Raw genomic sequence first — 60,948 nt, forward strand, 5'->3', positions numbered from 1 at the left:
AGCAACAATTTTCATTCGATCAATGAAGCTGATAATTTAGCGCGCGATCGTGCGGCGTGATCGCGGTGTATCGTTGTAAGCATATATATATTATAAAGGGTGTGGTTTTTGGAGGTATGAACTTTAATTTCAAACAAAAATTAGTTCTCAATCAATCGTTTGATGGGTATAGATGATATAGAATTTTAGGCTTATGATCACCGAGACATCGTCTAATGAAGATCATCCTGTGGGTGCGATTCTGATTTTTTTGTAAATCTTCGCTTGATAATTTATCAAAGTATAATGAAGGTGACTGACAAATCGATGTATTTACTTTGACAGATAGTTTGACAGCTGCTCTGACGGCTAAGCTTCTAGGAAATTCTATAACTCTAAAACAACACCCTATATAGTTCTTATATATATCTATACTGAGCCAAACACTCGTCCACAGCTGAAGAGCCGGTAGGAGTGCTTTAGCTTTCAAAGTGACGAGTTGATTGACGTCTTGCGACTTGAATGGTGCGAACGATCGTGCTGCCGAGTGTGCGCTCACGTACATATCTACAGCTATTCATATAAAATATATACAAATATACGCAGCTCGCAAGTCTGATTGGTGTTGAATATCTGTCTATAGAAACTTTGGAACTTGGGGCCAACTTTCGCACCGGCGTTCCAACTTAAATGTGTTTATGTATATATGTCTGTATGTAAGCTCATCATCTCAAATTGTAATTTTATTCTTTTTTTCTTGCATTCTCCTTGGCTCTTGCTGTGCCTTTCATCATTTCTGAGTCTGCTTGTGCTTTCATAAGTCGCTCTCAGTCTGTGTCTGTGGCCGGAAGATCAACAATTGACCTTCTTTAACTAAGCTTTTTGGCGCCTGCGAACACGTGCAGCCATGAAAAGACTCAGCTGGCGGCTTGCTGCTATTCATAAGCAGAAACATGCTTACAAGCTAGACAAACACATACTTGTGTTTGTATCTACACCTGGTGGATGCCTAAATGAAGCGATACTTTGAAAGTTTGCCGCCGGTTGGGTGTTAATTACCGTTCAACGCTGCCAACTTACTGACTTACTTAAAACCTGCTATTTTACATGCAAACATAGAAACACATGCATGCACTCAGCTAGCTGATAACTTCTGCTTGTAGCGCGCTTGAAAGCCAACCATTCTTGTCGGCACTTGAAGCCGGCGATCTTATTCACCAGTCATACAGACATACCCACCTACTGGCTCTTTGTATATCTGGTTGCATACACCAGCCTTTTTATAGCGTGTAAAGAATTTGTTACTTTGACTTCTTTAATGTGCTGGTTAATTAGCGTTTCATGAGCTTGCTAGAACCACTGCACTTGTTGCACGCAAAGAATGTGGCATGTTAAGGTGGTGGGTTTATGTACTCCTATGAAAGAAAATTGGTTTATTTGTTTGTTAGTGTATTTTAAGTGCAATAAAAAGGTTGTAGAAAACTGATACTTACCTAGTGCTGTTCGCCCACAGAATGAATTCCGGAAATTTTTGTGAAGATGCATAAATGAATTGCTCTACTTGTGTTATCCTAAAAAATATTGAAATATCGAACGAATAAAAAAAATGATTTCGATAAATATTTATCGAAAAAAATGAAAAACTTGTTAATAAAAAAATAATGAAAAAATCGAAATTTTTTAAATAGTGAATTGATGAAAAATAATAAATATAAAAATCGATATTTTTCTTATCGAAAATATCGATATTTCTATATGACTATCTTTTACAAGTATCAAAACACTGTTTTAGGCTTCTAATATATTAAGAATCATAAAGGTAATCAATGTAATATTTTCTACATCAATTTTATCAATAACTTTTCTGAAATTCAAGACTATCGATATTTTACGCTTGTAATACCTTAACTAATTCGTAAACAATCAATATCAATGGATAAGAATTTAATGCGATTTTTTAGTATATGAAATATCACAATTATGAGATCTGGTGTTCCAGCGACTTTCTGCTGTACTGAGACAGCAATGGAAAGAAGCCGCCGAGACTAAGGTCAATATTAAAAAAAAAAAAAGAAAAAGCGTTAACTTCGGCTGTACCGAAGCTAATATACCCTTCACAGGTGCATTTCTTTTAGTAACTATGTGTTTAAGCAAATCTAAAGACGTAAGAAAAAGTAAGTAAAAAAAAAGAAAACATTTTACAAATAAGCCGGGTTGTTTGCTAGAAACATTAAGGTTATATATGTAGTTAACCGATCTGAACAATTTCTTCGGAGATTATATTATTACCTTAAGCAGTAATCCATGTCAAATTTCGTGAAGATATCAAATGTGAAAATTTTCCATACAAGCCATTGATTCGGATCGTTCGGTTTGTATGGCAGCTATATGCTATAGTGAACCGATCTGAACAATTTTTTCGAAGATTAAATTATTTCTATGAGCAATAACTCACACCAAATTTCGTGAAGATATGTAGTAAAATGCGGAAGTTTTCCATACAAGCCCTTGATTCCGATCGTTCAGTTTGTATGGCTGATATATGATATAGTGGTTCGATATCGGCAGTTCCGACAAATGAGCAGCTTCTTGAAGAGAAAATAACATTTGCAAAATTTCAAAACGATATCTTAAAAACTGAAGGACTAGTTCGTATATATACAGACAGACAGACGGACGGACAGACAGACGGACAAGGCTAAATCGACTCAGTTCAACATACTGATCATTTATATATATACTTTATAGGGCCTCCGACGCTTCCTTCTGGGTGTTACAAACTTCGTGACAAACTTAATATACCCTGTTCAGGGTATAAAAATCACGAATGCTACAAAACGGATATAGGTTCAGTTACGTCAAACGGTAGTTCTCCGTAACTGCAGAGAGTCTCACTTAGGTGGATGCGACTGTCCTTTGTGACACCCTGACGGATTACTAAGACCCTTATGATTCGACAAAGCGCTTGAACTCTATCATAAAGTAATGAAGTTGTCTAATGTCGATTTCAGTCACTTCACTGGGTTAGAAGATGATGTGCCTACTGAGGTGGTAAACGAAGTCTGGCGAATGATAGACACCTTCTTCGGGTATTCCAGTGAAAAGACTTAGTATCTTATAATTTATACTAAATCTCTATATAAGAGATCTCCTTTAATCTCAAAATGAGGTCTCATGCTTTGGAAATCAATTAAATGGTTTATACATTTATCTTAAATCGTTGGAGCTACTATTACAATAGAACATTCTTAAATTCAGGTTCATCAAAGACATCATAGATTAGATTGCTTCCTTCCTTCCATCTGCTGTAGCCGTTTTGTATAGTATACAATAAAAGAGTTCCTTCAAGTTCTAAGAAGCATTAAGAAGAAAATGACTAATTTGTATAAGAATTCTCCTCATGTCAGCACTACACTTGGTGGGTGTGGTCTGAGCAACCGTGTCATCTTACTGCTGATAAGCTCGCTAACAAATTGCTTACACAATTTTGTGTTGATGTTATGTAATTATGGGTGTCAATCACTGGCAGAAGGTCACCGAAAAAATTATGTAAGAATGCGATTGAAAAATAAGCTAATGAGGGTCTATATATTTATCAAAGCTACACTTTCTTTTTAACAAAAAAAAATTACTTTAAACATACCTAAATGTACGTGTAATTGGTGGTGAAAGTGGAAAAAAACTTAAGAACATACAAATTTACATTCATAACTAGATCAAAGCACTCAACACCAACAATTTACTTCGCGAGTTTCTTCTCCTCAAAAAAAGACGATCCTTTAAAGTGCTCAAACATTGATATCTTCTTCATAATCTTAGAGCTAACATACCCAGGTGTGTATGTATGTGTGTGTTTATTCTCATGCAACTGTACAAATAAAAGGTCGATCAAACATCCCTCAGTGCTTGATAAGATGTTTAACTTTTCGGGAAAACTTAAACACACACACATATATTTTTCATTTGGCATTTTCAAAGGCGTCGAAAATTATCCGCAACAAAACCGTAGACCAGGTGTTGATGACCACACAGATGTTCCAAAATTAAAATATTATATACACAAGCTGCTCAATTTTGCATATTAAAAAAATATATGAAGAAAAAAATGCCTTTTTGTTTGATTGTTGATAAATACATATGTAATATGTAGTCGTACCTTGAGAAGTGCAGTCAAAAAGAACGTTTGCTACGCAGCAAAATTAGAGGCGAATAATCTTCTAAGAAAAGTTCGAAAAAAAGGGGTTGGATAAATGCGTATGCTCACATAATAATAGCAACAACATTGGCGCTGACATCACAGCACAGAAGTCGTGTTCAACAATGCAAACAAATAATTCATTTATGCTTAGGTGTATATTGGAATAATACGAGGGTGCGTTGAGTAGTATGTGTGACTTCGAAGAATATTTTTTTTAAGTATCAACTTATTTAAAGGAGTGGTCTCCGGTTGAATCTACAATGAGGTATCGGCGGTTTAATAATATTACCGTAAATACTACCTTTAGTTTCGAATATGGGTCCTATGCAGAAAATAAATCTAAATCTACAGTTTCGGTCAAAATGTCCAAAGTCTACTAACTGGCACCCCATTTCTAAATTTCCATAAATTTCCATTCAAAATATTTAAGCTCCACCACCAAAAGAACCGGAGCTATCAAACTTTTCAGCCAACCCTAGTACCATTTCTAAATATTTTCGTAATTCAACGCATGACTTTAAATTCGCACACTTTAAGAGTTACAAAAACAAACACATATGCCTCAAGACATTGAAAGGAATCACGCTAGAGTGACTACTGACCGCCCGAATGGTCTTCAGCTGTCAGCAAAGTGGTTGCGCGACCCTGTCAGGAATGTCTTGCACTTTTGGTGGCAAACAGACACACACAAATATACATATCTACGTGTGCAAATGCAGTTAGGCTTTTATAAATAAACAAATACATATACATACACACATGTTGCTGTCCAGTTCAATTGCGGCTGCATGCAAGTCAACTAAGTAAAAGTAGCCACAATGCAGCGATCACCACTTTTGCCGAGATTTCATGACCACTCAACGGGCTGTGTGAACTCACATATGCCGATATCAGTGTCTCTATGTATGTACATTTGCGCAGCTGTGCGCAATTTGACGAATTCAAATCGAGGGAATCACAGCTCACAGCTGCACAGCTGACCGTTCTGATACGTTTTTTCCTCTCTCTTTTTTTGTGGGTATTTCTGATATCGCCGCAGGGCAGCCGGCCAGCGAACAATTATCAAGCGCTCAGAGGTTGCGTCAACTCTTATAGTAATTTGCATCCGGAACTTGACTTCACAACAAAGCTCATGACACATACATATGTACATATGTTGGTGACTGATAGCGACATTGCTTTCTTATACTTATGTATGAATATAAGAGTGACTTTTTTCACAACATTTCTCAGAAATAAATCTTTCTCAAGATCAATTATGGTTTTCATACCGGAAGATTGAAAAAAAAATATTTCTAAACATTTGTAGCTAATGAAGTCTTCTAAAGTGCCAATTTGTATGCGCTCTTTGCCCAAAATTACTTGACATAACCTTCCTCTATAATAGCAACACCTTTATGTGGTTTATGTTTATTTTGACTTCGTAGTTAATGACCCTGACCTAAATGATTGGACGTTATAAATCAAATGAAATGAAAAAACAAGCTTTATACGAAAAACCAAGGGTCTACCATACTCTCCAGTTCTGGTGCTCTAACGACTTCCTCCTGTTCTGAGCTGGCAATAAAAAGAAAGACTGAGACCGAAACTGAGAATTATTTTGAAGAAAATACCACGATCCAATAAATCTGGATAGGGGGGTTTAAGATTAAATCTGATGAAATTTGAATTTGAATTACACATTATAAATTTCACATTTGAATAACTTTGCGCATCGAATGTAATTCAATAAATTAGTTTATAAAAGTTCTAAAAGCTTTTCTGGAGATGATTCGAGATTATCACACCAACTCTTATTGCCTTTATACTGATCGATAACATAGAATCTAGTCTTTTATCAGTAGTACGCTTTGACCTTTCATGGTTAGGTTAAGAATGTGTTTATGACACACCTCTATCTCTTCAATACGCATCGACGTGATTTCTAATGAGTCTTTTTAGGTTATTTGATTTCTTCTGCACTCCTACTATTAAGACTTTATTTATTGATATATAAAGAGTTGTAAATCTTGTAAATTAATCAAAAAAGTCTTCCAGTCTTCAGGTTAGGTTAGGTTAGTAGGCAGATCTCTGTAAAAACAGAAGATCTCACTTAGACAGCCTTGGCGCTGTCCATTGTGGTACCAATAAAACTCCCTGTGGATCAAAGACCTTTAGGATTCAGCAAAACGCTTGGAATCCGATACAAATTTCTTAAGACGGCTAAAATCGATTCTAGCCAATTCGCTAGGATCGCCGAAAAAGGGCCTTCCGAGGTGTTTCAACCTCAGTCTGGCAAAAGCTGGACAATGAAGAAGGAAATGCTTAGATGATTCCATCTCGCCTTCCTCCATACAGCTTTGGCAACTTGCATCTGTCACGATCCCAAGTCTCACCGCATGGGTACCCATTGGACAATGTCCAGTAAGCACACCCATGATGACGCTAAGATGGACCCTGTCCAGAGAAAGCAGTTGAAAGGACCGCTTACGTCCTTCCAGTCTTCAACTCTAAGATCATATTTGCTGCATGTCTACTTTCCCTCACGCTTAACATGGCATTTCTGACTCTCCACGACGTTTCTCGGATTCATTCAAAATTTCAATTGTCTTATTCTTAAGGCAGTAGTCTGCTTTAGAAGCCGAAAAAAGCTTTTTGAAATGATGAAGGAAATGATTGCGGTAAACGGAATTTTAAGACGATAGTGTACTATATTTATTATTAAAAAATATTGAAATTTTTTAAGTATTTTTCTGGAGCGCCTGGAGTCTGCACTTGTAAATCGGTGCCGGTGATGGAGGTCTTGCGATGTATCTGAAACAGTCGAACCAATTTTTTTTTTAAATTAAATTTCTTTTCTTTGTGAACTAAAAAAATACCGAAGAAGTTATAAAATTCCAAATTTTTTCGAAGTTTGAAAAAAAAATTCACTTTTTTAAGAATAAAACCTTGAATTTAAGTCGCAAAACAAGTAGTTTAAATAATACTTTTGTCCAACTTTTTTAGTTCAAATAGAAGATAATTTAATACTGAAGATAGATCACTTTGGTTTTTTTCGATCGGACATATATTCTTTTTGCTATCGCCGGCACCGTTTTCTAACACTTGTGAAAATGAAAACTCGAGAAAACGCGCTTTAAAGTAAAGTGCCTGAGCATTCGCACCTGCACGACGCTCGGCCACTAAAACTGCTCTAGCTTCGAAAATATGTCGAATTGGCCTCTGGAATTTTAAAGACATATTCTTGGATAGTTTTGGAAGAGATTTAAAACAAAACAAAAAAATCGATTTTTTGAAGCCTTAATAACAGATTTAGTACTTCTACCAGACATTTTAAGTAAAAGTGATCTAAAGTAAGAACTTGTTTCAATAATTATAGCGCTGACTTCTTTAATCCTGGTTGGGCACTCGAACTGGAGTTGGACTCCTCAAATCCACTGTCAAAATCTAATAATATAAATATTTTAAAAATGGCTCTAACTTCAATATCAGACACAATAATTCTCCTGGGCATGGGTTACTTTCCTCGAGGGTACTTGTAAAAATAATATTTCGTGTTTTTTATTTCATAATATAAATTTCTACTTTTTAAGATTAAAAAAAAATTGTATTTGTTTCCGAATAACAACCCTAATTTCCTGTTTCCGCTAAAGGCGTACCGCTTACCACGGCATTCAAGCACTGGCGCCATCTCATGGTGGTGGCCAGAGAGTATGCAGCAAAGATACTTACTTCTTAAAGTGTGCTAGATGTCGCTAGATGCTTGGTTGTTGTAATAGCTAGAAATGTTGAAGGTATAGTTAAGTCATATGAGTACTTCCTACACTGAGAAAAAAGTTTAATCCCTTTAATGCTTTCATATTATTTAGAGTGACACCCAAAAAGTTAATGCACTTCAGTTCTTGATATAATTCATCGGTATAAATGATACATAAGACCAAAGTAGACTTCAAATTGTCAATATCGATTATCCTTATTTATAAAAACCTAGTTCTAAGCTCAGTTTTAAAAAAATCAAGCGCAAGTATTTCTAGTATGAATAACAACTAACCACGCACTTAAGCTTGATGTGTAAAGACCAATAGAATTGAAGTAAACGCGCATCAGTTCAATGAATCCACTTTCCCTTCGTTTTCAAAAAATTCAGTTCGGAGTATGAATCTCTACAGTTCCAGGGTGCGGGGTATTCGTTTTATTTTCGATCGATAAATATGGCCTAATTATTAAAATATTAATCGTTTATAACGGTGTGTGTATTCGATTCACAATGGGCCTATTAAAGGCCTAGGTGCGTCATCTGACACCCACTTTACCTACCTTTAGCAACGGTGTGTGTATCGTGTAGTATCCTCTTATAGAACACATTTCGCTCTTGATAGTCATAATCCTGAAGTTGTAAGGTCTACATTAAAGTTTGTTTTAAAGCATAATAAGCCTCAGAAGTAGTATAAACCTTGCTATATAATGTAGCACCTATCTCTCGACGAACAAAACCCTCTCATTAAGCCTATACATATTCCGCATGTATTGTAATAATCGAGAGAAATAATTATCTATGAGAATTTAACACAGACAACGTATGTGCTTTATGATGACATCATCAAGTTCATCATTGAAAATCAGCTACCGCCGGAAGAGATTAGCGCTTTCTTTGTTGGAAAGTGTATTGGGAAAACGTCTAGGCTTCTCTTTAGGTTTCAAGTGGCATCCAGCTAGCAAGCAGAAGCAACGGCTGAGACGTTATTTTACATTCAACCAAAATGTCTTGAGGGTTTTCAGTACCAGTCAAAAAATACTTGAGTTCTTTTCAAATTCGTAGCAGTTTTCATGGAAAACAGCTCTGTTGCCTCTGGTGCCTATGGTTTTCCTTTTCCTCAAAGAACTCAAGAATAAAGTAAAGGAATAACAAAATGCGAAATTTTGAATAACGAAAAATTGGAATGAAAAACAAATATTTTTGGAACTAACGGACTTATTAGTACAACGCTCCAACAAGCTTACTAAAGCATTGCTCTCTGAGCAAATGAAGTCTCAAAATGCTTTCAACTTCTACATAAATACATACTTACATTTATACATTCCCACAAATATCGCCAAGTCTCTGAATGTTAAATAGTTACAAGCATTTGTTTAACCTTACAGCTTAAAAGCTTGTTTGTCAGCGCACGACGACATCACAGTCTTTGCTCATACTCACGAGTTGCATTTCGAATTACTTGATTGTCGCTCTCCTTTATATATTTACGAGCATATTATGTATATTCATATATACATGTGTGTATAAGTAATACCTACTTCTCTATACATGTACATATCCAGTACTCAATTGCGAAATTCAAAGCTTTTCGGACTGTCGACACTGATCAGAAGTATAAAAGCTAACGTTAAAACCTTGTATTTATATAATACATACATACCTATTTACCTTTATACTACCGACATAGTCAGGTATGTACGCATGTTTACCAACGTATGTGGCTTTGTTTGTATGTGACTCACTTAAGCCTATACAAACAGTACGGTTTCACTTGTTGATACTCACATGATACTCGCACGCTTCAAAGTCGGTAGATTTTCGCTCCGTACCGAACTACCGCTCAAATAGCCGAGGTGTACGAGAGTAACGGAATGTTCATACAAATGTGACGAGAGTATACGCTGCAATTTTGCCGAAACCATCTCAGCGCTCTCACTGAAAGTGCCTCCACAACACTTCTTTGCTTGCCATTTTACGCTTTGGGGTTTGCTTGCCTTAACTTCGTTTGCTCATGCACATACCAACGCACTTGCCGTTATATATATATACTTACATGCATACCTATGCAAGAGTGTGTGCCAAAGAATTGAAATTTTCAAGCGCGCTTACTGAGCGCACCGTTTTCGCTTGTTTACTCTGACGACGGTTCCATGTCTCTCGATCGTAGCCGATCAACGGTTACTATGCCAGCTACGCCAGCTTAGTATCCGATAGAGTTTGGAAGCAATAAGTTGTTTATTCGGTTGAGACGACGCTTGCGTGTTGCTGTACGTGGTTTTCCGGAGCTTTGCAGAGCTTGTTGTTTTAATTGAATTTCGCTGCTCTTTCTTATACATACAGACATACAGACATAGAGACAATGGAGCTAATAATGATAAAACATCGCGATTACAAAACGCGCAATATACTTACGACGGCGGAGCGCATTAAAGTGATCAAAGCTTACAAACACATGCCGAACTATCAACGCTTGGCGAGCACTTTCGGCTGCAGTGCCAAGCAGATCAAGAACATCATTGCGAATAAGGATGAACTGTTGCGGCATTACGATAGTGTGCGCGCTAACAAGATTACCGATGAGGTGACCAATCGTCGACAAGAGAAGATCGACTTCCTCGGCAAAGTGGTCTATGAGTTTCTGTTGCGCGCCCTCTTCTTGCGCATGCCGATCGGCACTACGATCATACGTCAAAAGGCATTCGAAGTTAAGGAGGCGATAGCTATTGAGAATTTCTCACCGAACAATGCATGGTTGCGAGACTTCAAAGCCACTTACAATCGTTTGGATTTAGCGAGCATGATGGAACACTTGCCCAGCGATATGGATCAGCGTCGCTCGCTCAAGTGCATCGATATCATTGAGTATGTTAGTCAGCAGGAGAGAGAAGAGCGTCGTAAAATGTTGAAGATGGCGAAAGATGAGAATTGCAATAGTGTGTGGGAGAGTGATGATGGCAGTAATACTTCTTCGTATAGTAACGAGCATACGGTGGAGCATATGAATAGCCGAGACGCTATAAATAACAACGCAAATGGTGAGGTGTGCAGCGATGCTGATAATGATATGAAAAGTAATGACGGCGATAGCGTGGAAAGTAAGCAAAATCTTGGTACTGATATTGAACCGATTGTGGTGAATCTCGCGTCAGATGATGAGGAAGAGAGTGCTGAGAGCGCCCATCCCGTCAAAGCTGAACCGATCATTTCGCCTGCGCCTAATCACAGCACATCACCGCCAAAGCCAACAACACTGCCTCCTTTCCCCGATATACACAGTTATATGGAGGCTTTGCGTCATCTAAGGGTGCTTGAAGACTTTGCTATGATTGAGGAAAACTATCGCGCCATTGGCTTGATAACTCAATTGGAGCAAATATTTAAGAATCCACCGAAATTGAAGAGTTTAAGTCATTGAATTGAAATAAAATATAGATAACATAAATGTTAGAAATAAAAATGTAAATACATACAAATACTATTCCTTACTATTAATACTATTTAAGAAAATGTATACATATACTTTTATATTATAATAATTGTTGACATTGTTCTAAATGTTATATTCTTAAGGCTTCTAAGTTTATTTTCAGTTTTTTCCTTATGATCTTTCTCAACATTCCTATGAACATGTTATTATAAGTGTTGAAAAAATAAACCATACATTTATTTAAATAAAGTCTTACTAGTTTATATTTAATTAATGACCAAAAAATAATTTCCGGAATTGAGAAAGCTTTCATAATCTTTGGCCATCTACTAAAGCTTCATATTGCTTTCAAGACACCTCTCTTATCTACTTACTGCAAAGCCATATTCATAAGCTCATAAATACAGGAGACATTGTTAAATGTCAAAGTGGCTCAGGATTTGGATAAGTAACTATTACGAGAGCTTTTCCACTGCTAGTCGGAAGTCGGGTTCTCCATATAACGGTGATTTATAAAATTTTGTAGACATTTAAAGATTTTCGAATAAGATTTTGGCTGCGCAAACTTTCTCGACAAATCAAATTATATCATCCAACGAAGTCGTATGTCATCAGGATATCACGACAATGCTGAGATTCAGCTTCTCCGGTCTGTAAAAGATGTTCTGGAGTGTCCGCTATACTCCCGGCGTATATATGATAGATAACGTCTGGGGATGGTTTATTAGAATGCTATATGAGAGGGAAAGCAATATACCATCAAAACGGAACTAATCGACGGCATAAGACTTGTTTGGTCAACCATTACACTAGTTTTTATGGAAAAACTATTGGGTTCTCTCCCCAATAAAATGTATGAAATTTTTGTCAACAAATATGGCACATCTCATTGCTAATTTAAGTTAAAAAATTGTGAATTATAAATTAAGAATGTTAAGTTTGACTTTTCACGTGAAATAAACGGAAAAATGTAGTTAGCGTAGGGGGCGCTATCCTGATGACCCAAATTTTGTACTGTTTTCGTTTTTATACTCTCGCAACAAAAGTTGCTAAAGATAATATTATAGTTTTGTCCACATAACGGTTGTTTGTAAGTCCTAAAACTAAACGAGTTAGATATAGGGTTATATATACCAAAGTGATCAGGGTGACGAGTAAAGTTCAAATCCGGATGTCTGTCTGTCCGTCCGTGCAAGCTGTAACTTGAGTAAAACTTGAGATATCTTAATGAAGCTTGGAACACGTATTCCTTGGCACCATAAGATGGTTAAGTTCGAAAATGGGCGATAACCAAAAACACATAAGGAGCTATACCTAAGCCATAATTAAAGTTATAAAAATAAAATTTGGAACATAGTATCGCATTAGGGAGGGGCACATTTGAATGTAATTTTTATGGAAAAGTTGGCGTGACCCCGCCCCCAAATAGGTTTTTTTTGTATATATCTTGCAAACCAATAACGCTATATAAACCAAACTTTCTGCAGTCGTTTCTTTTAGCCGTTTCCTTATACAGTCCAAAAATGAAAGAAATCGGATAATAACCACGCCCACCTCCCATACAAAGGTTAAAATGGGCGTGGCGTCGCCCACTTATGGGTCAAAAACCATATCTCAGGAACTACTCGACAGATTCGAATGAAATTCGGTATATAATATTTTCTTGGCATCCTGACGACACGTGTGGAAAATGGATGAAATCGGTTCACAACTACGCCTACTTCCCATATAACTCAATTTTGAATCCTTCTGATTCCTTCACTTTATAATGAATACATAAGGACCCGATAAAGATAGCGAAATAAAACTTTACACAAATACTGTATTTGAGCTGTGACATAACTTGTGGAAAAATTGTCAAAATCGGACTATGACTTTTCAAGGCCCCTGATATCAAACATGAAGAACTCAGTGCCTAAGGGTAATTTTTCACCGAAAATATAGGTAAATCTCTAAATAAATTACGAGAGTATTAAATGTTCGGTTGCACCCGAACTTAGCCTTTCCTTACTTGTTAATTCATTAAAATGTTATAATGAATCGTACTGTATCCTTTCATAGCTTATTTTGACCCATAGCTTGTTGCCTTAACCCAAATACTATGGATAATATTTGGTATCAACCATGGCGGAGTATATTTTGGCTTACAACATGGTTCTAGATCTCCCACTATATATGATCGAAAATAATCCAATGGATCCATACATTATAATATTAATGATGATTTCCATTCTTCTGAAGTTTCGAAGCTAAATAATCGGCCGGTATGCTACATAGAATATAAGGATCCCATCTCACTTTCAGGCCATTCATTCATTCGTCGCTTAGAAACTATCATTTTCGTTTCTATCATGTCATGGCTCTTTTGATACTTGAGATACATACTATTATTAATAATGTCAAAAACATATTCATTATAGAAATACATATGTATGTATGTATTTACATATTTAGAAAAGCGTAAGCTCAGAGCAAGCTGTTAACAAAAAAGGGGGTACTCACTACAAAGCTTCGAAAAAACGAAGAGTTAGTTGAAAGCTTCTCAAAAATATTCACGCTATTCAGTACTTCACTTTGCTAGTGTATTCAATTTTGAAGTATTCGGTGCCGTTCGAACTTTGACTTCCATAATTCTTTCATATCAAATAATTCTAAGCTTTCATAAATAAAAAAAAAAAATATTTCCGTTTTTAATATGTAATGCAAATACAAAACACCTGTGCAATGGCATCGAAAAAGTTTGGCCTAACTCAGCCAATATCAAGAGAGCAATTGGGCTCTCACAGAGCACTCGCTCTCAAACTCATTTTGAGAGTATGTTTGAATTGGACCTCCCGTGATCGCTTGGATTAGGCATTGTAGTAGTCATTTAAAAATTTATAAAATTAGCTAATTTGTTGTTGAAATAACACTAGATAACAGCTATAAAGGAAATTATATTTCCCTCGGCACTCTTTATATTCGCAAGCACATTTTTTTTCCAGTTATATAAAAACATTCGTGAGTTTATTGTATATACCCGACTGCAAAATATATATGCATGTACATACATAAATATTTATATGTGTTTTTGCTTACCTTCTTAAACAGCTGTTCGCCATTGTTTTCACTTGTTGATATGGCAGCGATAGGAGAGAGCGCCTTGCAATGTTTACAAAATTTCTTTGACGAAAGTATATACATACATCCATACATAGATGAATGTATACCTGCTCATATGTATTAAAAATTCTCGCTCAGACTCGGCGCTCATCCCTAAAGTCGCACCAAAACACTGCGCTCTTGAAAACAGTTTGGCGCTCTCGTATGTGCCGTAGTACATGTGTATGTATGTATGTGCGTCTGTATATATTTTTATCTGTGGAAAACTCTATTTTCAAACGCGCTTGCTGAGCAACATTTATATATGTATGTGTGTGCCGCTCCGATCGTTGCTGGCTTTGTGCGGTCCGCCTGCTCAGTATTCGATACAATTTGTTCGTAGTGTGTTGTTTTTTCGTGTGTGACGGTGGTTTTCCGGCGCTTTATATGACTAATTGTCAAAATTAAATAGTAGTGCTTGCTTTTGTTGTATGTACAAACTTATTTACACGCAACTAGATAAAGATACTAATACACAATGGAGCCGCAACAGCTGAAGATACGCGATTACAAGCCCTATAAGAAGCTCACTCTCGGTCAACGCATACAAGTGATTAAGGCCTACGCATGCATACCGAACTATCGACAATTGGCCATACATTTCGGCTGTAGTCAAATGCAGATCAAGAGTATTATGGCCAGCAAGGATGAACTGCTGCAAAGTTATGAGCGTAAACGTGCGAAAAACCTCAGCACCGTGGAGGACAATTCGAATGAGGCGAAAATCGAATTACTCGGCAAGGTAGTCTTTGAGTTTCTGCTGCGCGCACTCAATCTACGCATGTCAACCGATGCGACGGCCATACGACGCAAAGCGTTGGAGGTGAAAGAGGCACTGGGCATTGAGAATTTCACACCGAACGATGCCTGGTTGCATGCTTTCAAACTAAAGCAGAATCGCTTGGATCACATGCAGATGATGGAACAATTGGAGCACGATATGGATAGACGACGTTCATTGGATTGCAATGATATTATTGCTTATGTGCGCGAGCAGGAGCGTGAGGAGCAGCGCAAGTTGTTGGCCGAAGATGAACGCATTGCTATGCTGAGTAAAGCGTATGAGGAGTTGTGTAAAAGTGATAATGTGGAAGGTGCGAAAACTAAAGGGAAAACTGCTAACGAAGCCACTACAACAAAACCCCAAAGACAGCTGAAAGACAGTATCGAAGCACTTTTTATGAGCATAATGTCAGATGTGAAAAAGTCAAGCGTGGAAACGTCTCGGACAAAATTGAGAACATATGAGCGTGTGAAGCAGCAGGAACCCGCTGAAATCAATATAAAAACAGAAGCTGCGGAGGAGAGCTTAGTGTCCATAGTAAAAGTTGAAACCACCGATATTAGCGATAACAACAGTATGACAACTCAAAAACCAACAACCAAACATAAGCAACGTAACGCGCGTATAAGTAACTATAAGGAGGCGCTGCGTTATTTAAGAGTTTTAGAGAATTTCGTCATGACTGAGGAGAACTATAGCGCGCTTAGCTTGATAACACAATTGGAGTATATATTTAGGAATGCGGTCGATTCGAATACTTAAATCAATAACGGTTGCCGGTATACAAAATATACCGCGGAGAGTGACTATCTACGAAGTACATATATACAATTAGTAATCAATGTTTGTACAGCGCAAGCTCTAATTATTCAGATAGTGCGTAGACAAAATGTCAATGAGAGTGCTTAGAGGCACTTGTATAATTAGCGCAATAAGGCTAAGCACATAGTGGAGAGAACAGCGTAGCTGTGATACAAACAAAGAACATAAGTTAATAGTAATTAATATAGATAAATTCATATAAGTGATTAATATAATTTTCATCAAGATTATTGCTTTCTACTAATAGCATGATATACTAGTTTGAAGTTTAGTAAGGGCTCCTAAAAATAAGTCTTTGTAATACTAAAAACTTAAAATCAGAATTTTAAATAATTTTTTATGTCTTAAAATTTTATAGGTGAAGTCTAGCATAATTTTCAATTATTATTTACCAATTAATTTTTTTATGTTATTAGATCTTATATATTTATTTAAACTGTTTATTTTAAGAATAATTAATTAGAGTTAGCATTTTTAAATTATTAATAAAATTAATACAGTGGAACTTCTCTAACTCGAATCAGCATAATCCACAAAAAAACTTTGAGTTAAAGAGACTTCGAGTTATAGAATTTTCATTAAAACATAAAATTAAAAAAAAAATCAGGAAAATATAGATTTATACACAATTTTATTTATTAAATTCACAAAAATTTGTATGTTCATACGTTAAAACATGTATTCTGTAATTTTATTGGTTGCAGTTTGCTATTGTTTAGCTCTTGACGTTTGTATTCCATGCCCTGTGTTAGATGATTTATGCAATCCATAAGTGTAATATCATATTTTTTGTTCGCCTCCATACGATACATATATAGAGGGACTCTTTTAAAATTCTACCTCGATAGAAAAATTTTAAATTTTGTATTATGGCCTGACCAAAAAGTTTGATTTATGGAAGGAAATTTGTATGAAAGTTGCCTTCTATTGCCAGTTCAAAAGTTCGGAGTTATATAGAACTTCGCATTATAGAAATTCGAGTTAGGGAAAGAAATTTGTATGATATTTGGATTCTAAACGCTATTGTCAATTCAAGTGTTCGAGTTATGGAGATCTTCGAGTTATGGAAGTTCCACTATATAATACATATATCGGAATTTTTTTATTGTTTAAAAAATCACAGAAAATAATCTGATACCACTTTTAAAAACTTAAATAAATTTAACACTTAAATAAAAATATAAAATATCTTTCCACCCTAATGTACATAAACAAAAAAATTTACTAATTATGGCAAAAACTCTAAAATATACTTATAATATATAATACAATATCCACAAAACTAATTCGCTATAGAATTAGCTGCAGCAATAAATTTCGAAATTGATATTTAACTTATTTATGTGAAATGTTGAATAAATTAAAAGTTAATTTAAGCATATTTCAAATAATTTTAAACCGCTTTAGCAACAATATTTTACAAAAAATAAAACTCAATGCAAATAAAAATAAATAACTAGAAGTTAGGTGCTCATAGGAAAAAAGTAAAATCTCAGATAATTAATTTAATTTCGTATTAAAAAAAAGTATATTTTTTGTTGTGCAAAATAAGTCACTTTGGCATTCAGCTCTTTCTTAAGCTGAATAAGCGCTGAATGATACTGAAAAGCTTGGTATAGAGTTCCAGATTTAATGTGTCTGGCAAACATAATCAGTGCTTTCGGGTCGAATGCCTTATAAATTGTTAGAGCTAAAATTTTATATTTTTTTTTTAGGGTTAGGGTTTAGTTTTAGCAGAACTTTTTTAAATCCACTACTTTTTATTAATTAATTTATCTATGTATATATTTATAATGCCAAATGAAATCAATTTTAACGAATATAAGAGACTAAATGTATATCAATAAATACTTATGTAAGTAAGTACATAAAAATTTAGTAACATTTAAAAAAAAAAATAGTAACCATTACATATTCTTCATAAATTAATAAAAAAGTTTTTATTATAGTTACACATTATACAAATATCTATAAAAAAAGTGATAATAATACTTTTTATTTATTAAACATTGTTCAGACGTTTTTGACGTATCAAATTCTTCATAACTAAGTGTAGCTACTTTAAAGGCGTTTGCTTCGACAACACTCTCTGACAGGCCAGTCGTTAAAGATTTATAAGCTAAACTTTGGAAAAGCAAAATAATGCGATTTTTAGCTCCCAAAGGATCGGGAAAATTTTTAATTGTCGAGCTTTTTGCCAACACTTCGGTAAAACTCGATTTTATACATTCTGTCAGTTTAGGCGTTGTTTTACACGGACTCGATACAGAAGCTTCATCATTTTGCAAAACATCAACTTGTGCATACTTTGGCGAAGGCAAAGGTGGTCCAGATAATTCAGTCTCATTGCAACAGTATCATCGTTGTCATCTACTCGCGCAACTGAATAGAAAGAATAATTTTTATTAGAAATAAATTAAATTATTTATATTATTGCATATTAACTTCTACTCAGTTATTATATTATCTAAAAAGGACATCTCTGCATGGGACTTGAATTTCTTAAATTGTTTTTCGGTCTTCGCTGATAGATAATCCTTTTCTTTTTTAGATGTCACGCAGTGATTTCCAGCGTTATCTGCACCATGCCTCTGCAAACGAAAATCAAAATACAAATTTGTCTTTTGTTGTTGTTAAAATACCTTTGTACCTTTCGTATTTAAATCCTCTGAAATTTACAGCCAAATTGTTTTCTTAAAACTGGTATTTCGATATTCCGGTAATTGGTCGATATTCGATATATTGGAATTCCGGATTCATTTTTATGAGTTTTTAAAAATTTGGCAGGAACTTATAAATCCATTTATCCGTTGGTAATTTTCACCACAGTGAAGTCCTCTTTGAAATGTCTGCTAAAAGAAGAAAACAAAATACTAGTAATAGAAAAAAATGAACTTCCTAAATTAAGACAACTTCAAACTCACCTCTAACAGACCCGCCAGCAGATTCTAGTGATACGTTGCTTCGGCAACACTTAATTTACTTTCCTAGTATTTGAGTTTTAGTTGCTAAAGGGTTTATACTCCCGAAAAGGAGACAATCCCTCGACATAGTCTAATCTTGTTGATAATTTTTTGTCGGTGTCAACGGAGTGTTCCGACGAGTTCGTAGTTGACATCCAATAATCCACATTATTTGCTTTTGACGACCGAGCGGTGGCCATTACAGCCGGTAGCGATGTCTCCTGTGCGTTCGCTGTAGTGATATTATTAAAGGCTGCAACTTTGGTTGAGCAACCCTCCACGGGAGATTTTGCCGCGAGCTGACGGTGCCCGACCTTGAATTGCACCATGGAAAACAATAAGTGTGCCTTGCCACCTGCAGATTTTAGAAATGAGAACGAGTCTTGGTCTATGCCAAGCACAATGAGATCCCCTTCTGGAATGCTACTGCGGTGGAACACCTCCCAGAGATTAGTTCTTAATTCTTTGTTCTGCTTCGCCAGCATCTTGATTATGCAATCCGTAGACATTACTGACATCTTTCCTTTGATGAAGATATGGGTTTTTGTAGTCTGGGGACATCTTCGTCACTCACAAGGCGTAGCTTGGATTTATCCCATAACTGTGGAAGAGCCTCCACCATGGAACGAATGGCTTCCACATCTTCGACGGTGTTTATGGCCAGCCGAAAAACACCTTTCTCGAAGCGTGCAGTATCGATTTTGAAGACAGACCTATCCGAGGACGACGACAGGATTAGATCCATTAGACCATCACTGAACGCCGCCTCAAACTTAGTCTGCTGCTCGCCCGACATGCTGCCTCCCGGTCTCTCTGCATCGATAACGGCGTAGTTAAAGTGATTGTTCGTCTCCGCGCTTGATCTCTTAGCTTTTTCCTCACCACTAGAGGTGACAATATCCCTCGTAACGGTCTTTGGAGTTGTGGGACTATTGCTAGCGCCCTCATTCGACACCTGGCTAGTGGCTTCATATTTTGTTCTCTTAAAGGATATAGTGTCCTCCGGAGTTTGAACTTCTTCTTCAGAGCGTGGAGTTTGATTGTTTTCGGGATTACCAGCACTTGCCAGTGAACCAATTCCAGCTTCTAATAAGCGTCGTTTACGTGCTGCACGCCTAGCGGCCCCGGAACGTTTCTTAGTTTTGTGTTCAGGGTTTACTTCTCTTTCTGGTTTTGTATTGTTTGACGTATCTCTTAGTTCATTTGCGAGCGGGGTTGGGGCCTCCAGAATGTGGCCCCTGCCACAGTTGATGCTGTAGGTGGATTTCCACTTCCGTGTTTACCACCTGGAGTAATGATCCTATTGTTTATACCTTCGCTCATTTTGATATTTGGTTTTGCATTTTTCCCTTACGACCAAGGTGGACGGCTACTTTTAGAGGGCATTGTTCGTTTCATCCTCATATACACCGAAATACTTATTCATTCAAGTCATTCAGCGTTCTCCATCCAACCCTCCTCCTTTTTCAACACGCGCTTGGGACCGGCTTCGGCGGAGTTAAATGTGACCGGAGGTTCAGAATGACTTCCAGGACTCCGTATGTTCCGCGTAATAGCAGAGCGAAATTCACCGTCTCCGCTACTTTGAAGCACCGACCAACGGTAAGCACAAGGGCAGTATAACTAAGTATTCTCCGATAACCATTCCAATATGTAGTGACATAACTCACTTCACCGCACCATTTATTTTAGAACAGTCAGAGACAGATAGACATTCGTACTCCGATGGCACATTTGGGGTCACGTACATAGTAGCAAAATGATCGTTTCCGACACTGTACTATACAGGGTAGAAAAGCAGATGTGTACTACTATCCGCAGATTCAAGGAATGTAAAGCAGTATCGGTCCATTCCCTGATTTTTTGATGTAGCATTCGCTGGCTGATTCAAGATAAAAAGGCTGTACGCAATACCCTTCAGTGTGACTTTATTCGATCCTTGAGAATAGCGAGCTATATTGGATTAGTTTCGATTTAGGACATCCAGATTTCATCTACCACTTTAATTGCAGCGTCTACGATAAAATTCTGAAATTTGAATAATATTTATTAAGGCGAATTTGATTATATTAAAAACATAAAAAATACTTTGATAAACTAAATATTTATACTCTCGCAACATATTGCAGAGTATATAACGTTTGTTTGTAAATCGTAAACTAAACGAGTCAATGTCAGAAACACTAAACTATACAGAAGATGGCAGAAAGAAACTGCACAAGGGCTTTTTTGAAAAAATGAAAAATGGGCGTGGCATCGCCCACTTATGGTTCAAAAACCAACTAATCAACCGATTTCAATAAAATTTGGTACCTAACATTTTCTCGATATTGAGATGATATCGATGTAAAATGGGCGAAATCAGTTAATAATCTCGCCTACATCCCATATAACACAATTTTGAATATCATCTGATTCGTTATCTTTACAAAATATACATCAAGAACTAATGAAGATACTGGAATAAAACCTTACACAAACACTGCATTTGAGATATGGCATCACTTATTTAAAAATTATCGAAATCTAACTATAACATTTCAAGGCCCCAGATATCGTACTTGAAGACCTCACTGCCAATGGATGATTTTTTACCGAAAATACCCGTAATCTCTCAGATATTTTAAAGAAATTCAGAGGAAATCTTTTTCTTCTAATAATGCGTTTCTGTGCCAAAAATTAGAGAACCAGGGTCATAACTTCCCCTAGCTACCCTATATCTAATATTAGGGGTTTTAAACTTCCGTTGGACTTTATACCGAGATATCTTCGCAAAATTAAATACGCGTACGTTCGTTGATATAATGTAGCTTGGCGTTTAAAATGAGTAAAATCGATTCAGGAATTATATCAGCTATATCATGTATGTATATATGTACATACAATGATTTTCGTTATTTTTGCGGATTTTTTTTCGAATAAATGGGTCAAATTGTGTGTTATCTTAATAAAATTACATAAATAAATTGCGAGAACATAATCCATATTTTTGGTTTTTACTTCCAACCCTCCAGCCGAACTTCGAGGACTACCGATGCAATTAATCAAAAAATCAAGATAGAATATGGAATATATAGGCACAACAATATATCATCGTCTTTTAGAACGACCTATAACATTAAGGGTTCTAAAATTCGCCTTTACTCGAAATCAGTAGAATAATTTATAAAATTTTTCATCGGAAAATTGTGTGAATCAGTCAGATATTAAATAAACTAAAATTTTTATCGTATTGTGAAAAAACCAAGCCGCTCCAGCCTGTACAATGAAGTCAATTTTTCGAAGATAAGAAATTTCTAATATTATACATATATAACAGTCCAACTTGAATATGACCCAATATTTCGTAAAACTTTTTACATTATTGGCCCCCCTCCAACTTAGTAATACATATATATATGAATATGGTTAAGAATATATATATTTACACCGAAGCATACATTTTTAGAGTGATAACACAAAATACTATATAGAACTTAGTCAACTCTCGATTTTTAGCATAAATTGCTTACTTACGAACCTCTAAGCTGCATACATATTTAAATACTAATAATAATAATATACATACATTCATATATTTATTTAACATCATTCACATATGCAATATCAGCCGAAGCGCGAAATCTAAAAATAAAACGAATTAACATGTACTACATGTATGTATGTATGTATGTATGTATATAAGATAATACAAGTACATATACCCATAGCTACATACATAATACCTTCAGTCGTACTCAACAAAGTTAGGCGATACTCAGAGCGCACCCAGTTAATGCCTGTTCTAAAGAAACGGTTATGTGAGTAAATGCTCTCACAACACACCAACACATACGCGCAAAGGCAAAGCGAGCGTACATACATATGTGTGAGCGACAACAACACTGACTCTCGTCAGCCTACTTTCGCCAGCATTGTTTGTCTACAATTGTTGGTTATTGTATGTTGTTGTTGTTGAGCTGATTATCGGCTCTTGCTAAACACGTTTTTCGTTCGATCCGCGTCAGCTCAACGCGTGGACCTGGTTGCGTGAATGACGAAAAACGTGGCTACGAAGTACCGTTGGAGAGCCAAACGAAACTACACGACACGACAGAGACACACACACACACATGCAAACCTTCGCGCGCTCTCTCTCTCTCTCTCTCTCTCGCTGTATTTCTCTTTTACGCTCACTTGCGCTTGTTTTTCAGCTCCATTTCGAGGGCGTTTGCAACGGTTAGTTGGCGGCACTGTAGGGAGCGCATCGGCGAGCATTTTGTGGAAGTACTCAAGTGAATTTAGTATTGTTTTGTAGCTTTCATTGTTGATAACGGAACGAAAAAGTGTTGGATCGTTGGCGATTTATTTCAATTTTTTGCTAATACAAGCACATATACACTCACACACACGCACATATAATAGAAATATAATCGCAGATCTGCAAAGTGAATGAAGACAAATCGCGCGGAAGAAAGTGTTTTAAAGCCAATCTACGCACTAGCACATTATTTAGTCGTACAACAACAACAACAACAACAACGTGAAGTCGTCAAAGCTCAAGCGGTCTAATGCAACAGCAACGTTTGATCTGTTATAGTTGTTGTTGCTAATTCACATTGCTTTTCGTGAATCACACGCGGAGCGAGCAATCATCACCTGACTAACTCAACGACAAACTGCCAAAATAGCCACAACAACAACAACAACAACTGTATCACTGAGTGCAACAGCAACAACCTACACACACACACACACTTCGCATCTCATCGCTCATCGCATAGCAGCGCTGCAAATATCAACGTTGGAAAACCGGTTAACCACGTCGAGCCTGCACTGTGCGCTTGCTCATGCCGTTTTTTGCTGTTGCTGTTGTTGTTGCATACGCGTTTTGCGCACAGCACAAGGAAAAAACTGGTTACGTCGTGCGCTAACAAATCGCGGACCGGTTGGGCGAGTTCGGTGTTGTTGTCTGTGTTTTTTTTCACGTCGCTGAGGTGGCGAAGTCTGGTTTTAAACTCTAACGACACTGAGCTCTTAAGTGTTCTGGTTTTCTGTGTTAACTTATCATCATTGTTGTTGTTTTTTTTCTGTTGTTGTTGTTGTTTCAAATCGGGGAACGTTTGAACGGTTTTTATTAAACGCTAAAACAGGCTTTGCCATTTATCATTACAGTTTCAGCCGTCGAACATGGCTAAGGTGAGTGAGTGTGGTCAAGTGAACTTTTTTCGTTTTTTTGAAAATTTTAATGCATAATTAAATTAATTTATATTTGAATATTTATTTTATTTTACATATTTTCAATTGGCACAACGCAGGACACAATTTCACTGAGGAATAAGTCGATACCGGAGATCAGCAAGAAAAAGGTGAGTGCAAGAGATGCTTTCTTTAACTAGACTAGACTTTCTTGGGTAGAGCATTTATTCCGTTTTTAGGCAATAATTATAATATTTGTTAAATTATTTGTATTACATACAGATGTATGTAAAGATATGAGACGGAATGGGAATTTGAATTTAAGTATTCAAATTTATTACAAATTCCATTCTTACTGAGTACTGTTATACACATTTTTTTTTAGTGTTTATATCTCGAAAACTAATTATTTTCGTTTAATAATAATCAGTAAAGTATTCTATTCATAGAGGTCGATCAGCTGAGTCAATTTTGATCTAAATTGACCAATCGTTTTTGCTCTTCAATTATACTAAATTTAGCTTAAGCAATTAAACAGCTGAGAAAATAGTTGATTCTGGGAGTTTTCGAAAACTTTGCTCAATAAAAATTGTTTCTTCATCCCACTGTCGCACACAAATTTTTTTAATTAAATACTAATTGATCAATTAGATATTACTCCATTATATGAGAAATTGACCCAATTATATATATAATAATATATATATGCGATATTTACTTCTTGTTTAGCTACTGATCTACATCAATATCACTGTGGACTAGCGTAATCCATGAAATATACAGAGGATTCTTAATATGGTCTTATATAAGATCAAATAAATACGAATCAATCGACCAGTTAATTGCGCCATTATATGGTAAATTGAGACATTTAGGCTGAAGTTTTCGAAAACGAAATATTGATAGACCTGCTTGAGCAATATTTTATTTTAATATGGGCAGTTGAATACTAATTAATCAATTAGTTAATTGTTCCATTATGTGGTAAATTGATACAATTAGGTTGAAGTTCTCGAAAACGAAATATTGATGGATAATATTTACAATTATACACACAAAGATTTTTCCAAAATCAGTTGCTAAAGAAAGGGCTTATGAGGATCTCGCAGCACAAATCGTTCAATAGCTACTCTTTTTTGAAATTCGAAAGTGACATAAGCTTATTTGAATTATGCGTCAAATTTTTTCGAACAAGATATACATACATTTGTGAAATTTCAAAAAACACGCAGAATTCTAACGAACCCCAACATCCTACCCAACATTTGCGATGATACCTCTACAATTTTTCAAATTCCTATTACAAATTCCATTACCAAAACTCTCAACTAATCAGCAAATCATAACATTACAGAGTGTCAAGGACTACATCGACATCGATCAAACCGTATTGGAACCGAGTCCGCAACGCATACGCAACATATTGACGCTGGAGGAGCGCGTCGCCGCCATCGAGGCGTACGATTGTCGGCCGATGTACACGAAAGTGGCGAAAATGTTCAACTGCAGTTGGGAGCAAATCAAGAATATAATCGCCAATCGTGATGCCATTATGGAATTCTATATGGCCACACGTAGCGCTGAAACGCAAAACGATTCCAATCGGCTGGAGTTGCGTTCGCGTAAAATACGCTTTCTCGGCGAGTGTCTGTACGAGTACATACAGCGTGCACAATTTCACACGAAAGCGCACATAACGGAGGAGCTGTTGCGCATGAAAGCCATCGAATTTCGTGATATTATACAAATCGATAATTTCATGCCGAACAAGGCGTGGATCAATCACTTTAAGGCGACCTACAATTTTTCGCTGTCAAATCGACAAATCACAATCACACGCACACCACCCACCTCGCTGGATCTCAAGGATATCATGACCTATTGCACGAAGAATAAAGCGAAAGTGGAGGCGTCGAGTCCAGGTGCGGTTGAGGATAGAGAATCCGATCTATATCGCACTGCGACGCGCATCGCTATCTCTGGCGAGAACGAAGCCGCTTTGCAGGAGATGAAACAGCGACGCTTGCGCAAGATCAACTTCCTCAAGAAGTCGCTTTTCGAGTATTGGCAGCGCGCCAGGCATCACCACAAGATGCGCATGAATGAGAATTCGTTGCGCAAAGTCGCTTTCGAATTGAAAGAGATGTTGAAAATCGACAATTTCTATCCGGATAAGGAGTGGTTGACGCAGTACATTACGGTCATATATCCCACAATGCTCAAACAGGCACAGGATACGCGGCCGCCGCCATTATCGCTCGATTTGAAGGACATACTGAGCTACTGCAGCCGGCAGGATAATAAGAAGCAAGCGCCCAGCACCATAACGCTCGCGCCGAAGGAGGCAACACAGCAATGGGAGACAGCGCAACAGGCGGCAACAACATCCGCTACAACAACAACACCGCTAGTGCAAATTCACACCTTCAATCTGCGACGCAGCGATGAAGGTGTCAAGCAGGCTGGCGCCACAACAAGCACTAAACCTACAACAACAACAACACTAACGTCAGTGACAAAAATCAAAGAAGAAGTTATAGATCTGGATGCGGATGAGGAGGAGCAGGATGTGAAACCTAACTTAAATGAACTCTTGCCACCACCACCATCACCATCGCCTACAAAAACAACTGCACCAGCTGTTGAAACTAATAAACGCCGCAGCACACCAACACCACCTGCCACCACGCCCACCATACAAAATGGACAACAACAACGCGCGACGAAAGTCACCACACCACATGCCGCGCAGTTGCCGGTTTTAAGGGTTGTGAGCTTAAGTGAATTGGTGCCACCGCTCGCTCCGCTACCAACAGCTACGTCGCCAGTCACCTTACCACCCACACAAGCCAAGGAACAAACACAAACAACAAGTTTACAGCGTAAGCGCCCAAGCAGCGAGACGAGCTTCACACATCAACCTTTGAAGATACAAAAAATCGAATCGATTGGCGCGCAAATTGCCGAGCAACCAGCACATAGTCCTGGTCACTGGTCGGAGCATAGCGATCGCGAGGAGGAGGAGTTGCCCAAACACGTAACGAATTACACGGACGCGTTGAAGCTGTTGAAGCCGCTGGAGGAATTCGCGATGCTGGAGGAAAACTATCGTGTGATCGGTTTAATATCACAGCTCGAAGAGATCTTCAAGCATCCACCGCCGAAGGAAGATAACTAAAATGAAGTTTATTGTTAAATTATTGTTTCCTAAAAGAAGTAGTCTTAGGCGGTGTTGTTGACTTGTTTTAAAGTTAGAGTGCCGCATTTAATTATGTAATTAAAGCCTGCTTGTAAATATTAAAATGTAGTATATTTAACTGAATAAATTGAGTTTATATGTAAAGATCTTAGTACAGAGCATTAAAACACCCATACACATACAAATATGAATACTTAGTTATAGAAAATGCTACGTATTTACAATCTCTATGCGATTCAATAATATTTGACGCATGTATGTGTATGTATGTGATATATGTATATATATCTGCTTAACTATTAATTTAATATTATTCTTACGTAATTGAAGTTTTGTTTTTTGCTAATAAAATACATATATATATAGAATGAATACACACTTCGATTATCAGTACTGATGTTGTTGTTATAAAAGGCGATAACTTTACTCCAGATGCTTTCAGAATGAATGGAGTTTTTACAGTTGCCTAAAGCTTCAGTTTTCATATACAATCATAGAAGCTCCTCTTTTATGTAACCTCAACTACATCCAGGAGATATTTTATGTTCAAAAAAATTTTAAACTTACGCCAAAAAATTTGCATTAAATTAGTCATATTTTTTAAGTAATTAATGAATTACTGTAAAACAATAAATATGCATAAAAATGAATAATATTTTTATTTCTCTTATCGCAATCTCAAAAAAACATAACCTACATACTGGCATGAAATATATTTAATTTTCCTTTTAAATTATATAATTTTTTAATCGAAATGGAGTTGAAGTGAAAATACATACATATTTAATTATTAATTAAATAATATACAATCATATATCTTCTTTGAAGCTCAACAAATCTGATTTTATCTATCCAAACTAAATTTCAAAACAATACTAAGTCGACAGATTTTAACTTAGCGTCCCTTAAAAAGTTGTATCTAAATATTTAATGCCCATTTCAATTAAAATTTTTAAATTTTTTATTATCGTTAACAACTCAAACTGAAAACAAGTAAGGAAAGGCTAAGTTCGGGTGCAACCGAACATTTTATACTCTCGCAATTTAATGAAGAAATTTAACCAATAAATATATGCGGAATAAAGCTCACCGTTTTTTGAAAAACCTATAATTAGGTATATGGGAGCTAGGAGAAGATACTTTTGAAAAACCTACAATGAGGTATATGGAAATGTTATGACCCGATTTTAATAATTTTTGGAACAGAGACACACTATTAGAAGAAAAGATTGAGATATCTGAGAGATTTACCCATATTTTCGGTTAAAATTTATCCTTAGGCGCTGAGTTCAACATGTTCGATATCTGGGGCCTTGAAAAGTTATGGTCCGTTTTCGACAATTTTTTCACAAGTGAAGCCGGAGATGATATGCACTAATTGTGTAAAGTTTTTGGTTTTCGGCATTTTGTGGGCGTGGCAATGGTCCGATTCTGCCCATTTTCGAACTTGATCTTCTTATGGTGCCAAGGAATATTTGTCCCAAGTTTCGTCAAGATATCTTAATTTTTACTCAAGTTACAGCTTGCACAGACGGACAGACATCCGGATTTCAAATCTACTCGTCACCCTGATCATTTTGGTATATATGACTCTATATCTAACTCTTTTGTTTTAGGTGTTACAAACAACCGTTATGTGAACAAAACTATAATACTCTCTTTAGCAACTTTGTTGCGAGAGTATAAAATATTAAGGTTTAATTGTTATCGTTTTTCAACATTTTAGTGGACTATTTAAAAAAGTGGCAATTCTTTACCAGCATTTATCGAAGGGAATTAAGATTTCAACGAATATTAGTTGTAATTCCAAAAAGAGTTTAGTTATTGTAAGGTTGAGTTATTTCAATTTCAACCCAACAAAGTTTAAGGGGTCAAACACCCCCTCCCCCCACCAATTCTCGATTCCAAAAAATCTATTTTTTGTTTATAATTCAATTTAAACCTATAACTATTCAAGAATGATCATTTAAAATTTAAAGTGAAAATTTCAAAAACTCTTCAAGATAAAGCCGATTTATGGTGGAAACGTTAGGGGAAGGCGAAAACGCCTCAAAACTTTAAACGGGTTTTCCTCGAAACAGTGTTTTTACGACTGGCGCATGAGGTTACTCAAAACCTATTAATCCAATCGGGTTCAAATAGGTTATCAAATCGGTGAAGATCTTTTTTACTTTTCAACTTGATTTGTGCCTGAAAATAAGACGAACTTCAAAACAAAATTTTCAAAAGTCTGCTAATTTTTGTGCGAAATTAATAATCCTACTTCATACCAGAGCCAAACAAGTGCTCTCTCTAATCCCGTTGGAATTTTTGGTTTCAGATGTTCCAGTGAGCGGAAATCACAGCGCCGCCGAAAAGAAGGGCTTTTGTTTGATTACAAAAAACAACAACAACAACAAATATGTAAATTTGTTTTCTTCTTTTTTAAGTCTTCAAATAAATGTATGCAGAGTTACAACCCTAAAAAATAATTTACATATGTTTATTTACCAGCCCATTGAAAATCGTTAAAATTTGAAATCGAGAAGTTATAACTTGTAATTGATATAGTAGTGTTTGGATAGGATTTTTATATATAAGCAAAACGAATATATTTTGCTGAATAGCCGGCCTTAAAAAGCACCATAGCGCCAAATATTGGTTTTGAACTAATGATGTACTCACTTTTGGAAGAGAATCTTCAATTAGAAAACAAATGTAAAGTGAATCCATCGAATACCAATCTCAAGACTACCGAGTACGTTATGTAAAAAAATATAAGTGTACTCGTCCCTCAGCGACAATAATAAAAAATGTCCATCAGAATAAGGCTTACGAAATGTTTTACAAAAGCTGATCCCATCAACTTACTCTCATTAAAAATTCAGTACAACTTCGGCACACTACTTGGTCTTTATGTATATGAATGTATGTGTACCCACAGTTGGCTTGTTAACGAACTCTCCAAAGTAACTTGAGATATTTTCTATATAACAAGTCTATGCTATACCCTTGTATGTAGTTACCCAGTCGGTAGATACACAACTGCTAGGCAACCCGTTGGTGGTGAATTCTGCTTTAATGGGTTCTCATTTGTTTTATACTCTACTATTACTGCCTTCAATTCATTGGGACTTTAGCGTAAATTTCAGACACTCATTTTGTATTCGCATATTGAGTTTCATCCACAACTGGCCAGCTGAAACCCTGAAATTCAAGGAATGAAAAAGTCCTTGTGAGCAGTAAAACCAAAAGTTCCTTTCCACCATTGATGGTTGTGTACATTGTTCAGCGGGTCGGTTGGCGGTAGCTGCGGGTCTATTTATTTATTTGTATGCCCAATGTTGTCCGAACCATTGAGCCAAACTTTTGTGAGGGTGGAAAGTTTTGTCAGGTTGAATTACCATTCTGTGCGATTTGGTGAATTGGTGACGACGCAAGCCGAGTGTTGTTTTTGTCAATCTATGTATATATCAATCTATGTATATATATAGTATTGATATAAATAAAGGTATATGTATATATAATGGTATTAACTCAGAACTCTGTCTGAATTTCATTAGTTCTACTTGTTTGATGTTAATCTCATCCATCTATCTCTCTTTTGTGATGGCCGATAACAAATGATGGTCTTTCTTCTTCGGTAGTTTTCTGCATTCGAAAGGGGCCGTTTATATACAAATCTGTGGTATATATTAGTATGTACTAATGTTTAATATAATAAATGAATTTTACTGAATTATGTTTCTATAGCGAAGCATGTTGAAAGAAGAATAGCTTTGAAAAATTTCAATAATTTTAATGAAGGTTTTTGTATGCAATAATGAAATTATACATTTACAAATATCTATGCATGCGAATGATGTTTGTGTTTAAAGTAGGTAGTAAAGGTGTAACTGGCCTTGGAAAATATATTTGAAGCCCTTGAATGCATATCTGTTGTTTTAGGTACCTTAGTGTATGTAGAAACAGATTCTCCGTAAAATGCAGTATGTTTCTAAAGAAAACGAGGGAGAGGTCTCCCAGAAGGTTGAAAATCATTGTCCAACAATTTAGAACTCTTTTGAATTTGTGATTTCTTTGGGTCATTGAGTTGTTTGAAAAGGGTTTCAACTATTTTCGGGCAAACAAATGTACTGTGAAAAAGAAAGTTTTTGAGGTCCGTCAATAAAATTAATTGATTTCTAAGAAATTGAGTACCGTTCCTGCCGTTCACAAGAGTTTACATTTTTTGAAAGGGTTGCCACTTTTCGATTTTTTTATTTTTTATTTTAAACATTGCCAACAAACTAAGAAGTATACCGAATATTACAACTGAAGATATATTTTTGAGAAGGGTTGTCACTTGTATAATATTTTTTTTCCAATTAAATTAACATAAATAAATAGTCAAATATTGGCAGCAAACCAGAAAGGTTTGGAAGTCAGTACCCTCTCGATTTTGTGATACGGCAAGATAGTTGAGTTTCAATATTGCCTGAAAAGTACTTAGCTTTCTTTAACACTATATAATATGGATCATGAGATATACGTTTAGAAAAATTTTGAGCAGAAGTGTTCAAAAATGGTTCGTCATACGCGTTTTGACAAATTTTATCTTTTTAAATATTTCTAAAAAATATGCTTTTCAAGGAATAGTTCTTTCCACAAAACATATAACCAAATTTCCGAAATACATAAAATTAAATTAAAACCCTATATGTATGCAGTATTGATAACTGAGGCACATAAGACTAAACGAATCATTGCAAATACGCATTTATATTCCTTTCTAAAATAGAAGCTGACTGTCGTAAACTCTAAAATAAATTTTCCTCCACGATGTCATTATATAAAATAGAGAGTCACACTTTCATACTGAAAATATACAACGAAAACTAACTGACGATACTCGTGCGATAATAGCATTACTTTCAAAAGTTATCCGAATGAGTACAATGACGGCAACAGAAGTAACAACGAGCCCATATAAAAACTATGCTTGAATCTGATATCCCTTAGCGATAGCACCGCACTCAAGCCAGCTGCTGAACTGAAACCCACATTTGTCAACTCCCCTATGTGCACGGCCGAACATACATATACAAAACCAGATAAATGTGAGTATACATATTTATAAACATATATACATACATATGTACATAAACTTTTGTTTGACAAGGGAACACACCCTGAACGCCAGAACGTTCTTTTGAAGGTGACTAGGGTCGGGTAAATAATCATAAATGTATACCAATGTACCCGTATACATACGTATACATATTTATAGTATATTGAGGTCTGTCTCCTTAGGGTTCGTGGAAAAATTATATCGAAATTACAGTATTGTTAGAGGGAGCAGAATAAGTATGGTTAGATAATTTAAAAAATCTACGTATATAGATACATATTTATAATTACTATTTTCCTCTTTGATTGAGTTTTCGCCCTATTTTTGGCAGCGTTTTGACATTATTCTACAAAATGATGGTCTTACATATTCGAAGTCATTCCCGAACAGCTAATTTCTGTTAAGAGTACTTTTTTATACTCTCGCAACAAATGTTGCTAAAGAGAGTATATAGTTTTGTTCACATAACGGTTGTTTGTAAGTCCTAAAACTAAACGAGTTAGATATAGGGTTATATATACCAAAGTGATCAGGGTGACGAGTAAAGTTCAAACCCGTCCGTCCGTCTGTCCGTCCGTGCAAGCTGTAACTTGAGTAAAAATTGAGATATCTTAATGAAACTTGGAACACGTATTCCTTGGCACCATAAGAAGGTTAAGTTCGAAGATGGGCGGAATCGGACCACTGCCACGCCCACAAAATGGCGATAACCAAAAACACATAAAGAGCTATAACTAAGCCATAAATAAAGTTATGAAAATAAAATTTGGTACATATGATCGCATTAGGGAGGGGCACATTTGAATGTAATTTTTTGGAAAAGTGGGCGTGACCCCGCCCCAAATAGGTGTTTTGTATATATCTTGCAAACCAATAACGCTATATAAACCAAACTTTCTGCAGTCGTTTCTTCTAGCCCTTTCCTTATACAGTCCAAAAATGAAAGAAATCGGATAATAACCACGCCCACCTCCCATACAAAGGTTAGGTTGAAAATTACTAAAAGTGCGTTAACTAACGAGAAACGTCAGAAACACCAAATTTTACATAAGAAATGACAGAAGGAAGCTGCACTGAGATTTTTTTACAAAATGGAAAATGGGCGTGGCGTCACCCACTTATGGGTCAAAAACCATATATCAAGAACTACTCGACAGATTTCAATGAAATTAGGTATATAATATTTTATAGACACCCTGATGACACTGGTGGAATATGGGCGAAATCGGTTCACAACTACGCCTACTTCCCATATAACTCAATTTTGAATCCTTCTGATTCGTTCACTTTATAATGTATACATAAGGAACCGATAGAGATAGCGAGATAAAACTTTACATAAATACTGTATTTGAGCTGTGACATCACTTGTGGAAAAATTTTCAAAATCGATCCATGACTTTTCAAGGCCCCTGATGTCAAACATGAAGAACTCAGTACCTAAGGGTAATTTTCACCGAAAATATAGGTAAATCTCTAAATAAATTGCGAGAGTATAAAATGTTCGGTTGCACCCGAACTTAGCCTTTCCTTACTTGTTTATAATACATATGAGCATATGTAACTCCCGTAACTTAGCGTCCTATTGGTCCGTCAACGAATATATATAAGGACTCGCTCCGGTTGAACAGACCCAACTCCATAAAAAGATTGCCATTGACCTCGCATGCCTGGTAAATTAGGACAAGAAAGATGTATAAAATTATAATTTTCGTAGAAACTCGAGAATCTTTCTTAGTTGAAAATGAAGATTTCCGAAGATTTCCTGATATAAAATAGTTAGCGATAGAGGAAATAAGTTGATAAAAATTTTGAATTTTTTCTACGCCTTATCCTCCTAAATTAGACCACCCTAACCAAAAATCTTATGTGTGGAAAGAGTATTGGCGCAGTAAACACTCAATTCTGTTCGGAATATTTGTCGCCCGATTTCATTATACAGTAATAAAAACTGAAAAATCGATTATTATAATACTTAAGGATGTACCATAAGTGATTAGGGGGATTAGGAGGGTCTTCAAGCGTAATTACACTAACATAAAATCAATACGAATTAGTTATATCCAAAAATGTGAGATGTAATTCCTTTTTTTTCAGCAAACCTCACTTGGAAGATGCGCTCAACCGCAAATTTGAGCACCGTTGACTGAATACTAAATAGCAGTTTAGAGAGACGCCAACGAAACAGCATGGCAACATGGAAAAATACAAAGCAATCGGACATAAACCGCAATGAAAAAAAGATATACGAGATCTAAATTAATGAGACACAACGAGTTGAACCCAATTTTGACCCTCTTTCAAAGCTCAAGCAAACATATATATGTACATCAAATGTTACAAAGACACACATAGATAGATATACTTTAGACGAGAAACGAGAGTATACCGCACATATTTTTAATGACGCACCAGCATGTAACTATCTAGCTTATGAACCATCATACAACTACTATAGTACTATAGTATGTACCAACGAATAGATACCCAGTTATCTCGTGTCTATACATTATACAGAGCTCGTCGTTTTGAACTCTGTCCAAATGGCGTGGAACCAAGTTGAATACTTGTTTTCATTTCCTTTCCCCATACATACTAGCAGTCTAGCTGCCAAGCTGGCAAGCGTCGAACAAATTTTTGCTCATCGTCATCATTGCCGTTTCACCGAGGCCAACACCACTCACCAAAGAACCCAGTCAGACCGGCATAACAACCCGGACGCGAGCGCCAGTTGTGAGTTGAGAACTCAGGCGAAACTGCGGTAAATGAGAGGCAGATGGATCGAATAGCGTGCGACCCAACGACTAACTCGACTCAACTGGCTGACTGCCCGACAGAGTAATCGGCTGTACACATCTGAACCACCAGTCCAACGAGCTGGGTGTGCGAGGTGAACGGTCTGGTGAATGGAGCAGCGCACGAACAACGAACAGACAACAACAACAACAATACGATGATAAAGCTAACGATATACTTAAAATGAAAGGCGAGAGATGTTTGGCCCCTCGTGTCACGATATCGAAAAGCAACTAACGCTGACGCTGACGTCAACGCTAACATCAGCGCTTGCTCTCATTGTATGAATGTGGGGATGTTAATGAAGGTGCTTGCTTGTGTGTGTGTGTCTGTGGCAATGACGGTGGGTTGGCGGGTCAGACGTTACAGATTCTGTTGCTTCATCATTGTTGTTGACTCGGGCTGCTGCAGTCGCTGCTGCTGATGTTGATGATGATTATTGTTCCGATTGCTATGACGGAGTATAACATAGTATGAGCGTTGTTGCTTTTATTGTAATTGCCTTAAAAGTTCTCTACGTGGTTTCCAAAAATGTAGCGACCAGCATATAACCCGACCAACAATTTATGTATGTATACTAATGAAGCTTTATAACTTTCTTACTGATTTCATAGAATATTTTATTCGATTTACGAGCGCAATACGAGTGTGTGTGTCGAGCTTATGATTAAAAATTTGGGTTGGTTCACCATGTATATACAGTTAATGTGTCAATGTGTAGAGATATTTATTGGTTTTATAACTGTAAATGTAGTTGTAGTTCGTATGTATGTATGTGTGTGACAATGTTTGTATCTGTATTATCGTGTAAACAACAGTTTTGGGCCCCATAGAAGTTTGGGTCATACGCACCCGAACGAATGCCATCGTAGCGTCGTGCGGAGTCTACGAGCGATTGGGTGTGTTTGTTGGGGTGTGTACGGCTTGTACTATAAAAAGATAGAATCCATAGTTTTTCGATATTATTTATTATTTTATACAGAAGTTTGATAGCTAATGGCAGTTCTACATGCAGACAAACACGAGCTCACATCTCTATGTATATATGATTGTATGTATTTATGTGCTGTGCACTTGTAAAATGTTGCAGTTAGTGTTGTTATTGTTGTTGTCACATTTAGTTCAAACATTTATCAAAACACGTACAACAATACTTATAAACATGTATGGGCGTTAAATTATGCGCGCGCGCACATGGCCGAAATCACTCCACCTGTATTGCCCAGTTGCAGGTGTGTGTTTAGTATTCTGCAAACTGATATTAATGCTTCTGCATCTGCCTCTGCATAAAATAAAATTAATATGCAAGCAATTTAACATAAAATTGTAATATATTTATTACTTTATATTCACAAATATACATACATACATACATATATACACACATTCATATGTACTTGTATATAATATTCAGTAATTTTTTAAGAATATTATGCCTGCAAATTTTAAACAGTTTTTAGAGTGTTATCTTAGTAAGAAAATAAATTAAAATAATTTTGTAATTTATAATTCCATTTCCGTTAAAAAAAAATAGAAAATTTGAGGTTAGAGATAACTTAGAAATAACTATAAAATATATAAAGAAACGAAAACTGCTGGAGCGCCATTTAAAATTATGAGCGATATAGATACAGAGAGTAACTGTGCCAGAATCATGTCCAAGCCAGAAAAAATCAAGAAACTGATAAATAGAAGTAGCTAGATCTAGACTCATCCGATGCCGTTGTTTCCTTTTCATTGGGGAGGTTTTTTTATGTGGTGGCTCCCAAAACCTACGAACAACCGCATAAGTGGGATTCGCCCTCTGACTTTAGCTCGCCTCCAAACGGATGTGAGCTGGCTGAGCCACATGCAAAAGAATCGTTTCTGGCCACTCCCAAGTGAATGATAGTCAGGTACTTTCCTCACTTACGTGAACTTCTACACATGTCCCCATCCTTCCTATCAGCCAGGAAATCCAACGCAGAATCACTCTTAGTAACAGGTGCTACTGTGGACTGAGTAGCCAATTGATAAGTAAAATCCTCTCTCGACGAACAAAAACCAAGCTCTACAAGTCCCTCATCATTCCCGTCCTACTTTATGGTGCAGAAGCGTGAAAGATTTCAACATCCCATAGACGGCACTGGAAGTTTTCACGAGAAAGGTTTTGCGGAAGATTTACGGTCCCTTAAACATTGGCAATGGCAAATACCGCAGAAGATGGAATGATGAGCTGTATAAGTTATTCGACAAAATAGACATAGTTCAGCGTATAAAAAGACGGTGGCTACGCAGTCTAGGTCATGTTGTTCGAATGGACGCCGAGGAAGAAGAAGACTTCCACTCCGTTGGAAGGACCAGATGAAGAAGGACCTAGCTTTACTTAGTATCACCAATTGGCGATAGACTGCCAAAAGGAGGAATGAATGGCGCGCTGTTGTGGACTCGCCTATAACCGCGTAAGCGGTGTCTAAGCCAGTCAAGAAGAAACAGATCTAGGCTAGAATCACTGCAAGGAATATCTATAAAATTGTTTGAAATTTGAAGCATCCCGCTATTTATCCCAACCTTAAGGTTGTTCTAGAACTGTTATATTCAAAGACTTTGTCGGATCTTTCTCTTGTTGCCTATTGAAAACACTCAGGAAATAATCCAAAGATGTTTGAAAGATTGAATTGATTCAGTTCAGCCTTCAAAAAGTGTGGTTCAGAAATATTATTTTCTTTTGCAAGTGATGAAGAGCTATAGGGCAAATTACGGTATAAATCTCATAAAAATAAATTTGGAGGCAAAGCCGAAACTCTCTCATCTACGAGCGGATTAAAGGTAACGTTTCACCATGCCAAAGCCGGGTTTAGTCTACATCCCATCACTTTGTATAGGATAGAAAGATCTTTTAAGAACCGGAGAGTTATATTTGGGTACCAGCGAAGCCGTTGCTTTATTGTAAGGTTTCGAAAATTGGCCGATTACCAACACGATGTTGAATATGTTAATCTATGTTTCAGAAATGGTGGCCAAACACTATCCAATATACAAAACTTTGGGCGAGATGCTCATAAAGGCCAATAACCAAGGAAATATGCAAGACATAAGGCAACAGGAAGCGCGAAGGCCTAAGCAGACCTTAAACTTAAGTCGATGGGAGAAAACTTACAGCCAACTGAGACAGCCAAAAAGTGAACTATGTAGACATTTTATGCGGACCATTTGCCCCTCAAGAAACCAGAGGAACTGAGCAGAAGAATAAGTCATTTAGGGTACTTGGATCACCAGAATGAAAAAATTATCTATGGTTGTTAAGTGACTTTCTGTCTAATGTGCATTTTATAAAAATTTCGTTGTCGAGAAATGAGATTATGAGATGGAATATCTGCTAAAGAAACCAATACAGCAATAGAAAATCAAAGAACTATTTTCAATTTAGATCAGATCACACATTTTAGCGGAAAATTAATTGTTAACCAAGGTAGGAAAGGTCGTTAACAGCAAAATCGTCTCAATTACAGGTTGAATATTGCTTCTTAACTTTAATATTCAAGGGAATAGCTAATCTTAAGTTCATCATATCTTAGATCAAGTCTTCATATTTTCTCGGTAATCTTTTTATGTTCATAAGTACACGAATAAATAAAAACGGGTAAGTATAACATTAAAATTATGTATAACTCATCCGACGACCTCGATAACGTCAGGGGCATTGAATCAAATCAAATAAATATCTATGTACACTCGTATATACTTTGACACTCATACATACACTTCTCTGACCTCGTCTTTAAACGTTATACTATGACGATAAGTGCTCATACAAAAAGCAATTTCTCAACTCTCAAAAATATAATCCATTAACTTTTATATATTTTGATGGACGCTTAGATTTCCAGCAGTCTTTGGGAAATCCGAGATGGTTGCTTGCTATGGAGAAAAGTCATTAAAGGGAGAATGAAAAACTTGCTGAGACAAGCATGGCGGCAACAACAGCCACCCGAGTGAGAATGAGAACGAGCACAACGAGCTGCAACAAAAGAATCTGAAGTACAAAATGGGTTTGCCAACTTTGCCAGTAGTATTCGACGCGCTACGAAGGGGACGAACCGAAAATCAAGTAAAACTGAACCCTAACCAATTCACGCAGACAGGCAAAGAATAATGTGTGCTGATGCGCTTACATATAGACAAGTAACAAATTCCGAATGTTTTTCTTCTAAGCATACACATTTTACTTTTAATAATGGGAACGTATAATTTTATACAAAATCCCTCAAAAGGTTCAAGAATGCTATACACAAAGCAAGTGCGATGATAATACGGATGCTGCTGCAGTCGACGCCGCTGTCGACGTCGACTATTGTTTGGGTACGTGTGTGTGTGTGTGTGTGTTTTCTTGTGAACAAGTAATGCTGTTATCTCTGTTGAAATCTCATACTCATGCACGTATGCATGTTGTTGTAGTGATAGTTGTTGTTGTGTGCCCGGAAAGGACGCAAAGGACGTTAGACATTGAATGATTGAACGATTTCGTTGTGTTCAGTTTAGATAGCTGATATGCTCGAGAATTGCTTATGTACATAAAGACTATATACCATATATCTACATACAGTAAATATGTATATATTTGGGTACGCTCATGTATCAGATTCCTTCAGTCGAACTCACTAGTTTAAGGTGGTTTGGGTTATTTTCGGGTATTATTGCTTTAGACGGTATGAAGCAGCTTTATTTTCTTCAATAGAAGGTCAGTTAAGCCGTTATTTACACAGTCGCTGACCCTTCCTTCGTATTGATATTTCTTTACAGTGTGTGGTATACCCACAAATAGAGGGTGATAAAAAATTAAAAAAAGAAACAATTTTAAATGAGAATAATGTCCGAATTCTTCTTCTTGATTGGAGTAGACACCGCTTACGCGGTTATAGCCGATTCCACAACAGCGCGTCATTCAGTCCTTCTTTTGACAGTTGGCGCCATCGGTAATACCAAGTGAAGCCAGGTCCTTCTCCACTTGATCCTTCAAACACAGTGGAGTTCTACCTCTCCCTCAGCTTACATCAGCAGGTACTGCATCGAACACTTTAAGAGCTGGAGCACTTTCATCCATTCGAACATCTTGACCTAGCCAGCGTAGCCGCTATCTTTTTATTCGCTGGACTATGTCTATGTCGTTGAATAACACATACAGCTCATCATTCCATCTTCTGCGGTACTCGCCGTTGCCAATGTTTAAGGGACAGTAAATCATCCACAAAACCTTTTTCTCGAAAGCTCCCAATGACGTATCATCGGATTTTGACATTGTCCATAAAGTAGTACGCGAATGATAAGCGACTTGTAGATTTTGGTTTTTGTTCGTCGAGAGAGGAATTTACTTTTCAATTACCTACTCAGTCCAAACTAGCTCCTGCTGACAATAATGATTCTGCGTTGGATTTCCCGGCTGACATTGTTATAGCTGTTAATACTGGTAATGTCCGGAATTAGACCCTGTAATTCATTGGTTTGGGCTCTGATGAGTAAAAGTTCTGATAATATAGCTGTCAACGCATGTAACTAACCGATCCCCTATAATTAAACGTGAATAGACCGGGGTCGGAGCAATGAAAACACTATTTCTTCACAAAGACTAAGATTCTACAGTGCTTCAAAGATTGAACAAATTTTTCCAAGAAAATATATTCTTCCGTAATTGGAACTAATATTCCGTTATTTTGTTTACGATTTTTCATTTGATTTTACCGTTATTGCCAGCTCCTTTCAGTTTTAAATTTAATAGTCACTTTTCAAATCATTACATATACATAGGTAGTGATCCTCTAGTCTGGAATATCTTTGAAATGCCGAAGAAGATAGTACCCAAGTAGCTTAGATCGAAAGTTAATGGATTTGAAAAGGCTTTTTAGTTGAAAGAGACCAAAAGTTCCGATAGCAACAGATTTTCAAATTACAAAAAATGGAGTTTTAAAAACTCCAAATATATGTTTATGGAAATATTGATCTTAAATATATATATATATATGTATATATTCCTCTTTTAACAGCAGAAAGTTTGAAATTTAACCCAAGCTTATCTTATTTTTTAAAATTTCGTATGAATTACATTTAATTATTCATCAGTTTATAACCACCCTGTATACGGCATGCAGTTTCGATAGCATAAAGTATAAGAAAACAGTTAAATATAAATGAAACGGTAAAATAATGCCGAAGCCAAGGTAACCCGTATCTTTAGCTACCGAACAAATTAGAAGATAAATTGTTAGCCAAAGTAAGTGTATATAACTAAAATCGTTGCGACTAAAGAAGGCGGAGCGGTATTAAAGGTGCGCCCGGCAAGCACACAAGTCATAGCACCTTGAGCCGAAGCACCGAGTTCTGGCCAAACAGCACAACTAAGCAGTCTTCGAAAGGCTTAACAACACGGCAAACACGGCACTCAGAAGCACAGCTACGACCTACTTAGTATAGTACAATAAAAACGGAAGACAATATCGTTCGATATCGAAAGCGCACTGTTGAGTGCCCAAAAAATATTAATAATACTTGACTCGCAATATCTCCAATACTTTGAGCATTGCTAGTATCACGCAAGCAGTAGCACCGCCAAATGATAACTCTTGACTTCCGTACATTTGTACGATTAAATACATATAAATTTATCGCTATGGCACTGCCAGCACTATAACTGCAAATGAATCCATAAAAAGTTATATGCGCGCCATCCAATCGGCCAACGTCCGCTCGTCCACACGTCCGTTCCACTACTCATCCGGTGGCATGTGTCAGAGCGAGTTGGCAAATATCCAGATACACAGATACAGAAAATCATATATTGTGTACGGCGACGAGTACTACTTGCCCGAGTAAAATTCCATTTCATGGTTTCGCCTCGTCGTTGAAACGATGAGTTTGCCAGTTTTTCAAGTAGTTCGAGTTTGGGTTGGTTCGGTTTACACATTGGGACGCCGTCGCTTGATTCTCATATAATAATGGCAGCTGGGCAATGTTGATGATGCTGACGACGATAATCCCCAGCTGTATAGCTGTATGGCTATGGACATATAAAGCCAAAAGGCAGCGACGTTGCAGGGAAGTATACTTGTACATATCGACAATACTTATATCTACATTTCTATATGTGTGTGTGTGTGTATCGCACTCGATTGCTTGTGTGTGTGTGTGTGCTGCTGCTCTGCACGTAGATTTATATCGGTGTATGGCTGGTATGCTATGCTTGTTGTAGGAGCATTCAAGAATGGGATCATTGCTCATGGGGTATTTGAACCACTGCTGCTATAAGTCCCCGAAGGGTTGCATTGAATATTTCGTTTTTCTAGAGTGTAGATACGGAATTTCTGCCATTCTGTCGACTCATTGATTTGGATGAGTTTTGTGCACCCTTCAACCGTATAGTCTGCCCGTGTTCGATATAAAAACGTTTACGGATCGAGCATGCTCAAAGCAACAACAGCAACATAGCGTATAATAGAATTATGCACTTAATAGGGGAATGTGCGAACACGGTATCAGATATGTATTTCCAATATAGTATGTGTATGTGTATACGTGTATATATGTATGTACATAAGGCAAGCGACGAGAGACCTTTTGCAAACGTTGAATGTAGATTACCAGCGACAATACTGGGGTGGGTCCACAACTCAAATAGGTTGTTGAAAATAGTGTATCTCACAAAGAAATCAAATTGAGTTGGTTTCCAACAGATGTCTAGCAAATGGTTTCGCAAATGTTGGAAACTCCTTTGTTGTTTCTGACAGAAAAGAGATTTCAGATTTTATCAGAGGAAATGAGATTTGCGAACTGGAGGGTGATTTAACGAACAATAAGAACTACATAAATATCTAATAATTCAATGATGTTCGAAGAAGCAAATATTTTTCTTCACAAATTTTCTATTAACATTGTCTCATAAGAATTTCTTATTATTTAAAATTAAGCAACGCCGAAAAATTAATTGTAAGACCCGAAATTTTGACACCAATTGGAGGAAAATGTCAAGTACCTACTAGAATATTACAAATGTAATCTTATAATCCCGATTTCGGAACTATATGATAAGAAAGAAAATATACTCGGGATCCAAAGCATTTAAATGAAAAGTAATTTTTAATCCCTAAATTTCGGGAACTATTAATAAAACGACGTTCTTCAAAATACAAACTGCAACGTCGAAATTACGGGGTTAACCAAGTTTACAAGTGTAGAATACAAGAATCTTGCAATTATCACTTTGCGATCCCGAAATATCGGAACTAGTAGTAATATTCTTGTAATATAAAAATCTCGAATTTTGGGGGTCAGTAGAAATGTCCATTACAAAAAGTGGCAAATATTATTTACAATCCCGAAATTTCAGAATTTGAGATAAAGAAATGTTTTGCAATATACAGATCCCCGATTTCGATCAACATCAGCAGATAAGAATAATATTCTTGGATATTTCATTTCAAAGTCACGAAATTTCGGAATTATTATTAAAATAAGGTCATTCAAAATACTCGGGATCTGAGGAAAAAAATGTTTTGCAATATAGGTATCCCGCAATGGTAATCCTGATCTTGATTATTTTGATCAACCCAGCAAATAAGGATGTTAAATAATCTGGTAAAAATCATTTCACAATCTCAAAATTTCGGGATTAGTAATGAAACAAGGTCTCCTAAAATACAAAAAAATCCAACTATTGAAATCCCGAATTTTCAGCATAAATTAATATTACAACAAGTAAGGAAGGGCTAAGTTCGGGTGTAACCGAACATTTTATACTCTCGCAATTTATTTATTTAACTTTATTTATATTATATAAGACACAATTTGAGCCACATATTCGTCATATATATTGTATAAAGTCCATTGAAAGTTGGAAACCCTAATATTAGGTTAGAAGCACCGAGGTCCTCATGTTCGATATATGGGGCCTTGAAAACATTTGGCGATTTTTAGAATGGGTCTGCCACAATGTAAACGTAGTATTTGTGCAAAGTTCTGCACCGATATCTTCACTAGTGCTTACTTTATATATTGTAAAGTAAACGATTCAGATTGTCTCCAAAGTTCTGGTATATAGAAAGTAGGCGTGGTTATGAAGCGATTTTGCCTATTTTCACAACATGTCATTGGGATGTAAGGAAACTATTACAAACCAAGTTTCATTGAAATCGGTTGAGTAGTTCCTAAAATATGGTTTTTGACCCATAAGTGGGCGACGCCACGCCCATCTTCCATTTTGTAAAAAAAATCTGAGTGCAGCTTCCATCTGTCATTTCTTATGGGAAATTTAGTGTTTCTGACGTTTTTCGTTAGTGAGTTAACCCACTTTTAAGTAATTTTCAACCTAACCTTTGTATGGGAGGTGGGCGCGGTTATTATCCGATTTTAACTATTTTCATGGTGTGTGGTGGGTTACGTAAGAGAATCGACTGCAGGAAGTTTGGTTTATATAGCATCATTGGTTTGCGAGATATATACAAATAACCGATTTGGGGGCGGGGCCACGCCCACTTCCCCAAAAAAATTACATCCAAATATGACCCTTCCTAGTGCGATCCTTTATTCCAAATTTTACTATTATAGCTTTATTTATGGCTTAGTTATGACACTTTATGTGTTTTTGGTTTTCGCCATTTTGTGGGCGTGGCAGTGCTCCGATTTTGCTCATTTTCGAAAGCAACCCTCTTACGGTCCCAAGGAACATTTGTTCCAAGTTTCATTAAGATATCTCAATTTTTACTCAAGTTACAGCTTGCACGGACGGACGGACATTCGGATTTCAACTCCACTCGTCATCCTGATCATTTATATATATATAACCCCATATCTAACTCTTTTATTTCTTGGTGACACAAACAACCATTATGTGAACAAAACTATAAGACTCTCTTTAGCAACTTTTGTTGCGAGAGTATAAAAATTGTGTCTATTTACAATTCCGAAATTGCAGATTACGTAACGTTCAACAGCATACATATGTATCTCTAACACATTGCACATCAGTTAGTTATTGAGAACCACTTTAAAATTTTAATATTCAACTTCGAAGTTCGCCATGATGATGGTATCGATTTTGACTTTCTTTGGATAACTTTTAATTAAGCTTGACAGTTTCTCAGGTGAGATAAGATGGAATTCTTAATTTATTATCTAACCTAGGCAGGATAGTCCTTGAATGACCACGTTCGTCACTCAAGTCCACGCTTTTCTGTTCGCCTTATCTTAGTCAACTCGGTTTTAACTTTTTATACACCTTTAGTTTTACAAATTTCCAGGGATATATTCAATGGAGAATGTCATCTACAGTACTCGAGTACTTAGAAGAATTATGTCCATGGTTCTCTACAGTTTTTTGGCAAAATGTGGAAATGATATGTTAATATTCTAATATAAATTGAATACTCACTTATCTATTGGATATTATGGAGTCCTCAATTTAATGTTTCCAACTTTGAAAAGAAAGTTCGGTTCGTTTTTTACATATACGAACTGAAATCATCCTTTTTGGGTATATAACTGTTCCTCGGTGAATCGTAGAAGTTCCTGCAAAAAAAAAAAAACTGGAATTAAACAGTTTCATAAAAGTGCCTCAATTGAGTCGAAAAGTTATTGAAATGCAACACAGAACTATTCGATTACGTTAAATTTAACTACACACAGCACAGTATCCTCTATTAATATCCTTATTTTAACACTAATCCCACTGTGATGTCTATAAATACGTTTAATTTATAGATTCTCCCCTTTACTGAAACAAATAATGCAGAAGCAATACCGTTAAAAAACGGTTTCAACACACACACACACCCACAAACTTTCAAATAACAGTAAACCCATACAGATGCAATATCGTATTAACAAATACCAACTAACAACCCACAAATACACAGATAAATACATACATGTACGTGAAGGGAAACCACACAAGACCCCTCCTTGCTCACCAAAAATGACAGCGTATACGACACGCATTTGCGCTTTTTATAGACCCGTGCCCTAAAACTTTGTCCCAACAACTTCGTATAGCTTTTATTATGCCAACGTATCAGAAATGAAAAAGACCCCTAAATGTGAATGATGAGCGCATAATAAAATGGTTTAATAATATTATATATAAAATACAGTTGCACTGACAAATCGTAAGTATATAGTATGTAAGCGGGTGTGGATCTGCCATGAGATGTGGGCGTATTTGCGCGCCTAGCAAAATGTTCGACTAAAATTCACGCTCACCGCACTACACGGCCCCTAGCAGCAACGGACGGCAAGTCGTGTGGGTCGTCCGTAGTCGGTTGACGGCTGTCGGCTGTCGATTGTCGTTGTAGAGAGACCCAAATCGGCGGAGGCAACCTCGGTAAATGTGCGCTGTTCACAGTTCAACGGCTCCACACACCCTATAAATGAATTCGAGACATGCAAGCGCACCGCTATGCATACAAATAGTATTAGATATATATTTTTACTGCTCTTGGGTTGCTATAATTTCTCGAAAAGACTGTGGACATCATTATAGCACAGGTATGCAAGTATAAAAATAAATTTCTGAGCATATTAACTTTCTGCTGGTAGCTGATGTGGACCAATGAACCCGTTTAAGTGCTATCAGATATACATACATACTATATATACAAGCGTATATACTCTAAGTGGTTAGATTATATATGCCAGTGTATGTATGTATATGTAAACATGTAGATTAGTTAGCATTCACCACTCGAGCGGTTATACTACTTTCAAAGCCCGCACACAAAAGCCTTGGAAACGACACAATTCACAAAGTTTTAGAAGTGCACAGAAACGAGCTCGATGTGTAATAACCATAGATAGATAGATATCTCATACCATAAACTCCGTAGAAGGTAGCAAGGCGTACAAGTAAAGAGGAACGAAAAAGAAAAAAAACCAGACAGTCAAGCTATGCGCCAGGTGAGTTGATCGAATAAATGACTGTCAGCGAGGTCGGCTCTCAATGCAGAAGCAGCCAACAACCAAGCAACCTTTCTGTCTCTACCGCAATATAATAGCGACGCTATGGAACTATGTACATGCAAGTATAACTCACCGACGAATGGCCTCACTGAACTGGGTCTGTATAGCTTTTGTGTTTACTTTCTACCACTGACTAAAGCGCCGATGACGGCAACCGAAGACTACGTAGAGTCGACATAACTAACTGCGACTTCACCGACTTTTTCTGCAACTACATCATCGACAACAATCATATCTTGTTGTTGTTGTTGTTAACGCCTCCATTTCTTATGATGCAGCCCGTATAAAGGTCGTCCAACGTAGGTAGTCTTTCAGTTGGGTTCTGCTGCTGTTTCTTCTGCTTAAGTCTGCGCTGCGCATCACAGCGCGTCATCATCATCAACAAGAGACATCGTACAAAACTACCGAGTAATGGCCGATGTGCTCTCGGTAGTATGTACCTATCTACAGCTTACCTCTTACCTTGGCACCGCACATACTACTAAGCTGTATTGCCTGAATGTTGTTTTTTGCCATACCTAGACGACTCTACCTCTAAGCGTTTCGTCCCAGCAACCACACTGAATGACGACCAACAAACCATCCCAACCAACCATCTATGCAGTCAGTCATTCATACAACATCGCTTCGGTAGTGTGTCTGAGTGTGTGTGTGCGTGCGCTATATAGGCACGGATATAAGTACGAACGTGTATTCGTGTGGTGTTGTTTTTGTGCTTATACATCGAACAACGCTTGGCACTGACGATTCACGACTCACGACTAACGACTACTACGGATGCCATAGTCCGCACTATGCTTGGAGGATTTTCGTCTATATACACGCGTATGGGAAAAACGAGTATTATTTTTGGGGCGCACGAGACCTCGACCACCAAGTCGGTTGTACGTACGTTTCATTTAGTGTTGAGCAGTCGCTTTGAACGTTTGTGTAAAATTTTGTCAGAGCGCTCTTCTCTTCTTCGGTGGTGTACTTTTATACATTTTTACTCTTGTGATTAATATTGCTGGCGCTGCTCTTGTTGTTGTTGTTGTGTATCTAATATTTTGCGCTGTACTTGGTACTAGGCGTTCAAAGAACACAATAACTTACGTAGTAGACTCGCGCTCTCGCGCTGTTTAACTTTGTATAATAATAGTGAGTGTAGATTTGAAATTCAAAAAACTACATAAATAAATAACTGTGCGTCGCGCGCGCTTTACTGGATATCAAGATAATTCAGAAAGTAATCATTGATTAGCACAAAACATATTTACGAGCATAGAAAGTGTTTCTTAAAATAATCATATCGCAAACGGAGGTCAGAGCGTCAAGACCGCGCGAATATATACAGACATTCTATAGCTGCAGTTATCTTGTGTTGGGGCCTATCAGCGGTGTCCGAAGGAGATTGTGTACCCAAACCTGATATTTCTATCGCACGCATACGCAAACCGGTGCATTAAGTGTACGTGTATAACGGTCACGCAGAAAATCAAAAACAAAAGAGAGCGCCGCGCCGAGTGTTTACGAGTCAGTCGAACAAGTGTTGGACAAGAGACGGGGTCTTGAGAATTGCGCACACAAGGTAATTATCAAGCATATGTGAATATTTTAATACATATGTATACAGTTATTTTCGCTATAGTTCATATTAATTAGTTTGTATATGTTAAAAGGTGCTGTGTTGTTGTCGTTATTACGTATTTCATTGCGTTTTTATTACTTGTTATTATTAACGTTGTTACAGCTACCGTTTGTTTGAAGTGTTTATCGTTGTTGTTGTTGATATTTGTATATCGCACAGCTGATATTGTAAGCGACATTAACTTTGTTGCAATCTTTGCGATTTATATGAATATGAATGTGTGTGTGTGCATGTGTTCGTTTGACAACTGTTTGTGATTTCGCGTGTTTTACTTGAAATTTCGCAAGCAAAAAAGCAAGAATGCCGGTTTCTTTTTTGACTTTACTGCTTTCTTCGGTGTGTAGGCAGTTGAGAGTGGAAGAACAAGCATACGGTTATTTTTTATGAGGTTACTTAAAGATTTATATAGATAAACTATTAATCAGAATTTTATTTTTTTATCGTTCTTGAAATCGCTTTTCGTCATTCAAAAAGTGACTAATGGAAAATTGTTTTTGTATTAAATTGAAAAAAAACACACATTCGCGCCAAATAAGTCGAAGCAGTATGACAAATAGCAGATTTTATTTACAGTTAGTTTAGGTGCTCTACAACTGTTTTTATAGACATTCAAAACCCGTTAGTAATGACAATAGATCACTATAATATAGATATATGACCTCAGTTAAAAGAAATGTTGACGCCGGCGTCCAAGTATTAGTCATCAAAAAACATTAATGAATACCTTGAAATTTTTGCAAATTATTACAAATACAAAATTTAAATTCCCCATACTTTCTTCTTCTTATATAAAAGACACAAACCAACAAACGCTGACTACCCTTTGGCTGACTAAATTTGGAAAAACTGCAGAGGGTTTGAGTTCAATCTTATGGCTTTTAATTAATTTGGAAACCACCCTTAGCTATAGTTTTATCATTAATCTCTTAAGAACAATACATATAATAAATCTATCGAAACTGCAGCGAAGCTGTCTAAAGAAATTCGCTCTCATTTGCTATTAGCACCTTTAAACCCCGCCACAATACTGTTATACAGACGCTTACATATAAATACATACACACACTTGACTGCATATCGAAAAGGTCAAATTAGCACATAATCTTATATGATTGCTTTGCAGTTACATAGTACATATATACATATATATATACATAATTCTCAAATATAATAACTTAATAATTCTCAAGCTTGCTTTTTACTTAGAAAATTTTGTAGCTAAAAATAGGAATGTCGAAACTGTAGCAAAATATAATGAAGTTCTGAAGTTCGTCTTGACTGTAGCACACATTTTGAGACAGACTTTGTATATATATTTTTCTAAACAGATTCTTTAAATAACATATACTAGCAAGAGTTTGATGTGTTATTGTTAATATTAAATGAAAACAGATTTTCTTTCTAAACACCTTAAATAAACAGCACTGACCCAGTAGGAAAATATTGAAAGAGTGTTATTGACAACTCGAATTTAATATTTGAATCATCACATTCTGTTCGCTATACTTAAGGGGCTATACCAGTGTGACATTTTCAAAAAATCAATTTTTTTTGTTGTTTGCTTATTGGATAGTTTATGATTTCAAAAATATTCTGGGGAAAGCGGTAAAGTCGTATCTTGAATAGTTTTTGAATGACAGCGTTCTAAAAAGCAACCGCTCGCAGGTATAAGCCACTATTTTAAACGCGTTTTTCTCGAAACGGCATTTCTGAAAATTGCTGACATCCTAACTCAACGAGAAATTGACCAAACGACTTCAAGTTTAAACTGAGTATTCTTTAATATATTTACTATATAATGAACTCGAACTTGGTTGAAAATTGTGAATTTGGCATTAAAAAAGAGACCATTTTTTACCTAAAAAACTACACATTTTTTCAGAACTACGCCATTTTGTCAATTTTCAAAAATTGTAGGTCATTGTATAGGAAATATATTCAACTTTAATAACTTTTTTGTATTTTTGTAAAAAATATTAAAATATAGCTGAAAATATACCTTATTATGCACTATACTTCGAAACAGTCGATCTTTTAAAAAAAAAATCACGAACATCGCCTCATTTTTCATGGGTTGCACTGGTATAGCCCCTTAACGTTTGCTCGCTTGTCTAAAGATTGCCATATTGATTCTCAATTAAGTATAAACTAATTTAAATTAATTCATTTTTTTAAATTAGTATAATCGCTTTCAGTAAAAAGGGAAATTTCAATAAGTGTTTAACCGAAATTTGATTTAAATAAATTCGGTATTTTTATATGAACTCTAAACTAACTTTCTCAAAAGTTTTTAAAACAGATGAAAAGTCATATTCTATGGATCATCATTGATAATAACGAAATATTTAGGTTCAGTTTGAATTTTTTAAATATAAAAATTAATTTATAGTGGATTCGCTTATAATTTCTACCTTTAATAGCAATAACAAGTATATGACGTTCAAATAATTAAGAAACCGGAGCAATTTTTCATACAACTGTCAAGTTCGTTCAAATTTCCTACAGGGGTCTTTTAGAAAAAAATGCACAAATTGTATATGAACATATGGTAGTGGGTGTACTGTGTATAGCTTTGAGTGGCCAACCATTTATAGCGAATTTTTCATTTCCCTTAGTATTTATGAGTATTTATGAACATTTTTTGTAACCAGTGCTCGATTGGTTTCTGACCATCTGCTTTTAAATGTAATAAATTTCAATAACTAACAACATTTGAGGCTCTCTATAACTATTTATCTATCGAGCTACTATATTAGTGTGTTATCTGTTTTTTGGGGAGTTTTTTAAGTTTTTCTATATGTATAAGTATTAAACATATAATAAATGATACGAAATATACATATTTAAATGCCTTCTTACGGATGTATACATACATTTTTGTGGAGATATCGGGGAACCATAAAAAGTAATCTAAAGAAAATTTGTATATACGTATGTTGCCTAATTTTTAATATCGGTATAAAGTTGCGATTTTTTTAAATGAATGAATCAGAGGTTCTAGAAGTATGTGGTTAAATATTTTTGATAATTAATAGAAATACGTATGCTTTCAGAAAAAAAATTAACCAGAATGAATAATTTTTGCATTTATATCACTCAGTAGGTCTTACGTAAGCAATACTCAAACATCCTGTTATGTTTTTATATGCTTACCGTTATCAATTTTTTAAATATAATGCTAATTTGGACACAAAAATGGCACACATTTTGTAAAATTTCGAATTTTCCAAAAAAAAAAATTTTTTTTTTAAATTTCATGTGTTGAATATTTCTTTAAATCTGTCTTTTTTTTTAAACATTTTTTAATTTTTTTTTATAGCGTTACAAAGCTTAACTTAAAGAAAATTTAAACAAAAATTTATTATTAAAGACACTAAAAAACGAACTAAAGCAACAAGCATAGAACAAAGAGGCGGTATTGAGAAAATACTCGATAATCTCACCTGTAAATCTATATTTGGGAACAAGCAATATAAATTTCTGTGTATGTATTAAGTAGATAGACATACAGACATTTCAGGTAGGGCAACTAAAACTCTATAACTCTCAAATTGGCAGCTGCAACTCAAGCGTGGGCTATAATAGATAGAAGTAGTTAGAAGAAACGATTACACATACAGCCATATAAATATGTACACATACATTTATAGATCTTCAGCTTGTGTTCGGCAACCCAGTTGGGATTACGTGATTTGATAGCTAAAGACCAACAATGAAATGAACTTTCATACAGATAAGACATCTGTTCACAACCATATTATACTATTGTCATACATATATAGTATATACCATACATACGACCGCATATATATTTATAGACCAACCGTTAGCATACCGAAATATGATGCAAGATTAAACCACTCGAACATCCGCTGTCAAAGCATGGGAATCGAGCGACTTCGAAGTCAAAAGAAAGATTGTATATTTAATGGGCAAAGTATACGATTTGTGTACCCATTAAACGTGGAGCAAAAGTGGAAACTATGAGGGGAATGATATATGTATATGTACATATGTAGGCAAGAGACACGCTACAACAGTTGCAATAGAATTATTAGACTACAACTGGCGCTATACAAGGCAAACCGCGCTCACACACAGCACACAAATACTCGTGTGTATATGTATGAGTAGATGAATCGAAGTACAAATTCCACAGCCTCAAGCCGTAACTCAACCAACTTAGAAGAACTCGAAAATGAGACGCATAAATCGCAAAGCGAAGTCAGTTTTATAGAAAGGCAACGCTGTTTTGGGCGCTAAGAGACTTCGTTTGCTACATTAACGAGTTGTCAATCGGCACGTTGCCGTTCCCAGCACCTTAAATACATACACACACACACAGATATGTACTTTATATACTTGTGTGTTATGGCTACCATCAACCTGATTTTCAGTTATTTCAGGTAATCTTCATTGCCACAGTTAATCGGGTGAGTTACAAAAATAATAATACAAGAACAACAAATACATACACATACAGCTTGACTCATTCGATCTCAAGCAGATGTCTAAGTCAACACAATGGCAAACGCCAATAAGATATTAGTTGGAATGATATTACTACACACGAAAAGTATCAAACGCAATGAAACATCTTTGCGTTGTCTGTCGGGTATGAGTATAAGTAGTACAATACCTTTGTGTACCTGTGACGAATTTCAGATTTCTCAAAATACCTTTATAAGCTGAAGCAACAGTACTAATTAGGGGTACCAACCGAGTCGAGGTGGAATTTCAAAAGAATGTATATATATGTGTGTGTGTACATATTACTTCGTTCATATTTATCAAACGACTGAGTTTATCGATTTTACTGCGGATATATACGGTGAGTGGTCGTGTACTTGTTTGATAAAAGTGCCCGAAAAGGGAAGCGTCGGTTACAACGACTCTTATTTTGGGGTCTTTACGTTAACTGTGCTGTGTAACTGTGTGTATACATATTTACAGTGAGAATATACACCTATACCTACTTATGTATACATATATTGATATAATTTATCACATTAGGTCGAATATCAAGTATCTGTAATTTATTTTGTGAGGCATCTACAACAACAATCAAAGTGTGAGTGTGTATCTGTCTTACTTTGTTGCTCTGCCGGCAGCGGTAATTTGAAAACTTTTGCTGTATAAAGCTCCCCTAGGGTGTTTCCACAATTCAAAAACTGGCTCTCGGACAAAGTATACCTTCAGATAAACTTACATATATACAATAGCGCAATTTTTATGGAGAAATATATGAAATTGTTAGTAGCTTTTGTCATTTCCTGTCAGTTGTTTCCCCTTATTGCTGTTTCTTTTAATGAGCAGAATTCAGATTTCGTACGTAATAGCGATTATTCAGTTTATATGGCTGATAAAATTGTTATAACACAATAGTAAAGAAAAATAATGGTTTGAAAAGTAAATAAAAAATAATTATAAATATTTTTTTATGAAAAATATAAAAATATAGTCATGAGTTATTAAAAAACATTTTTAATGTAAATACAAAATATAAAAATTATTAAATATCCATTAAAATAAATATTAAATTAAATATTTTCGTTACTATACTAATACATCTGCATTTAATAAAATATGCATGTATAATAATATATAATAAATAAAAATAAAAAAATATAATAATAAAAAATGTATAAATAATTTAAAAAAATATTCACAAATATATATTTATAAAATAGTCTTTATAATATTATATATAAAATAATATTTATAATATTCAGGATTATTTTTTTATTTTATAAATACCTACACTTTTCTTACATCAAATGTTTTTTTCTGGTCACTCTACAATCGTTTTTTTCTTTTCTTCTCTCCACAGTTCAGCTGTTCTATAACGGATTTCAAAAATTTGAGGAAAAACGTATAAAATTCGAAAGCAGAAAATCAGTAAAGCGAAGCGAATTATTAAACTTAAAAACAATAATATAAAATAAAAATATAAAAACAAAATGCCAACTATAAGACGTTGTTGCATCGTGGGATGCCTTTCAAATTCACGTCAGAGCCCACAATTGCAGTTCTTTCAATTTCCACGCCCAGAAAACCCGTTCTACGCCCTCTGGAAACAGGCCTGTCATGCCTCGCTCAATCGCATACTGCCCTTCAAAAAGCCAGTTGTATGCGCACTACACTTTCATCCAAATCTTATAGGCGGCCGACGTCTAACTTCATCAGCAGTGCCATCGCTACGCCTTGATGTACCAAATGATCTGAAAGCTGTCGAACAACAAGCCATGGTTGAGGAAATCGAAAGAAGTCGTAAATGTGCATACATCAATGCTGTTGTTTATGAATGGTTGGTGCGTGCCAATCTGAATCCACAACTTCGCGGTTCTATAACACACGGTATGATTAAGGAAAAGGCAGCTACAGCGGGTCAACTTGTTGGTTCGACATCATTTGTCGCCGACAATCGTTGGTTAAATAGATTCCGTGAGACACACTTGAGTGGCTTTGCGCAGAAATTGGCTAGCAATCAATTGAAGCCACTCGGTGTATCTTTATGGATTCCTGATATTGTGCAAGATCTACAGCATCTATTTCCACCAACTAGCGCTGAACGTGTTGCTAAATTGGAGAGTCTGCCTGAACAATATATGGATTATATGCAACAGTATGGTGAATATGAAGAAGAAGACGATCAAGATTCACAGGGTGCGTCACTAAAAGATCAACAACAGAGTCATGCTGGGTATGATGCATACGGTCAACCGTTGCCAAATTACAATGGTGGTTATGAAGGCTACGAAGGATACTACGATCGACAAAATCAACATAGTAACTACAGTTCGCCACAGCCACAACGCCCTGCCTCGAATTCGCCACCACTACAACAGCTACAGAAATTAGCCTCTCCAGCATATCGTGCCAGCCCAGTACAGCAACCGCCCGCAAAACGTGCTCGGTCTAGTGATGATGAGGTCAGCGAAACAACAACAAATGGTCATAATGTAACCGACTTGACGAGTGATTGCGAAGCGAATGATTGCGATATTAAACCAATTAAACTCAATGGCACACCGACACCGAATGGTACTAATGGCCACACACCAGCCACTTCGCCGAAACCCACAATGAATGGCACTACGAATGGTGGCACAAATGGTAATACAAACGGCATTAGCAAAGTCATGGATACCGAGCTCACATCCTACGCACAGGCACTCGAGCACCTTAAACCTTTGGAGGAGTTCGCGCTGACAATGGAAAATTTCCGCGCCATAGGATTAATATCACAATTAGAGGTGATTTTACGAAAATGTGAGAATAAACAATTGGCGGCAGCTTTGAAATAAGAGGAGCATTCTTCAACTATCGAAGACGTGATTAGAGAACAGAGGCGATTAAAGGAATTAGAAGTTAATTCCCAATATGTTGATGTGATTTAGTTTTTGTAAATAATTTGTAAAATTCTTTAGTATTATTAGAGAATATATGTGCTCAATTAACGTTTAATTGATGCATTATTTGATTTTTATAAGTAAATTAATATCTAAAACATAGAAGTAAATGTGTATAAAAATGTAAAGATACTTTATTTAATACTTAACTAAAAATACGGAATATGTCGACGTTAAGGAGTTTTATTTATTATACAAATAAAAATGTTTCCAAATATCATAAGAAGAAAATGTGTTTTTTTAACTAACTTCTAAATTTATAACCTAAAATTATTTGTTATGACTAGAGGAGACTAATTTATGTAATAAAACTGGCTAAATAGCTCTATATCACTGTTGTAGCCTTATCAAATTGACTGTTTCCTAAATATACCCCTAGATCACTTTATAACTCGGAAGGTTTAAGAATTTTACCCGGTCCCAGTTCTTGATCTGGCCATTCCTCAAGATAACAACAACTAATTATTCAGAAAAATGTTAGAAGAATAAACTAAATAGCTAAAGCAACTAAAGCAATAAATATACTATTCTATCATTTATTAAAATAATTAATCTTTATAATAAAACCTTCACTTCCATATATTTAGAGTTATGCATATTTCGACAGATACAAAGTAATTTGTGTATCTCCATAGCTACCATAAAAAGTTACTGAAATTATAACGAATAAAAATCAAAAGTGATACATACTTTGCATTCTCTGCAGCCAAATAGCGTAATTTGTTTTGTAAATGCATCATGTAATTTAAAATGTTCACAGTCAGCTTTCAGTATCTCTTCTTTGGTTGTGCTCTTATTGTGTAACACTTTTCACAAAACTTTCCAGCCTCTACATCCTCCTCAGCTTGGGAAACTGCTTTCAGCAGTTCTGTTTTTACCGTTTGACGAGCTTCGATTTTTAATTTACGCGCCTCCTCAAACATTCTTTCGAAGAAATCTTTTAATTCTAAATTGCTAAACATATCAACGTCTTTCATTGGATTTAGGCGACAAGTGCATTTATTCGTTACTTCGTCGAAGCTTGTTATTACTTTTCTAATAGGAGTGTCGTGTACTTTTGTAGTAGCTATTTTTCTAACGCTCGATGCTTTCTGTTTGGAAGAAGTAGATGTTCCAGGTATTTCCGAAAAATTATGTATTTTAGCGATTGTTCGGTTGGACAGTTTAGCATTTGTAGTTGAATTTTTTGATTGCGTTGCATTTTGCGTTCGATTTACTTTCGAAATGGTCCAAACCGTCGTTAAATTTTCTGAACTATTAGCTGGTGGTAAGCATTGTGCTTCTGCAATTTCTGGTTTTTGACTTTTTAAAATTGTGCCAGATTTACGTTTAGTATTGAGTTCATTTGAAGAATTTACTTCATTTATTTCGTATATTATAAAATTATCAATCACTTCTGGGTTCGAGCCTTCAGTAAACTCTTCTGTCTTTATATATTGAGGCGGCGAAGAGGATGAGCATTCTTCAGGTTTAATATAAACCGGTTGTTCGAGTTTCCTTCGCTTAGAGAAAAAATCATCGTTGGTATTTATGTGTCTTTTAACTTGTGTTAACGGTATATCATCATCGGAGTCAAAATTTTCATTTTTTATCACAACTACTGGTTGATCATTGCTGGTATCAATTGTAGTAGTGCTGTTGTCTGTAACAAAAGTTTTTTATTTCAATTCAACATATAAATATGTATTAAATTTCGCTTTAAGCAGTGTGACTTTTACTACAGCGTTGATTACATTTAACTATTACGAGTGATATTTAATTATACCTTGTTTTGAATGCGGACTATTTAATATTTGCTGCCTATCCTGTGTTATATCTTGCCGCTTCTTCCTCTCACTCATAGCATTTAAAAGCTTTTTTCTGGGCATGTCGAATCAATTTTACATCTGTTGATATTAAATTTGTGTTAGCTTGAAATTTTAAATACAAACGTCACAACTTACTGCATATAGGTAACATAAATTATTTTATATACAAAATTATTTTTTATAAATCGGTTTTCATTCCCACTGTTTTTGTATCAATTGAAAACAGCTGCCTTTAGTAGGATGCCAGACCACTAAATCTTAGATGCTTGAGTGGTAATTTAATTTGTTTTATTGATTATTTTACAGTTTGCACACCTATAAAGTGTTTACAACTCTTGTAAAATTTAACAAAAATCTTATTTAATTAATGTAAAACATAATATAAGTACTTCTTATCGGCAGAATTGCATTTCTTGGACACTTGAGTTGCCATTCGGTGAATTACAATTTGAAACGTGAATTGCATTCACAATGGTGCCGGTGTAAAATTCGACTTTTCTCAGTGCAAATATGATATCCGACTAAAATTTTTATAACACGACAAATTAATAAACTAATATTAAAAAAATCGATTGTTGGAAATCTAATCTCATTTGAACTTACTAAAACATTTAATTAATTCAACGATATTCGTTTCATCATTTTCTTAGATAAACTGAAAATATCGATAAATGCTTTAGTACAAGAAATGTCGGTATCGAAAATATAAGAGTTGCCAGTTTAATGACGTACACTGATGTAATACGAAGCTATATAAGCGTTTTCTCAAGGGTTAATAATTGACAATCGGAAGAACGAATGGTTATCATTTCTAACACAACCCGATCATTTGCATTCTCTTAAAATATTTTTAGCATAGTTAATTTTTTTATTATTTGTATTATCAGTGATTTGAGTTCTTAAACTTTATTTTTTGCATTTGAGGTTTTTTCCAAATTGAACAATATTAACTAGAGCTTCTTTCAGCATCTACTGATATATCACTGATAATAAAAAACATGAATTCAAGCAGCGATGCTGTAGGCGGCATGAAAGATCTTGCCCTTAAAATGTGACCTTTCGTATCAGGCACTTACACATCAAAGTACTCTCTCTTTGATTTTGGAGAGATTATCAATTATATTTAACACAAGCCCATAGCAAAGTGAACACAGTCGTTTACTTCGACATTGTGCAATAGATTTATAAATAAATTAAATTAATAAATTTATGCTTTAATATAATAATATTTTAACATAGTTATTTGGTTATTTAAAATAATTTAAATGCAGTGTATAATCTTATCAAATTGTAAGCACTACAGAGAGCAAGAGTAATTTAAAAATTAAACTCTCTTCATTTTACTCTTAACAAACGATATTTAGAGCGTAGTGGAACAAAGTTAGGGTTGGCGTAAAAGGGGTGGTGTATATTATATGCACGAACACACACATACGTATGTATGTGCATATATGCAAGGGGTCGATCTCAACGTAGAGAGTAAGCACAACCGATCCGAAAAACTGCGACGTCGACTGTTTATATGTATATAAGTATGTATGCATGTATTTTGAGCATTAATCGGGCGTGCTGCACACATACTATATATATGTATGGATGTGCACCTGTGTGTGTGTATTGCAGAAGTCAGCGATAAGATTTGCTTGACATGCGCAATTGCAACTTAATGTGCTTTATTTAATACGCAGCTATATACATGTACGTATGTATGTACATATTGTACGTCACCTCGTTACGTTGCTTTGCTGGGCGTAAATTCGAAGCGCAGAAAAAAGTAATCAAACGAAATTGCGTAAGAATTGGCTTACTCTTACTCTTTTTTTCTTATTTCTACAGAATTAATTTGATATTTAATTATTTCCGTCAGATGCCTAGGCGCACTACTCCCATTGATCTATCCATTACGTAAATTATTCTAATCTCTTATACAAGTGTTACACACAAGTGTGTAATTGTATGTACACATTTTTTTAAATATAAGTACATGTATGTATGTACAAAAATATTGTACTTATTTGATCGTAAAGTAATTTTGGTGGAATTTATTATTAATTTAATTTTGTAAGAATTCTCTTATAATACTCTGTACATACTACGAAGAGATCAGTGGGATTGAACTCATATTTACTGTCGCGATTGTATTCCTACTCTAATAAATATATAGATAAAGAAAACGAGTTTTCTATTGGGTCAGTGGTTTAATATGTCCTTCACTCTTTATAGTACCTTGTCATGGATGCAGTCCCTATATTTTTGACCATACACCTTGAGTTCATGTTCTTCTCGAAGATCAAGTGCTCTGTGTCTTTTTGATATCCACACAGATTTTTTTATTTCACATTTGCAGGTTGCATTTTACGACCAGTACTTTTCTCTTTCCACCCCTTCTTTTCGCATCATTTGGTGGATGATACATAGACTTAGTGCAACATAATCTCTAGTTAGACCATTATTGATTTCATTTTCTTCTGACGAAGTACTCAATTGGGATGAATGCAAAGGGTTGCATTGAAGGATCACTACAAACTTACTTCCAGAATGTCTTGAGTGTTCCTCATCTGCCACTAAAAATGGCAAAATGATTTTGCTAATGACCGATATCACTCTTTAAATGCTTTCTCATGAGAGTGGAGAGGTTATTTGAATCTTCGCTGGACCACAGGAGTTGCTTTTCCTTATATGGTTATGTAAAATGGGCAAGCGAGAATACCAGAGAGCTATACTATTTAGTACTTAGATTAGTTACTTGCTCAGAATCTATTCTCTATATTGTTTTCATATTGTTGTTGCTGCGATCAAGTGTCTAACTG

At 35.8% G+C, this 60,948-nt stretch overlaps 6 protein-coding genes across 8 annotated transcripts; 4 read left to right on the forward strand and 2 right to left on the reverse strand.

Moving 5' to 3' along the window:
* The first annotated feature begins 10,272 nt into the window (after positions 1-10,272).
* LOC105212526 (uncharacterized) lies at positions 10,273-11,328 on the forward strand. The gene has a single exon (XM_011184536.1). It carries the CDS (start codon positions 10,273-10,275, stop codon positions 11,326-11,328), a length of 1,056 nt encoding a protein of 351 aa, XP_011182838.1.
* Positions 11,329-14,959: 3,631 nt separating this feature from the next.
* Positions 14,960-16,027, forward strand: LOC105212527 (uncharacterized). Its single transcript, XM_011184538.1, has one exon. It carries the CDS (start codon positions 14,960-14,962, stop codon positions 16,025-16,027), a length of 1,068 nt encoding a protein of 355 aa, XP_011182840.1.
* A 2,805-nt stretch (positions 16,028-18,832) lies between these two features.
* Positions 18,833-23,307, reverse strand: LOC128921662 (uncharacterized). Its single transcript, XM_054229822.1, has 3 exons — positions 23,227-23,307; positions 19,012-20,320; positions 18,833-18,939 (listed from the first exon to the last, which is right to left on the reverse strand). The coding sequence occupies exons 1-2, from the start codon at positions 23,305-23,307 to the stop codon at positions 19,559-19,561; spliced, it is 843 nt and encodes a 280-aa protein (XP_054085797.1). The 3' UTR covers positions 18,833-18,939; positions 19,012-19,558.
* Positions 23,075-28,080, forward strand: LOC105212492 (uncharacterized). The gene is made up of 3 exons (XM_011184495.3): positions 23,075-24,228; positions 24,348-24,398; positions 25,583-28,080. The coding sequence occupies exons 1-3, from the start codon at positions 24,220-24,222 to the stop codon at positions 27,404-27,406; spliced, it is 1,884 nt and encodes a 627-aa protein (XP_011182797.1). The 5' UTR covers positions 23,075-24,219; the 3' UTR covers positions 27,407-28,080.
* A 1,566-nt stretch (positions 28,081-29,646) lies between these two features.
* Positions 29,647-58,421, reverse strand: LOC105212490 (uncharacterized). 2 transcript variants are annotated; one of them, XR_008470748.1, is made up of 5 exons: positions 58,274-58,421; positions 58,096-58,216; positions 57,021-57,972; positions 45,709-45,845; positions 29,647-34,186 (listed from the first exon to the last, which is right to left on the reverse strand). XR_008470748.1 is itself a non-coding variant. In XM_029040334.2 (3 exons), the coding sequence occupies exons 2-3, from the start codon at positions 58,196-58,198 to the stop codon at positions 57,098-57,100; spliced, it is 978 nt and encodes a 325-aa protein (XP_028896167.2). In that variant the 5' UTR covers positions 58,199-58,216; positions 58,274-58,421; the 3' UTR covers positions 56,711-57,097. The 2 variants fall into 2 exon arrangements, 1 of the variants encoding a protein (XP_028896167.2); XM_029040334.2 differs by lacking the exons at positions 29,647-34,186; positions 45,709-45,845 and having other exon boundaries at positions 56,711-57,972.
* LOC105212491 (uncharacterized) lies at positions 47,926-56,561 on the forward strand. 2 transcript variants are annotated; one of them, XM_011184494.3, is made up of 2 exons: positions 47,926-48,858; positions 54,749-56,561. In XM_011184494.3, exon 2 carries the CDS (start codon positions 54,879-54,881, stop codon positions 56,223-56,225), a length of 1,347 nt encoding a protein of 448 aa, XP_011182796.2. In that variant the 5' UTR covers positions 47,926-48,858; positions 54,749-54,878; the 3' UTR covers positions 56,226-56,561. The 2 variants fall into 2 exon arrangements, with proteins under 2 accessions (XP_011182796.2, XP_028896165.2); XM_029040332.2 differs by lacking the exon at positions 47,926-48,858 and adding an exon at positions 53,734-53,749.
* Positions 58,422-60,948: the final 2,527 nt, after the last annotated feature.

The sequence above is a fragment of the Zeugodacus cucurbitae genome, chromosome 4 (genome assembly GCF_028554725.1).
Source record: "Zeugodacus cucurbitae isolate PBARC_wt_2022May chromosome 4, idZeuCucr1.2, whole genome shotgun sequence".
Taxonomy (NCBI): Eukaryota; Metazoa; Arthropoda; class Insecta; order Diptera; family Tephritidae; genus Zeugodacus; species Zeugodacus cucurbitae.

What these genes read in the sequence shown, in the direction of transcription:
- LOC105212490 (XM_029040334.2), bottom strand. Translation starts at nt 58,198, where the DNA reads ATGCCCAGAAAAAAGCTTTTAAATGCTATGAGTGAGAGGAAGAAGCGG. An exon ending in TAGTCCGCATTCAAAACAAG is followed by an intron (nt 57,973 to 58,095) that starts GTATAATTAAAT and finishes CTTTTGTTACAG; the next exon opens with ACAACAGCACTACTACAATT.
- LOC105212527 (XM_011184538.1), top strand. Translation starts at nt 14,960, where the DNA reads ATGGAGCCGCAACAGCTGAAGATACGCGATTACAAGCCCTATAAGAAG.
- LOC128921662 (XM_054229822.1), bottom strand. Translation starts at nt 23,307, where the DNA reads ATGCTCGCCGATGCGCTCCCTACAGTGCCGCCAACTAACCGTTGCAAA. An exon ending in GAGCTGAAAAACAAGCGCAA is followed by an intron (nt 20,321 to 23,226) that starts GTGAGCGTAAAA and finishes TAAACACGGAAG; the next exon opens with TGGAAATCCACCTACAGCAT.
- LOC105212491 (XM_011184494.3), top strand. Translation starts at nt 54,879, where the DNA reads ATGCCAACTATAAGACGTTGTTGCATCGTGGGATGCCTTTCAAATTCA.
- LOC105212526 (XM_011184536.1), top strand. Translation starts at nt 10,273, where the DNA reads ATGGAGCTAATAATGATAAAACATCGCGATTACAAAACGCGCAATATA.
- LOC105212492 (XM_011184495.3), top strand. An exon ending in CGGAGATCAGCAAGAAAAAG is followed by an intron (nt 24,399 to 25,582) that starts GTGAGTGCAAGA and finishes ATAACATTACAG; the next exon opens with AGTGTCAAGGACTACATCGA.